General features: G+C 48.3%; 2 protein-coding genes across 5 annotated transcripts; one reads left to right on the forward strand and one right to left on the reverse strand.

Moving 5' to 3' along the window:
• Positions 1-29938: 29938 nt before the first annotated feature.
• Positions 29939-43397, reverse strand: RPS24 (ribosomal protein S24). The gene is made up of 6 exons (XM_068125367.2): positions 43298-43397; positions 40366-40431; positions 40023-40232; positions 36194-36307; positions 34910-34930; positions 29939-30095 (listed from the first exon to the last, which is right to left on the reverse strand). Exons 1-5 carry the CDS (start codon positions 43298-43300, stop codon positions 34925-34927), a joined length of 399 nt encoding a protein of 132 aa, XP_067981468.1. The 5' UTR covers positions 43301-43397; the 3' UTR covers positions 29939-30095; positions 34910-34924.
• Positions 43398-51510: 8113 nt separating this feature from the next.
• Positions 51511-59589, forward strand: LOC137433002 (uncharacterized). 4 transcript variants are annotated; one of them, XM_068125370.2, is made up of 4 exons: positions 51511-51816; positions 57639-57933; positions 58086-58303; positions 59121-59589. In XM_068125370.2, exons 1-4 carry the CDS (start codon positions 51637-51639, stop codon positions 59367-59369), a joined length of 942 nt encoding a protein of 313 aa, XP_067981471.2. In that variant the 5' UTR covers positions 51511-51636; the 3' UTR covers positions 59370-59589. The 4 variants fall into 4 exon arrangements, 2 of the variants coding, with proteins under 2 accessions (XP_067981471.2, XP_067981469.2); XR_010985616.2 differs by having other exon boundaries at positions 51534-51670; positions 59028-59589; XM_068125368.2 differs by having other exon boundaries at positions 51534-51816; positions 59028-59589.
• Positions 59590-60948: the final 1359 nt, after the last annotated feature.

Raw genomic sequence — 60948 nt, forward strand, 5'->3', positions numbered from 1 at the left:
ACCACCTGGAGTAACCGGCCAAACCGCTTGGCACAACCAAACCACCCGGCTCAACCAAACGACCTGGAGGAACCGGCCAAACCGCTCAGCATAACCAAACCACCTGAATAAACCAAACCACCTGGAGTAACCAAACCACCTGGAGTAACCAGCCAAACCGAGTGATCTTGGAGACGGCGGCAGGGATTTTCGAAGCTCCACACGGTCTCCACGTTTTTCGAAGTTAAGTCTGTTCACAATTGTATTTTGTCGAAACTGTATTTATCCTTCGGTGTGTGAAGTTATTGTGTGCAACTTTGGTTGTTTCTCGGTGTTTATCTTTCATAAATTGATGGTCTGTTTGCCGTGTCGCGAGCAAGGCCTTTGCCGCGTCGCGAACGATTTGAAATCGAAGTTAAGTGATTGTTCCCATTTGTATTTTCGTTAAAACTGTATTCATTTATGGTGTTGTACGTATATTGTGTCCCGACGAAGATTTTTCGGTGCAAATCTTTCATACCTGTATTGAAAATCGTGTTAATTCGTGTCGTGTCTTGAGGCCTTGTACAGTGTGCACTGTACAACCTTGAGGCTTTGTTTTTCTCTCAGCGGTCCGTCGTTTTGTGATCCAATAACTTTCGTTCTCTGTATTCCCAGGCTTTTCACCCATAGCCTACTTCCTTGTGTAAATCTCAACTCAAAAAAAAAAAAAAAAAAAAAAAAAAACATTTCCTTCTCTGTTCTCATTCGTTTATTCATTCTTATTCGTTCGTTCGTTCGTTCTTCGACCACGTGTTTCTCCCCCATTTCCCCAGATAGTTTTCACTCATTAACCTTCAATGTTTACATTTTCCCCTCAAGTTATGTATTCCGTCATATTTTATAACACCTTTTTCTTCTTCTTCTTTAAAAGGCTGCTTTCGACTTGCTCACCAAATCAATTCATCCCAAAAAAAATATCCATCTCCTATAGTGCCTTTTTTCTACATTCCCTAAACTCTCCTGCACTCCATCCTCCATCCAGCGTCCTTAAACGTATTTTTAACTCGAAGGTCACAAGAAACTCATTTTGCAATAAATGTTCGTTTCCCATAAATCGTACACTTTCAAAAATCCAATCTCACCCCTCCCCTCCAAATCTTCCCCATAACCCCTCCCCTCCAAATCTTCCCCATCACCCCTCCCCTCCAAATCTTCCCCATCACCCATCCCTTTCAAATCTCCCCCCTTGCCCCCTCCCTCCTAAACTACCCCCTCACCGCCAAGACGCCCCCTCGCCCCTCCCCTCCTAGACTCCTGCCTCACCCCTCCCCTCCAAATCTCCCCCATATCCCATCCCTTTCAAATCCCTCCCCTTGTCCCTTCCCTCCCAAACTCCCCCCTCACCCCTCCCCTTCAAATCTCCCCACCCTCATTGCTTCTCAATTTCCCCCCTCTCACTCCCCCTCCTCAAAGCGTCCTCCCCGCTTCTTCCCCCTTCAAACTCTCACCTCCATCTCCCCCAACCTTCTGCCTCGCTCTTCCCCCTCCTCAAATAACACCTCATTGTGGCTCACCCAATCACCATCAAACCTTTTGTCCGCCCCATCCTTCCCTTTCTCCGAGCTATTCTGAAATCTCTGACACACCTTCAACAGCTCTCCCTACCTCTTCCACCTCTTCCACATCTTACCTTACCCCTCCTCCCCCCTGTTCTGTATCTGATGCTCCCCCTTCCTCTTCATTAACGGTATGGACCTCAAACATCCGGGGCCTTCGTTCAAACTTAACTGATCTCTCCATACAGGTTGCTTCTGTCAAACCAGACGTGATCTGCTTAACAGAAACTTTCCTCCTTTATGATGTCTCTGATTCCATAGTATCTCTCCCGGGCTACTCCCTCCTCCGGTATGATAGACCTGAGCCTCGTCCTGGAGGCGGGGTTGCTATCTTTATCAAAAACTCTCTTCCTCACTCGCCCTGCACTGCACTCTCTCCACCTCACCCCCAGGAATACCTCTGGCTACGGCTTCCCCTTCGCTCCCACCTCTTGTTCATATGTGTGTTGTACCGTCCACCAAACAGTGATGACTCCATCTACATCTCGCTGTCTGATGATATGGACCAACTTATATCTACTCATCCCAACTCTCTCTTCCTCATATGTGGTGATTTCAACTGTCATCATGCCAGTTGGCTGGGTGTGGGTACCTCTCTCACCAGCCATGGCTCCTCAGCAAAGGACTTCTGCGACTCACTGGGACTGACACAATCTGTCAATTTCCCGACCCGGATCTCAGTCAACGGAACATCTTCTCTTCTGGACTTGGTTATGACTAACTTCCCTGAAAATGTCTGCTGCTCTTCTTCTCCTCCGATCGGATCATCTGATCATGTCCTTGTTAAAGTGGACATCTCTCTGACCATCCTCAGGGAGCCTGCTCAGCGTCGACGAGTCTGGCATTTCACTCAGGCCAACTGGCACGGTCTTCAAGCAGCCATCAATCATCTGGACTGGTCTCCCATCTCTACCACCTCTGACATCAACTCATCCTGGGAATTCTTCCAAAGTAAATTGCTCTCTCTCATGCACAGATTTATCCCATCTCGTCTTCAGTTGTCATACCCTTCCTCCCGTCCATGGTACACGGAATCTTGTGGTGAGGCTGTTGCCCAGAAACAACTTGCCTTCGTCTCCTGGAAAGCAAATCCAACGGAAGGAAATCTCATTTCCTTTCACAAAGCCCGAAACAAGTGTGTGTCCACCCTCAGGAGAGCCAGGAAACAATATCTCTCCGTTCTCAAGACCGAACTCTCTTATCTGTCTCCCTCTTCCAAATCCTGGTGGCGTCTGGTCAAATCCGTTTCTGGTGTTTGTTCCCCCTCCATCCCCTCCCTTACCTCAAACGGCTACACAGCTGACTCCGCACGTGAAAAAGCTGAATGCCTCAACTCTGTGTTTGCCTCTAAATCTTGTGTCCCAAACCCATCCCTCTCTGTACCCACCATACCCAGTCGTACCCTGCTGCTCCTGGACTCCGTGTCCTTTCCTCCTGACAAGGTGGAAAAGTTTCTGTCAACCCTCGACTCTGATTCTGCAACTGGACCCGACGGCATCAGCCCACGGGTCCTAAAATCCTGCTCTGCTGCTCTATCTCACCCTCTCTCTGTTCTCTTCACCCTCTCTTTTGCTCAAGGTCAACTGCCATCTGCTTGGAAATCAGCCAACATCACCGCTTTGCACAAAAAAGGTGCAAAAACAGATCCTAGCAACTACAGACCAATCAGCCTTCTCCCAATTATCAGCAAAGTCATGGAATCCATCATTGCTTCGGATATGAAATCTTTCCTCTTCTCCAATGGCTTGATCTCTGATCATCAATTTGGTTTCAGACCAGGTCACTCTACTCTGGACATGCTGCTTCTGCTGTCTCAACAATGGATGGAGGTCCTCAATGCCAAACAGGAAATTAGAGCTGTCTCCCTCGACATATCACGTGCCTTCGACACGGTCTGGCACCCCGCTCTGCTCACCAAACTCTCCTCCTTTGGTATCCATGGAAATCTCCACGCATGGCTGGCGGACTTCCTCTCTAGTCGTCGTCAACGTGTGGCCCTGAATGGGTTTCTCTCATCTCCTCTTCCTGTTCAGGCTGGAGTTCCCCAAGGCAGTGTTCTGGGCCCCGTGCTTTTTCTGGTCTTCATCAATGATCTCTCTGACTCTCTCGAAAATCCTCTCTATCTCTTTGCTGATGACTCCACTCTCTGCCGCTCCATTCCTCTTCCCTCAGATCGGCAGTCTGCTGCCTCCTCACTCTCTGAAGACCTGGACAAAATCACAGACTGGTCAAACAAGTGGAACATGTCTTTCAATCCAGACAAATCTCACACTCTTACTATGTCTCTCCGAAAAGATCGACTGGACAACCCTCCCATCTACTTTCTCAACAATCCTCTCCAAGAAGTTCTGTCGCTCAAGATTTTGGGTCTCACTATCTGCCATGATCTTTCTTGGGAAAACCACATTTCCAAGCTGGCCTCCAAAGCCAGTCGCCGACTGGGCATCCTCCGTCGTGCGAAGTCCTTCCTCGGCACACCTGAGCTCCTCACCACATACAAGGCTTTCATCCGCAGCTCAATGGAATACTGTTCTCCCCTATGGGCCGGTGCTCCTGCCTCACACCTAGCTCGGCTTCACGCTGTTGAAACCAAAGCTTTCAGAATTATTGGAATCTCCCGCGATGAAGCTATCTCTGAGGGCCTTTCACTAACTCACCGCAGGCAGGTAGGTGGTCTTTCTGTCTTCTACCGACTCCTCTCCGGCCTTGCACCCCCAGCTCTCTCTGTGCTCTGTCCCCCAAATATTCCTACAGGTCGCACAAGATCTGCCAGCAACCCTCTGATGGTTAAACTGCCGAAATCTCGGCTCTCTGCTCACCTTCACTCTTTCATTCCTCTTTTCTCCCGACTCTGGAACAAACTCCCACACTCCCTTCACCCAGATCCACAGATCTCCCTTCACTGGGGCTAATTCACCCCAGATCCACCTTGTTTGAAATTCCAACTTCTTTCCTGGAAGTCCTGGCAGTGTCCATATGTTTTATACCTCTCCCACCGCCCCCTTCCCACGCCCCCCCCCCCCAAAGCCCTCGCCCTCTCTCAGATCTCTCGATGTCTCCATGTCTCTCGGTCCCTGCTCTCAAATATTGTGTTTGTGTCCTTCCCCCTCTCTCCCCATCTTGTCTACCGCTCCCTATGTTATATGTTTTATGTGTCGGTTTGTCTTTCTGTGTGATTAATGTTCGCTCTTTCACGAGCCTCGATCTTGTATACAAAAAAAAAAAAAAAAAAAAAACCGCTCGGCATAACCAAACCACCCAGAATCAACCAAACCACCTGGAGTAACCGGCCAAACCGCTCGGCATAACCAAACCACCCAGAATCAACCAAACCACCTGGAGTAACCGGCCAAACTGTTCGGCATAACCAAACCACCCGAATCAACAAAACCACCTGGAGTAACCGGCCAAACTGCTCGGCATAACCAATCCACCCAAATCAACAAAACCACCTGGAGTAACCGGCCAAACCGCTTGGCATAACCAAACCAACCGAATCAACCAAACCACCTGGAGTAACCGGCCAAACCGCTCGGCATAACAAAACCACCCGAATCAACCAAACCACCTGGAGTAACCGGCCAAACCGCTCGGCATAACCAAACCACCCGAATCAACCAAACAACCTGAAGTAACTGGCCAAACCGCTCGGCATAACCAAACCACCCGGCTCAACCAAACCACCTGGAGTAACCGGCCAAACCGCTCGGCATTACCAAACCACCCGAATCAACCAAACCACCTGGAGTAACTGGCCAAACCGCTCGGCATAACAAAACCACCCCGAATCAACCAAACCACCTGGAGTAACCGGCCAAACCGCTCGGCACAACCAAACCACCCGGCTCAACCAAACCACCTGCAGTAACCGGCCAAACCGCTCGGCATAACCAAACCACCTGAATAAACCAAACCACCTGGAGCAACCAAACCACCTGGAGTAACCGGCCAAACCGCTCGGCATAACCAAACCACCCGAATCAACCAAACCACCTGGAGTAACCGGCCAAACCGCTCGGCATAACCAAACCACCCGGAATCAACCAAACCACCTGGAGTAACCGGCCAAACTGCTCGGCATAACCAAACCACCCGAATCAACAAAACCACCTGGAGTAACCGGCCAAACTGCTCAGCATAACCAATCCACCCAAATCAACAAAACCACCTGGAGTAACCGGCCAAACCGCTTGGCATAACCAAACCAACCGAATCAACCAAACCACCTGGAGTAACCGGCCAAACCAATCGGCATAACCAAACCACCCGAATCAACCAAACCACCTGGAGTAACCGGCCAAACCACTCGGCATAACCAAACCACCCGAATCAACCAAACCACCTGGAGTAACCGGCCAAACCGCTCGGCATAACCAAACCACCCGGCTCAACCAAGCCACCTGGAGTAACCGGCCAAACCGCTCGGCATAACCAAACCACCCGAATCAACCAAACCACCTGGAGTAACCGGCCAAACCACTCGGCATAACCAAACCACCTGGAGTAACCAAACCACCTGAAGTAACCAAACCACCTGGAGTAACCGGCCAAACCGCTCGGCATAACGAAACCACCCAAATCAACCAAACCACCTGGAGTAACCGGTCAAACCGCTCGGCATAACCAAACCACCGGCTCAACCAAACCATCTGGAGAAACCGGCCAAACCACTCGTTATAACCAAACCACACGAATCAACCAAACCACCTGGAGTAACCGGCCAAACCGCTCGGCATAACCAAACCACCGGCTCAACCAAACCACCTGGAGTAACCGGCCAAACCGCTCGGCATAACCAAACCACCCGAATCAATCAAACCACCTGGAGTAACCGGCCAAACCAATCGGCATAACCAAACCACCCAAATCAACCAAACCACCTGGATGGAGTAACCGGCCAAACCGCTCGGCATAACCAAACCACCCAAATCAACCAAAACACCTGGAGTACCCGGCCAAACCAATCAGCATAACCAAACCACCCGAATCAACCAAACCACCTGGAGTAACCCGGCCAAACCAATCGGCATAACCAAATCACCCGAATGAACCAAACCACCCGGAGTAACCGGCCAAACCGCTCAGCACAACCAAACCACCTGGAGTAACCGGCCAAACCGCTCAGCATAACCAAACCACCCGAATCAACCAAACCACCCGAATCAACCAAACCACCTGGAGTAACCGGCCAAACAGCTCGGCGTAGCCAAACCACCCGAATCAACCAAACCACCTGGAGTAACCGGCCAAACCGCTCAGCATATCCAAACCACCCGAATCAACTAAACCACCTGGAGTAACCGGCCAAACCGCTCGGCGTAACCAAACCACCCGAATCAACCAAACCACCTGGAGTAACTGGCCAAACCGCTCAGCATAACCAAACCACCCGAATCAACCAAACCACCTGGAGTAACCGGCCAAACCGCTCGGCGTATCCAAACCACCCGAATCAACCAAACCACCCGGAGTAACCGACCAAACCGCCCGAATCAACCAAACCACCTGGAGTAACCGGCCAAACCACTCGGCATAACAAAACCACCCGAATCAACCAAACCACCTGGAGTAACCGGCCAAACCGCTCGGCACAACCAAACCACCCGGCTCAACCAAACCACCTGGAGTAACCGGCCAAACCGCTCGGCATAACCAAACCACCCGGAATCAACCAAACCACCTGGAGTAACCGGCCAAACTGCTCGGCATAACCAAACCACCCGAATCAACAAAACCACCTGGAGTAACCGGCCAAACTGCTCGGCATAACCAACCCACCCAAATCAACAAAACCACGTGGAGTAACCGGCCAAACCGCTTGGCATAACCAAACCAACCGAATCAACCAAACCACCTGGAGTAACCGGCCAAACCACTCAGCATAACCAAACCACCCGAATCAACCAAACCACCTGGAGTAACCGGCCAAACCGCTCGGCATAACCAAACCACCCGGCTCAACCAAGCCACCTGGAGTAACCGGCCAAACTGCTCGGCATAACCAAACCACCCGAATCAACCAAACCACCTGGAATAACCGGCCAAACCACTTGGCATAACCAAACCACCTGGAGTAACCAAACCACCTGGAGTAACCAAACCACATGGAGTAACAAAACCACCTGGAGTAACCGGCCAAACCGCTCGGCATAACCAAACCACCCAAATCAACCAAACCACCTGGAGTAACAGGCCAAACCGCTCGGCATAACCAAACCACAGGCTCAACCAAACCATCTGGAGTAACCGGCCAAACCACTCGTCATAACCAAACCACCCGAATCAACCAAACCACCTGGAGTAACCGGCCAAACCGCTTGGCATAACCAAACCACCGGCTCAACCAAACCACCTGGAGTAACCGGCCAAACCGCTTGGCATAACCAAACCACCCGAATCATTCAAACCACCTGGAGTAACCGGCCAAACCAATCGGCATAAGCAAACCACCCAAATCAACCAAACCACCTGGATGGAGTAACCGGCCAAACCGCTCGGCATAACCAAACCACCCAAATCAACCAAACCACCTGGAGTAACCGGCCAAACCAATCGGCGTAACCAAACCAATCGGCTCAACCAAACCACCTGGAGTAACCGGCCAAACCGCTCGGCATAAACAAACCACCCGAATCAACCAAACCACCTGGATGGAGTAACCGGCCAAACTAATCTGCGTAACCAAACCACCCGAATCAACCAAACCACCTGGAGTAACCGGCCAAACCAAACCACCTGGAATAACCAGCCAAACCACCGGGAGTAACCAGCCAAACCGCTTGGCATAACCAAACCACCCGACGTAACCAAACCACCCGGAGTAACCAGACCACCCGGAGTAACCAAACCACCTGGAGTAACCGGCCAAACCAATCGGTGTAACCAAACCACCTGTAGTAACCGGCCAAACCAATCGGCGTAACCAAACCACCCGAATCACCCAAACCACCTGGAGTAATCGGCCAAACCAATTGGCGTAGCCAAACCACCTGGAGTAACCGGCCAAACCACCTGGAGTAACCAAACCACCTGGAGCAACCGGCCAAACCAATCGGCGTAACCAAACCACCCGGAATAACAAAACCACCTGCAGTAACCGGCCAAACCAAACCACCTGGAATAACCAGCCAAACCACCCAGAGTAACCAAATCACCTGGAGTAACCAAACCACCTAGAGTAGCCAAACCACCCGGAGTAACCAAACCACCTGGAGTAACCAAACTACTCGGAGTAGCCAAACCACCTGGATTAACAAAACCACCTGCGGTAACCGACCAAACCAATCGGCATAACCAAACCACCAGGAATAACCAGCCAAACCACCCGGAGTAGCCAAACCACCTGGAGTAACCAAACCACCTGCAGTAACCGGCCAAACCAATCGGCGTAACCAAACCACCTGGAGTAACCGGCCAAACCAATCGGCATAACCAAACCACCTGGAGTAACCGGCCAAAGCAATCGGCGTAACCAAACCACCCGGAGTAACCAAACCACCTGGAGCAACTGGCCAAACCGCTCAGCGTAACCCAACCAGCTGGAATAACCAAACCACCTGGAGTAACCGGCCAAACCAATCGGTGTAACCAAACCACACAGAATAACCAAACCACCTGGAGTAACCGGCCAAACCAATCGGCGCAACCAAACCACCCGGAATAACCAGCCAAACCACCCGGAGTAGCCAAACCACCCGGAGTAACCAAACCACCTGGAGTAACAAAACCACCTGCAGTAACCGACCAAACCAATCGGCATAACCAAACCACCTGCAGTAACTGGCCAAACCAATCGGCGTAACCAAACCACCCGGAATAACCAGCCAAACCACCCGGAGTAGCCAAACCACCCGGAGTAGCCAAACCACCTGCAGTAACCGGCGAAACCAATCAGCGTAACCAAACCACCTCGAGTAACCGGCCAAACCAATCGGCGTAACCAAACCACCCAGAATAACCAAACCACCTGGAGTAACCGGCCAAACCGATCGGCGCAACCACACCACCCGGAATAACCAGCCAAACCACCCAGAGTAACCAAACCACCTCGAGTAACAAAACCACCTGCAGTAACCGACCAAACCAATCGGCATAACCAAACCATCTGGAGTAACCGGCCAAACCAATCGGCGTAACCAAACCACCTGGAATAACCAAACCACCCGGCGTAACCAAACCACCCGGTGTAACCAAACCACCTGGAGTAACAAAACCACCTGCAGTAACCGACCAAACCAATCGGCATAACCAAACCACCCGGAGTAACTGGCCAAACCAACCGGCGTAACCAAACCACCCGGTGTAACCAAACCACCTGGCGTAACCAAACCACCCGGTGTAACCAAACCACCCGGTGTAACCAAACCACCCGGTGTAACCAAACCACCCGAATCAAACAAACCACCCGGAGTAACTGTCCAAACCAACCGGCGTAACCAAACCACCCGGTGTAACCAAACCACCCGGTGTAACCAAACCACCCGAATCAACCAAACCACGCAGAGTAACAAAATCACCCGAATCAAACAAACCTCCCGGAGTAACTGGCCAAACCAACCGGCGTAACCAAACCAACCGGTGTAACCAAACCAACTGGCATAACCAAACCACCTGGCATAACCAAACCAACCGGCCTAACCAAACCACCCGGTGTAACCAAACCAACCGGTGTAACCAAACCACCCGGTGTAACCAAACCAACCAGTGCAACCAAACCACCCGGTGTAGCCAAACCAACCGGTGTAACCAAAACCAACCGGTGTAACCAAACCAACCGACATAACCAAACCACCCGGCATAACCAAACCACCCGGCATAACTAAACCAACCAGCATAACCGTCTTCAACTAAACCATCCAACCGTCTTCTACCGACTCCTCTCTGGCCTTGCCCCCCCAGCCCTCTCTGGGCTCTGTCCCCCAAATATTCCTACAGGTCGCACAAGATCTGCCTGCAACCCTCTTATGGTTAAACTGCCAAAATCAAGACATTCTGCTCACCTTCACTCCTTCATTCCTCTTTTCTCCCGCCTCTGGAACAAACTCCCTCACTCTCTTCAATCCCACTCCACCCTCCAGGTCTTTAAAACAGCTGTTCACCACCATCTCTTATCCTCCCCCATCCAAAACCTTGATCTTTTCTACCCCCGCTAATTTCGGTCCCCTTGTGTTTTATACCTCTCTCCCCCCCCCCCCTCCCCTTCCCACGCCTCCTGCCCCCAAGCCCTCTCCCTCCCACACTTCTCCCTGCTCTCAAATGTTCTGGTTGTGTGCTTCCCCTTCTCTCCCCATCTTGTCTTCCGCTCCCTCTTTTTGTATATTTTGTTTGTCTGGTTGATTTGTTTGTGAAATAAATGTTAGCTCTTTCACGAGCCTCGATTCAGTATGCAAAAAAAAAAAAAAAAAAAAAAAAAAAAAACCAAACCAACCGGCGTCACAAAATCACCCGAATCAAACAAACCACCCGGTGTAACCAAACCACCCAGAGTAACCAAACCACCCAGAGTAACAAAATCACCCGAAGTAACAAAATCACCCAAATCAAACAAACGACCAGGTGTAACAAAATCACCCGAATCAAACAAACCACCCGGAGTAACAACATCACCCGAATCAAACAAACCACCCGGTGTAACCAAACCACCCGGAGTAACCAAACCACCCAGAGTAACAAAATCACCCGAAGTAACAAAATCACCCAAATCAAACAAACGACCCGGTGTAACAAAATCACCCGAATCAAACAAACCACCCGGTGTAACAAAATCACCCGAATCAAACAAACCACCCGGAGTAACAACATCACCCGAATCAAACAAACCACCCGGTGTAACAAAATCACCCAAATCAAACAAACCACCCGGTGTAACAACATCACCCGAATCAAACAAACCACCCGGTGTAACCAAACCACCCGGAGTAACAAAATCACCCGAAGTAACAAAATCACCCAAATCAAACAAACCACCCGGTGTAACCAAACCACCCGGAGTAACAAAATCACCCGAAGTAACAAAATCACCCGAATCAAACAAACCACCCGGTGTAACAAAATCACCCGAATCAAACAAATCACCCGGTGTAACAAAATCACCCAAATCAAACAAACCACCCGGAGTAACAAAATCAACCGAATCAAACAAACCACCCTGAGTAACCAAACCACCCGGAGTAACCAAACCACCCAGCTCAACCAGACCACCCAACTCACCACAACACCCGGCATAACAAAGCCACCCGACGTAAACAAAACACCCATGTAAACAAGTCACCCTGTATAACCAAACCACCCAGCTCAAGCAAGTTACCACCCAGCTCAAGCAAATTACCACCCAGCTCAAGCAAGTTACCACCCAGCTCAACCAAGTTACCACCCGGGTCAACCAAATTACAACCTGGCTCAACCAAATTACCACCCGGCTCAACCAAATTACTACCCGGCTCAACCAAATTACCACCCGGCTCAACCAAATTACTACCCGGCTCAACCAAACCACCACGCTCAACAAATCACCAAACGTAACTAAACCATCCACAAACAAACCACAAAGGGTAAACTACCCACCCGGCTTAACCAAACCACCCATGTAAACTACCCACCTGGCTTAAACGAACCATCCGCTTAAACAAATCATCCGGCTTTACTCTGTCTGCCTGCCTAGCATTCAAAAAAAATTGAAAATCATTCCAAATCAACTTACTGTTTTAAAGGATGTTATAAAGGACACAAACACGACAGGCTCGAATAATTGTAATGTGTTAGATATGATAGTGTAACAGACACTGGGTAAAATGGTGGTAAAACCTCATATTAATTTATTTACATGCCTTTAAACCTCTTTAAATCTCGATTTAAATTGAACACAAATCACATTCATAACACTTCCAAGGACCATGCTGAATATCAATTTATGAAAAAGACCTGGACAAATTTGGTTGTTAATATAATTATTTAGCACCATAAATGATACAATGATACCCTTTGTTTTATATGATGCAGAAACTCAAAGTTTTCTTTGTTTTCAGGTCTGGTGGTTTGTTGTAAAATAAAATGGCGACTCCACAGGAGAAAGCTCAGTGCTTCGAATGGTTCATCGAGATGAGATTTGACACAAAAGTTCAGCGTAATTTCTGTACAAGGTATGGAAGGAACTTCCGACATCGCAGCCTAGTATCAGAGAATGGTACAAGAGGTTGAAGGAGAATGGAAGTTATCAGAGACAGAAAAGTACCGGTCGAGCGAGCACAAGTGCAGCAGACTTGAATGGATCATTTCAACAAAGTCCCAGAAAATCAATCCGACACTCATCAAGAGAACTGGGACGACGAACCACCACTGTACACAGGATTCTGCATTAAAGATTTTTTTTTTCTTGTATACAAGATCGAGGCTCGTGTAAGAGGTATCAATCACAAAAAAACACATCAATCACAAAAAAAAAAACGGACACACAAAACATACAATAAAGGGAGTGAAGATGGGGAGACAACAAGATGGGGAGAGAGAGGGAAGCACACAAGTACAACAGCAGAGAACAGGGACATTGGGAGATCTGTGGGAGGGAGAGGGCTTGGGGGGAGGAGGCATGGGAAGGGGAGGAGGGGTGGGAGATGTGTAAAACATATGGACACTGCTAGGACTTCCAGAAAAGAAGTCGATATTTCAAAAAAATGGATCTGGGATGAATTAACGGGGATAGAAAAGATCAAGGTTTTGGATGGGGTAAGATAAGAGATGGTGGTGAACAGCTGTTTTAAAGACCTGGAGGGAGGAGTGGGATTGAAGAGAGTGATGGAGTTTGTTCCAGAGGCGGGAGAAAAGAGAAATGAAGGAGTGAAGGTGAGCAGAGAGTCTTGATTTTAGCAATTTCACCAGGAGAGGCTTGCTGGCAGATCTTTTGCGACCTGCAGGAATATTTGGGGGACAGAGCACAGATAGAGCTGGGGGAGCTACGCCGGATAGGAGTCGGTATAAGACAGAAAGACCACCAACCTGCCTGCGGTGAGTGAGTGAAAGGCCCTCACAATCAGCTTCATCGCGGGAGATTCCAATGATGCTGAAAGTTTTGGTTTCAACAGCGTGAAGCCGAGCTAGGTGTGAGGCAGGAGCACCAGCCCAGAGGGGAGAGCAGTATTCCATTGAGCTGAGAATGAAAGCCTTGTATGTGGTGAGGAGCTCAGGTGTGCCAAGGAAGGACTTCGCACGACGGAGGATGCCCAGTCGGCGACTGGCTTTGGAGGCCAGCTTGGAAATGTGGTTTTCCCAGGAAAGATCATGGAAGATAGTGAGACCCAAAAGATTGAGTGACAGAACTTCTTGGAGAGGATTGTTGAGAAAGTAGATGGGAGGGTTGTCCAGTAGGCCTATTTGGAGAGACATAGTAAGAGTGTGATATTGAAAGACATGTTCCACTTGTTTGACCAGTCTGTGATTTTGTCCAGATCTTCAGAGAGTGAGGAGCCAGCAGACTGCCAATCTAAGGGATGAGGAATGGAGCGACAGAGAGTAGAGTCATCAGCAAAGAGATAGAGAGGATTTTCAAGAGAGTCGGAGAGATCATTGATGAAGACCAGAAAAAGCACAGGGCCCAGAACACTGCCTTGGGGAACTCCAGCCTGAACAGGAAGGGGAGATGTGAGAAATCAATTCAGGGCCACATGTTGACTACGACCAGAGAGGAAGTCCGCAAGCCATGCGTGGAGATTTCCATGGATACCATAGGAGGAGAGTTTGGTGAGCAGAGCTGGGTGCCAGACCGTATCGAAGGCATGTGATATGTCAAGGGAGACATCTCTGATTTCCTGTTTGGCATTGAGGACCTCCATCCATTGTTTGGACAGCAGAAGCAGCACGTCCATGGTAGTGTGACCTGGTCTGAAACCAAATTGATGATCAGAGATCAAGCCATCTGAGAAGAGGAAGGATTTGATATCCGAAGCAATGATGGATTCCATGACTTTGCTGATAATTGGGAGAAGCCTGATTGGTCTGTAGTTACTAGGATCTGTTTTTGCACCTTTTTGTGTAAAGCGGTAATGTTGGCTGATTTCCAAGTTGATAAAAGATTAGATTGAAGCCTTATGTCTATAAGGTGCAGATTCTGCAGGAACTCAAACCAAATGACGGACCAAGATGCAAGGCACTTGCCTTGGAAATACTAAGTCGAAAAGAGAATGTCGAAGATTACCTGAAAAAGGTCATGTTCACAAACAGGGCTTACTTTCATATGTCGGGGAAGGTCAACCAGCGCAATGTGCGGATCTGTGGCTCTGAAAACCACTACATAGTCATTGAACACATAGGCGATAGCCCAAAGGTCAATGTGTGGTGTGGCCTTCTCCATGACCGCTTGGTGGGTCGTTTTTCTTTGCAGAGGATACAGTGACCTCTACAATTTACATGAACTTGTTGGAAAGATTCGCCTTCCCACAGATTGAAGACCTGCAACCCGATATCATTTTCCAACAGGACTGCACTCCCCCTCATTGGGTCTTAGTCACTCAAGCCGTCCTGAATGGAAAATTTCCAGGTTGCTTGATTGGCCAAGACGGACCAACTGCCTGGCCTCCACGATCACCTGACATAACCCCCCTTGATATTTTTTCTGTGGGGGTTTGTCAAAGATATTGTCTGCAACACCAAGGTGGCAAACCTGCCGGATCTTCATTCTCGGATCACAGCTGTATGCGCACTGGTGGACGCAAACATGCTGAGCCAAACATGGCAAGAACTCGTGTACCGCATCAATGTCCTGTTGGTGACAAACGAAGCACCCTCCGGGCTCCCCTGCCTGTTGAAATTGTGTTCTTGCCTCTCAATATAACTTCTCTCTGTCAACCCATGGACCAGAGGGCAACCATCAACTACAAGGCGTATTACCTCCATCGCACCTTCAGACAGCTGTTCCACATAACTGATGGCCAGCAGTCCATCAAGCAATTCTGGAGGAATTTCAACATCAGGAATACATTTGAAACAAGAAAAAGAGCAATCAGAGATTGCAAACCCTCGCCAGGATGTATTATCAGTGTTTTTTTTAAGGCTTTTGTGTTAAAACAAATATGGCGGCCGAACCACGTGACCGATGACGTCATTATTTTTTTCTAAACTCATTTATTCCTAGATTATGCTCAAGAAATATCATCTTGATCGGATGAAGTTTTGTACTTGTCGAATTATGACGTCATAATGGAGGCACCTATAACATCATCATAAACATATTTTATTCCCCATGGAGAGTTCTTTACAATGAGCCATGTCTCAATTTTTTTCTATTCAGCACTTTCTGAGATATAGAGATGCAAAGGTTTTCGATTTTTCCAAGATGGCGGCCGAACCACGTGACCTATGACGTCATAATTATCATTAAAAAATTATACAGGTGGATTTGCACCTACGGTGAAAATTTCCTGTCAATCGGACCAACGGTTGCATAGAAAATCATATTTATTCTGTGCGGACAAACAGACAAACAAACAAACAGACAAACAGACAAACAAACAGACAAACAAACAGACAAACAAACAGACAAACAAACGGACTCAAATGCAATACCCTCTCCTCTGGCGAGGGAAAAAATCGATGGAGCTTGGGAGGACGTCACCAACATTTACATAAACAGAGCATGGCGGAAGGTGCGGCCAGATGCCTGTCACGAGTTCACGGGGTTTGAGGTGCAGGAGTCCATCACCAGGGGGATTGTCTTGTTTGCCAACCAAGCTGGGCCGACTTAAGTGGAGGTCGATCATGTGGAGGGGCAACTGGCCTCAAACAGGAGCTGCCAAACGAAGAAAGCTGCAGAAGCTGGACGAGCACCACAAGAGGCAAGAAGACACTGCTACTGAGGGGCCTCAACTGGAGAAATTCCTGAGCACCAAAAACGAAACTGATGTCTTCCTGAAGTTGGCTGAAGCACTTGCGATCATCTCCAACAACGACCAGACATTGATCGCAGCACCGGAGTAAAACGTTCTCTGATGAATCCTGTTTTGTGCTATGACGAGCTGCTCAGGGCGAAGAAAAATCAGGAGAGGCAGTCAACCCTCGATGCCTTCCTTATGAGGAAAGTTGCAGCTCTGCAGGAGGATGAGCTGCGGCATGGCTGTGCTTCCCTGGAGTAGCAGCTCACGCTCATCTCCCACTGCTGCCTTGTTAGAGGAGTAGGAGTGCAGCAGGAGTGAAGCTGGCAGTGGTAAACAGACGACAAGCTTATTAGGCTTCCAGTGAAGTTCCCATTGGAAGCCGATTATTATTATTCTTAGCAAAATGCTGTGGAGAAGATTCCGAGAAAACCGTTATAGTTACTAGCTCTACGAAACTTTAAATCATTATAGACACTTATGTGAACTAATGCTTGACAAATTTTGTTTTTTGAACTCTGACCCTTTTTGGCCGCCATATTGCTTTTCACGAAAAACAAAAAAAAATCTTCTTCTCCAAAAGTGCTGAACGGATCTAAGTGAAATTTTAAACATATGATCGACTACCCGTGAGGATATAAGTTTACGGAAAAATGTCATCAGTTGCATGGTTTGGCGGTCATATTGGATTTTAAAATAAAACTTTAAAAACCGTTTTCTCCGAAACTACTTATCCGATCAATACGAAACTTGAAATATATGATAGTACACCCATGTGGAAAAAGTGTTGAAATGTATGAGGTAATCAGTCACATGGTTTGGCAACCATATTGAATTGAAAAAAGAAACCTTTAAAAATCATATTTTTCAAAACCGCTCAACTGATTGATATGAAACTTTACAGATAGGATCGACTAACCATGAGGAAAATTTATTGAAAATTATGACGTCATTCATCACGTGGTTTGGCAACCATATTGCCTATAAACCCATCATCATTGCTCGCAGTTCTCGTTTGATATGCAATTTTGTTATTTATATAATCAGTCTTTTTTTACTTATAAAACTCAATTATAACAATTGTAGTGCCATTACCGATGCCCAACAAAGCCGTTCTATACCGCTCATGTTTGAGATATAACGCTTTCGGGAACGTATCTCCATAGGCATCATGTCAAGGAGACCTCTTGTAGCACAATCCTCGCATAACACTCACTCCTCTGGAACGCACCCTGAGAGTTATAAGAGGTACGTCTAAATATCATTTTTGGCCTTGTATCTCTAAATGATGAATAATCACTTTGAAAAATCTCAGATCCGGATCTTCACCAAAATCTAATCAAGAAAACAAACATGACATAAAAAGAACATCCGAAGCTTTTCATGCTGTACTCCTCAAGGTAAATCACAGCAAGAGAAAGAAGGAAGTGAAAGCGCATGCATATATAAGCATGTCTATGTAAGAGCGCCATCGATTGGTTCATCAGTCATGATGTAATTGGTGATCTGATCACCCATTGATTGACTCAGTCACCACTATGTCTGGCTCTGATTGGCTGGAGCGGAGTTGAGAGTGATGACTCACCAGCACCAATACCTTGGAGAGAGGGGGATGGGGTTCCCCCAAAGCCAGGACTTTTGCAGACATACCATGGACAGAGGCCGGGACAACACCTTTAATCTTTCCATGTTGAAAGAGAATGAGAGAATGTACAAATTCCTTGTGACGACACAATGTAGGGTCCATGGAATGGATGAAATTTGCTTCTAGCATACGTAGATGTAACATAGTCCGACCTCGGCTCAATATCTTGAACATATCTGCATTGTACTGGTCTCCATAGACGGGGTTGGCAACCAAGTGCCGTGCAATGGCAGAAGAAGAAGAATGGCCGACAGTCATTGAACATTCCGACATGCTCACAATGGTTGTGTCCTCCCTCCCAAGCTCTTTCCTTGAATCGCCGAGGGGACTTTCTGTTTGATACGATCAGCCAACCTTTTGGTTGTACGGCCCACGTACCGAACTTCGCATCGGCACTTAAACTCAAAGATAACATTGCTCATTTGTGATGTGGGCAGCACATCCTTGTTGAATGACGTGAGCAAAACGGCGAGAGGTGAAGATTACTCGAAGTTGCACAGCCACAGGTACGTGTTTGATACCGTATGTTTGATTTGTTCTTCAAACCTTCATGATGATTGTTCTTTCCATGACATCCTGATATATATACCGGACATTTTTCAGGACCGATCTTGGCATCCTTTGTCATGCGAAGTCCTTCCTTGGCACTTCTGAGCTCCTCACCACATACAAGGCTTTCATCCACAGCTTGATGGAGTACTGCTCTCCCCTATGGGTTGGGTGCACCTGCCTCGCACCGAGCTCGGCTTCACCCTGTAGAAACCAAGGCTCTTAGGATCATTGGTATCTCCCACGATGATTCTGAGGTCTGATTCTGAGAGCCTTTCACTCTCTCACCGCAGGCAGGTTGGTGACCTTTCTATCTTTTACAGACTCTTCTCCGGCCTTGCTCCCCCTACTGTGTCTGTGCCTGCCCCCCCAAATAGGTCTGCACGGAATCATCTTCTTGTTAAACTGCCAAAATCAAGACTCTCTGCTCACCTTAACTCTTTCATTCCTCTTTTCCCCCCACCTCTGGAACAAACTCCCTCACTCTCTTCAATCCCACTCCTCCCCCAGGTCTTCAAAACAGCTGTCCACAATCTCTTATCTTTCCCCATCCCAAACCTTGATCTTTTCTATCCCCGTTAATCCATCCCAAATTCACCTCCTTCAAATTCCGTTTTTGTCCCCCGTCGCACCGCGGAGCGAAAGGGGGACTATGGTTTTCCCCTTCGTCCGTCCGTGCGGGCGTGCGTGCATACGTGCGTGCATGCGTAAGCGAAGGACCGCATTCGAATTTGGTGTGTGGGTGCAACCCACGTCAAAATCCAAGATGGCCGCCGCCATGTATGTCTGACGCCATGTATGTCTGAACCTTGTGAGCGGAATATCTTGAAAAATAAGCGAAGTACCAACTTCTAATCTGGTATGTGGGTGTATCTAGGCATAAGGAAGAACGCTATTGAAAAGTGGGTCGCCACGTCAAAATCCAAGATGGCCACCACATATATATGTCTGAACCTTGTGAGCGAAATATCTTCAAAAATAAACGAACTACTAACTTATAATCTGATGTGTGGGTGTATCTACGCATACGGAAGAACGCTATTGGAAATTGGGTCGCCACGTCAAAATCCAAGATGGCCGCCGCCATTTATGTCTGAACCTTGTGAGCGAAATATCTTGAAAAATAAACGAACTACTAACTTATAATCTGATGTGTGGGTGTATCTACACATAAGGAAAACGCTATTGAAAATTGGGTCGCCACGTCAAAATCCAAGATGGCCGCCTTGCGTCTTGCACTTTGTCAACTCACATCACTTCACCGACGGGGGACCTAGGCGTAACGCTTGTATTTCTTGAAAGTCCTTGTCGTGCCCATCTTGTTTATCCCGTGTACCCCACCCCAGCCCTCTCTCTCTTCCACAGATCTCCTGACGTCCCTGTTCCCTACTGTCGTTGTGCTTCCTTCTCTCTCCCGCTCTTGTATTCCGCTCCCTTTATTATATGTTCTATGTGTTAGCTCTTTCAAGAGCCTCGACTTGGTATACAAAAAAAAGTTTATTGCAAGTGTGAAAAAGTAATTGTCTGGAACCCTGAGCTTCCCATGCAGTAACTTACACACACTGATCATGTCACCTTTCCGACATCTGCAGCACAATGAGTGCAGGTTCAGTAGTATTTCCAGGTTGTTACTCATAAGGTAGGTGACACAACTTAATAATTAAGCAAGTTATTCGTTTAGAGTCAAGGCTCGTGGAAGAGCAAGAACACAGAATGGATCAGGACACAATAGAACAAAGGGAACAGGAAAAAGGGGGAAACAACTGTGGAGTTGAAGGACAAAATAGTGAGCGGAGACTTGGACGAATAATGAGTGTAGGGAGGAATGAGGGGTAGGGGATAAGGCATATGGTAGATAAGGTGGATACAGAAGCAAACTCTCAGAAAGGGAAAACTGGGAATTTGGAAGGTGGATTTGGGGGTTTAATGGGGAAACGAGTTGTCAATCTCTGTACCTTCTCGATCTTATCCCCATCAGTCTTGTATCGCAGATGCCATAGGACGTTCTCAAACTCAAGGTGGGGTATGACCAAAGTTGTATGGAGGATTGGTGGCATCTCCAACGCCATGTGTGAAAATGTCGATTTGATTTGCTTTTAGGATGGTTGATGAGACTCGATGATGGAAGTTGAGTTGATTAGAAGGCAATTCATACAATTTCTTCACCAATAGATGACATTTCAAAATAATCCTGCAATTTCACAGAGCAACCGAGCTTCCAATAACTATCTTCGAGAAGCAGGTAGAATTCCATCTCTGTTCGCTAAGAACTGAATATATCATGACATTTCACAAAGGAAGTGTCAAAGGAAGTCAGCAAGGAGTGGAGACATTGCTGTTAATCACCAACATTACCCTGCAGCCAAAGAGCTGATGGCAAGTGTTTTGGAACCTGAACAGTTTAATCCATGTGGGATTTCTTGAACATGGGCAAACCATCAAAAGCCGTGAATTCTACAAAAGGGAACGAAACAAAATCACAGCGACGATGACCACGTGCAGTCTCAGTGTAACTTTGCTGTAACGACTGTTACGGGGTCCCCCCCTTACCTCTGGTCTCGGTGGACCTCCGAACCCCGAGAGGGTCCCCGGCAGAAAGATGTGTTATCCTTGGTTGAAATCCAGCAAATAATGTCCCTCAATGGAACCAGCAAATGAAACAGTCAAAGCAATAATGCAACCACACCAGGTTATAACCAAACAATAATATATTATAAATCACACACAAAGAGCCATACAACAATGGGGGCAATCACCCCTACTTTCAAATCTTACGATAATATCCTTGCCAAGCCCCTTAACCCCACACTCACGGCACCTCCCCCAATGTCTCTGCACCCATCCAAGGCGAAGTCCCAATGTCTCTGTGCGCTCCCGCGATCGGGGAGTCAAGGCCCGATGGTCAATTGAGGCGTAGACGAGCGAGACGACCCCGAGGTCACGTGCTCAACCCCCAGCAACACAGCGGTGGAGAGGAACCTCATAAAGACGCGCTCCGACGTACACGTTGCGGTTCAATCCGCGAGCCTCCGTATAATTCTCACGTGCCCCTTTCTGGCACAGCCGTCCCCGGCAATCCACCGGGGAATAATGCCCAGCCGACACGACAAAAGCCTGTTCACTGCAGGGTGCTCGCGTGGCGAAGATGGCGGACGGCTTTCGCTCCAACCCGGATTCTCAAGGCCTGGATCCTCCGGAACCTCAATGAGAATACCCGACGACACAGGCTCCACGCACTCCGGCGATATTTCTTATCGCCCGAACTTCCCTTCAAGGACGCAAAGTTCACTCGCACTGTACGTCGAACGTTCGGGCCGGAGCTTCAACCACCACGTCTCTTTTCGATGTCCTCCCACCTCTTTCTCCTTCGCTCCACGTCTTCCGGTCTCGATCCGGATTTCCGGCCACATTTTACCAGGAGCGCTTTTAAATCTTTTAACCACAACAACCCTTTCCCTTAAGTCACAATAAGCATAATATCTAGAATACTTCGAACCAACAACAATAATCATAACAATCATTAGGGCCGAATACGTAACACTACTTACTACTATGACTAGTTGAGATGGATGGGAAGGATTCTAAACCATCACCACCATACAGGCCACACTAACCACCTTGTTATTTGTATCTCTTGGAAGTAATAATCGGGTACAATTAATTTTAGGAATGAGGTCAAAGCAAGTGTCAACTAGAACACTGTGACTGTGTCACCAATACGCCTCCGCAAAGTCCAACAATGGGCAGATGCCATCACTCTGCATATGTATGGATATGGGATCACGTTTGTGAAGTTTCGTGTTCATCGGATAAGGTTCGTTTTTCTATCCAAGATGGCTGCCAAACCACGTGACCTATGACATCATAATTTTCAAACGAAATGCAACAGTGCTGTTGGATGATATTTGTAAAATTTCACCTCGATAGGTTGAGCGGTTTCAGAGATATAATTATTTAATATTTTCCTTCAATCCAATATGGCTGCCAAACCATGTGACCGATGATGTCATAAATTTAATATTTCAATACAAATGGGTCATAGATCATGTGCATGCAATTTCAGATTTTTAGGATAAGGAATTCGATGAAAACATTTTTGGCTGGTATACCACTTCACCTATGATATCATCATTATCATGCTTTTGTTCCTCATTGGGAGTACTTGACAATGTGGCAAGTTTCAAACTTTGCCATTTTTGCCGAGAATTATTATTATTATTTGCTTTTAATCCAAGATGGCTGCCAGACCACGTGGCATATGACGTCACAATTATCATAAAAACATTCAGGATGGATGTTAGTCCTACCCTGGAAGTTTCGTCTCAATTGGACATTTCGTTGCTGAGAAAAACGAGGTTTAGCCCATACGGACGGACGGACAGACAGAAAACCCAAAAACATAATGCCTCCGGCGACTTTGTCGGCCGAGACATAAAAACTCATCATATCCATATCAAACCAGCACAAGATAAGGCTTTTATCAGATGTGAACAAGATAAGCTACTGGTCAACTCTTTATCACAAGGTCTCACAATCATAGAAGGATCAGGCCTGGCAGCAGCATGGCCTAGAGCCCTAGACCTAGAGGTGTGCACACTCGGCACTGAGCTGTCCAGCCTGGGTTTGAATCTCGACCCAGCTATAAAATGTCATCCTGGTGTTTCACAAGCAACGTGATTCAATGTGTACGCCATTCCTTGGATGGACATCAAACTGCCAGAATTAGTTTGTGGATGTTAAAGATCCCACGGTGTCCTTTACGAAGAGTAGGCGAGCTATCGCCCACTGGAAGGGCCAGGATGGAGAGAGCTGAAGGGTGGCACCATCTATTATTGTTGAATTGAAAAAAACAGTTTTATACGAAGGAGAAACATGCAGTGAAGACTATCAGTTGGGGGCGACTCTACTTACCCCCCTCTCTATGTATGTATCTTATATTCCTCCAAGAGGATTTGACCGAGGAAGCCAAAACGTTCAGGGATAATAAAGACACTTTGAAGTTGTGCCAGAATAAATTTCCTTTGATGATTAAAAAAGAAAATAAAAAAGTCACCCATCTTGCCATTTCCTTCCTTTGGGGAAGGGTGCAATTGGAATTTTCCGAGCTATATAACCACACTAGCTGAGGTACCCGGCTTCGCCCGGGTTGAATAAGAATAAGACAAATATATGATGAATAGAACATGTATATTTTAGAGCAATATCACAGTACATTTCCTACATGACGTTTTTTCAATTTTCAATTTCTCAAAACCTCTGGGTATACAACATTCATGGTTTTCTTACGTGGTGCCAAGACATAAAGATTGCTTGGTTTTCCAACCCTCGAGCAGCCCACGTACAGCTGGCCATGGGCAAACACTTGTTCTGTGAAGTTCAGGCCTACAACCTTCATTGATTGCCCCTGCGCCAGAAATGTCTTGAAATATTCCTGAAATAAGTTGTTGACCTTTTGGCCTATGTTAACCTCAAAAATAATTGGTGGTTTAATTCAGTGATCTGATATGCAAATCCTCTTCAAATTTCAAGTCAATTAGATGAAAATTGACGATTTTAGAAATTTGGCCCATATTGATATTTTCACCTTTAGACCTCAAAAATAATTATTGGTGGTTGAATTAGGTGACTCGATATGCAAATCCTATCCAAATTTCAAGTCAATTGGATGAAAATGTAGGATTTTTAAAACTTCACCTTAAGTTGTTGACCTTTGGCCTATGTTTACTTTTTGGCCTATGCTGACCTCAAAAAGAATTGGTGGTTCAATTTCAGTGACCTGATATGCAAATCCTCTTCACATTTCAAGTCAATCAGATGAAAGTTGAGGATTTTAGAAATTTGAAATTGTTGTTGACTTTTGGCCTATGTTGCTCTTTTGGCCTATGGTGATCTCAAAAATACTTGTTGGTTGAATTCAGTTTGCTGATATGTAAATCCCATTCAAATTTCAAGTGAATCGGATGAAAATTGAGGATTTTAATAATAATAATAATTCATTTATTTTGTATAGCGCTTTTCCAGAAGCCCAAAGGCGCTTTGACAAAGTGGAAAACATAATGCATAACAATACATGAAAACAACAATTGCAAAAAGACAAGAATCAATAGGGAAATATTTAAAACAAAAGGAGGGAGAAGGAGAAGAGATAGTCAGGGGTTAAATGCTGTGGGTTGAATGTTGAATGCAGTGTTGAACAGGTGGGTCTTTAGTGATGTTTTGAATGTGGTGAGTGAGGAGGAGTCTCTGATGGTGTGAGGTAGTGAGTTCCAGAGGGTGGGAGCAGCGATGGAGATGGCCCTGTCCCCCCAGGATCTGAATTTGGTCCGGATGGAGGGGGTCAGGAGGTTGGTACCAGCAGAGCGGAGGTTGCGGGTGGGAGTGTGTCTGGAGAGGTCAGCCAGGTAGGATGGGGCCAGGTTATGGAGGGCTTTGTATGTCAAGAGGAGGATTTTGTACTGGATTCTCTGGGGGATGGGGAGCCAGTGAAGCTTGTAAAGGACGGGGGTGATGTGGTCACGGGTCCGGGAATGGGTGAGTAGACGGGCAGCGGAGTTCTGAATGTATTGGAGTTTATTGGTGATTTTTGAGGGTGAACCATAGAGGAGGCTATTGCAGTAGTCCAGACGGGAGGTGATGAAGGCGTGGATGAGGGTTTCTGCAGCCGTGGAGGAGAGGGATGAGCGGAGACGGGCAATGTTTTTCAGGTGAAAGAAGGCTGACTTTGTGATCTGTTTAGTGTATTTGTCGAAGGAAAGGGTTTGGTCAAAGATGACGCCAAGATTCCGGATGTGAGGGGAGGTGGATACTGGGATACCGTCGATGTTGAGGGCAAAGTTATGGGTTGATTTTGTGAGCGTTTTTGGGCCAATGATGATTATTTCAGATTTATCACAGTTAAGCTTGAGGAAGTTGATTTGAAGCCAGGATTTTATTTCAGTGATGCAGTTTGTCAGGATAGAGTGGGTGTCGGTGGAGACGGACTTGGTGGAGATGAAAAGCTGGATGTCATCGGCGAAGCAGTGGAATTGGAGACCATGACGGCGGATTAAGTGACCGAGGGGGGACAGGTAAAGGATGAAGAGGAGGGGGCCAAGAACTGAACCTTGGGGGACACCTTGGGGGAGGGGAGCAGTGGGGGATTTGCAGTTATTGATGGAGATGAACTGGCATCTGTCAGAGAGGTATGATTTAATCCAAGAGAGGGCAGTGCCGGTAACGTTAAAGGTGGATTCAAGTCGGGTGAGGAGGATGGTGTGATCGATGGTGTCAAAGGCAGCGCTGAGGTCGAGGAGGACGAGAATGTTGAGGATGCCAGCGTCAGAGGAGAGGAGAAGGTCGTTGGTGATTTTGAGGAGAGCAGTTTCAGTACTGTGGTTGGAGCGGAATCCGGATTGGAATGTTTCATACAGGTTATTGGCAGAGAGGTGATGTTTGAGTTGAGCGGCTACAGCGCGTTCCAAAACTTTTGACAGAAAGGGTAGGTTGGAGATGGGTCTGAAGTTGTTTAGGGTGTCAGGGTTTAGACCAGGTTTTTTTAGAATGGGGGTAACAGCAGCAATTTTGAGGGAAGGTGGGACGATGCCTGTAGACAGGGAGGAGTTTATTGTTGCAATGATAAGTGGAGAGAGAGCAGGGAGGGAGGCCTTGACAAAGCTGGAGGGGATGGGGTCAAGAGTGCAGGTGGCAGTTTTCATTCCTATGAGGAGTTCAGAGAGGTCAGTAGGGGAGATTGGGGAGAACCGAGACAGGGTATGGCAGGACAAGGGGGGGCAGGTGGTTGGAGGGGGAGCGGGTGCGGCGGTGGTCAAGCTGTTGTAGATGTTGTCAATTTTGCGTTGGAAGAAAGAGAGGAAGGAGATGCAGTTGTCTACTGTGAATGACTGGGTGATGGTGTTCAGGGGGCGGAGGAGATTGTTTATTGTCGAGAAGAGTGCTTTTGGGTTTCCGGAGCCAGAGTAGATAATTTGAGAGTAGTAGGCGGAGCGGGCATCTTTGTAGTGTTGTAGGTGGTCCTTGTAGGCTTGGGAGTGAACTGTGAGACCCGTTTTATTGCAGAGTCTTTCAAGTTGGCGAGCACGAGTTTTCATCAGGCGGAGTTCAGGGGTAAACCAGGGAGCAGAATGGGTGAAAGAAACTGTTTTGGTTTTTACAGGCGCAAGCTGGTCAAGGCAGGAGGAGAGAGTGTGGTTGTAGTAGTCAGTGAGGTCGGAAGGGGTGTGGAGGTCAATGAAGGGAGAAGTGGACATTTTTTCAGAGAGGGTGGATGAGAATGAGGTAGGTGAAAGAGCGTTTAGCTTACGGAAGTTGATAGTGCGATAATGCCTTGGTGTTGGGGCGGGGATGTTGATGGTCAGAGTGATGGCTCAGTGGTCAGAGAGGGTGAGGTCGGAGCCAGAGAGATGGTGCAAATTTAATCCAGTGGAGCAGACAAGGTCCAAAATGTGACCACGGATATGGGTAGGAAAGTCGACATGTTGAGTGAGGTTAAAGCAGGTGAGTAAATCAGTGTAGTCAGTGGTTATTGTGGAGTCAGTGGTTATTGTGGAGTCAGTGGTTATTGTGGAGTCAGTGGAGTCCATGTGGATATTGAAATCACCAAGGAGGAGGATTGAGGGGGAGAGGGAACATAGCTGGGTCAGAAAGTAGGAGAAGTCAGACAGGAATGATGGGTGTGGTTTGGGAGGGCGGTAGACGACAGCCATGACTGACTGCGTGCGACCAGAGAGTTTAAAAGCCAGGTGTTCAAATGATGGAGCAGATGAGATGGAGATGAGGTTGGTCTTGATGTCTTGACGGTGGATAACGGCAATTCCACCACCTCGGCCCTCCGAGCGTGGTTTATTGACGTAGGAATATCCATTGGGTGTGGTGAGGTTGAGTGTGTAGTAGTCCAGAGGTTGTTGCCAGGTTTCGGTGAGACAGAGAAAGTCCAGTGAGACAGAGAATTTTAGAAACTAAAAAACAAAGTGGTTGACCTTTTGGCCTACGCCAATCTCAAAAATAGTTGGTTTAATTCAGGAAGCCGATATGTAAATCCTATTCAAAGTTCAAGTCAATAGGATGAAAATTAAGGATTTTAGAATTGAGGCTGACGACTGTTGAGAAACTCAGTTGGGAGGTTTACTGCCTGATCTTCATGTCACTTTGTAAAGAGAATCATAATTTCTTTCATGACCGGGCAGCGAACGTCATTATGTGCGACTTTACGTCACTCCTACGGACGTGAAAACATTTGTTTTCCTTAAAAATATATTTTAAATAAATAAAATAGTACATAAATTAACAATAAAAGAAGCTAAAAAACAATTTAAAATACAATAAAAAGCACATTAAAAATATATAAATATGTACGTACAGTATACTGTACGTACGCGCAACTGCTGGTTCTCATTCAAAACAGAGGCGACGTACAGTATTCCTTTACTGTGTCTGTGTTAGCCATGGGTCCGAAGAAGGATAATGCTAGTGTTTCCAAGCGTAATGTGGTTACGATGGACGATAAGTTAAATCTGATTAAAAGGTATGAAAAAGGTGGAAGTGTCAGTGACCGCATAGACCTTATCGCGAATCGGAACCGCAATGCGTCATGGGATCGGAAAGGGGCAATAGCGCCGCCACAAACTACACCATGGAATTGCAGCTGGCCCGGTTTTTTAAGCCATTGATGTTAAAATAAAAAGTAGCCTATAACCACCAGGATTTTATGCTGATTCCCGAATCTGTGTCTAAAACGTTTCTCCGGTGTAGTTCTTGGGTTATAAGCGGACATCCAGACAGACACACACACACCTCCTTTATTTATATAGATTGTATTATATGTGTAAGTATTTTATATGATGGACGTTAATGTGGCGTCCTGTCTGCAAGTATCAGTGGGTGGACGTTAAAGATCCCATGGTGTCCTCAGCAAAGTGTAGGCGAGCTATTTCCGGCACACTAAACAAATTCCTGGCCTAACCAGCAGAGGGCATTGCATCGCAACACAGACGCACCCTTAGCCAATGGAGCTAACCCGTAGCCTTGTGCTGCATACGAATGAAGACTTAGTTTTGTGTTATTAAATATTGTGCATGACCCCCACGCCCACCCCCCCCACCTCTTTTGGTCGACCTGCTGCTTGTCTGCGAAGCGTAGACTCTTGTATATAAAGAGACAGGAAAGGCACAACCACATTGCACAGACTGTGTATGAATAGATGGAGTACTGAGAAATAGTTGGTTTCATCAACCTCGAAAATACATCCCCCTCAAATGACTAAAATCAATTTTCAACTGCTCGTTACCTCCGCCACCAAAGGGAGGATGAGGGTATGGTTTCACCCTTGTCTGTCTGATTGTGAACAGGACATATGAAAAAGTGTATGGATTCAGACAAAACTTGGTGGACAGGTTGGGTGTGTGACGACGAAGAATTGATCCGATTTTGGTGAAGATCTGAATCCAAGAATTTGTTTTAGTGATTCTTCACCATTGAGATATGGTCACCAACTTTATATAGCACGATATATTGGCATTATAGGGCATAGCAATCTATAGCATGATTGGCTCCAAAAAAAACCCATTACACACACACACAAATATATATACATATATATCTACTATATAAGAGATGTCTGTCTGTCTGTGTGTTGCCATTTTTCTCAGAGATGGCTGAACGGATCTTCGTCAAACTTTGAGCTTCATCAGCGAGTGCCTGGGAGTGTTTTAGGCCAAAAAAAATTTTTGAAAAAAAAAGAAAAGGTTTTTTCTTTGGGATTTCGCTCAATAGTGCTGGCCTCCCTCTCCCCCCCCCCCCCCCCCTCTTCCATTCTCCCCCACCCCTTCCTCCCATTTCCCCCCTCCTCCCCCAACACCTTCCCCCGCCCAGCAACGCCAGGTCCTTCTGCTGGTATATCATAAAACGTTATGGAGGGATTATGACAAAACTTGATGGATGAGTTGGGTCGGGGACAAGAAGAAGAGGATTCGATTTTGGTTCAGGTCCACGTCCGGCCTATCAGTGGGACCCAAAACATGAACTGTTCAGCCTGGTGGAGGTATGCGCTCTATCGAGTGTCGTTCTAGTTTTCTATAATTTGCCTGAAATGTGTTAATTCTGTTCACATACATATAGTTTTTTTTCATGGAATACAAATATAGCCATCTTTCATACAGCATTACTCTGTTCAGTCCCAGACACGTTTTTAGAGGGGATACGAGGTTAAAGCACCCTACGGGCCCCCCTGCCTGTCTGCTCCCGTCAGAGAAGACATCTCTTAAAAAAATTTAAAAAAATAAAAATCTAAACAAATAAAGAAATAAAAACAGCAATCAAGAGAAAATATTTATCAATTTATTTAAATGATACAACCTCAAAACGCAAAGAACCAATGAGAAAGTTGCAGACAAAATGGGTTCCAAAACCAAATGTTTTATTGCAGGGTGTCAGTGTACAAGAGGCTGATGGATTAAGAAAGTCTTCGACATTCTGCAAAAGATAAGGCAACCAATCAGAACACAAACGGAAATTAGTACACGTCAACGGATATTGGCTGCAGCCTTCGTTCAGTGTTAACACTTTAATGTGAAATGGTTGGTTCAGCATTAACAATTTTGCCCTTTATTATAAAAAGTAATTTTCCTTTTCAAATGTTTTTTTAGGGATATATTGAGCAAAAAGGAAGAGGGATAGAAGCATGGAGGCTAAGAAGGAAAGATCAGGCTATCAATTACCACTACGACTATTCTCATAAACATGAAAATAACCTCAACCTGAGCCATGTTACCTCTTTGGCACCCTATCAATGATGACTCGTCCACTCCTGAGAGGAATAGATGTATACAATTGAGAGTTAAATTCCCTTCCCGGTATTGGCTGCAGTACAATCCCAATGGGAGGTAGCGGGCTGTAGCTCTGCTGAGCTCGTGGCTAATAGGCGAAGCATATGCAACTGTTTTACCAGAAGTCTTTTCGTGCCCCTCCCCTCCAACAGCGTTGGGGTGAGGAGTGGGGGGACGTTAAAGTGAGCTCCGACTGACCGACCATCCGTCCATGTACTTTTGTGTGCCATATTTCAAAAACCGTTAAACATTTACCCTTAATTTTGCAGATATCTAATCCTCATGACATTATCTCAGCCTGATTGGATCAAGGTGGTGGCTGGCTGAATTATGTTGCCATGGCAACCATCTCGGCGAGTTTAGTGCGTGGTACTAATTTGATCGTTGGGGACAGCAGTGCAAATGACGAGCACCCTGAGCGACCTTTGAGCCTGTTCAGATGCTTGCCAATTGCACGCAGTCCCCCAAGTTCAACGGCTGTGCTAATATACAGCATCAATACCCAATCATAGTGATTGGGACAAAATGTTGGAACCTTGCTCCGAGGATACAAAGTAACTAATAAGACTGCATTCAGTCACAAGTACACAAGTCCCTACCATTGTATGCCCTATACATCCCACTTCCTTTTTTTTTTTTTTTTAAATTCAGTCACAAGTACATTTTGTTTCATTTTTGGATCCAGGAGAAAAGCTCCACATTGGTTGAAGTAGCGGAAAGTATCAGCAAATGAAAAACAAAGCGCGACTGATTATTGAAATGTTAATTCATGCCTTCAGTAAAGATGAGTTAACCAAACAGACCAGTTAACCACTTTGTGCCACAATTTTCATACTGATCGTGATCGCTTCATATTAAAATACCCCCAAAAAAATAATAATAAATAAATAAAAATCCAACTACATTTTTTAATTTGAAAATCATAAAAACATCACCAGATTCGATTTAGTCTGAATGACACCCCAAAATAAACAGAGGGCCCAGAATGGGACCAATTTTAACAACACCAACATGGACACTTCAGTAATGAGCAAATGATTGATGATCTGAGATACACGACATGACCAAAAGTATGCAGACACCCCTTCTAATTAGTGGATTCAGCTGTTTCAGGCACACCCATAGCAGACAGGTATATATAATCAAACACACAGCCACGCAATCTCCATAGACAAACATTGGCAGAAGAATGGGCCACACCGAAGAGCTCAATGACTTTCAATGTGGCACAGCCATAGGATGCTGCCACCTTTCCAACAAGTCAGTTCGTCAAATTTCTTCCCTGCTAGAGCTGCACCGATCAACTGTAAATGCTGTTATTGTGAAGTAGAAACGTCTAGGTGCAACAACAGCTCAGCCGCGAAGTGGTGGGCCACACAAGCTCACAGAACGGGAACGCCGAGTGCTGAAGCGCATAGCCTATAAAAATCGTCTGTCTTCAGTTGCAACACTCACGACCGAGTCCCAAACTGCCTCTGGAAGCAACGGCAACCTCAACAACCTCCTGCGTTTGCCTCAAAATCTTGTGTCCAAAACCAATCTCTCTCTGTACCCACCTTGCCCAGTCATACCCAGCTGCTCTTGGACTCTGTGTCCTTCTCTCCTGACAAGGTGGAGAAGTTTCTGTCAAACCTCGACTCTGCAACTGGGCAACTGGACAACTGCAACTGCAACAGGATTCTGCAACTGGACCAGACGGCATCAGCCCACAGATCCTAAAATCCTGCTCTGCCACTCTATCTCACCCTCTCTCTGTTCTCTTCACCCTCTCTTTTGCTCAAAGACATCTGCCATCAGCTTGGAAATCAGCCAACATTACTGTTTTACACAAAAAATGTGCAAAAACAGATCGTTGCAACGACAGACCAATCAGCCTGCTCCCAATCATCAGCAAGGTCATGGAATCCATCATTGCTTCGGATATCAAATCCTTCCTCTTCTCCAATGGCTTGATCTCGGATCATCAATTTGGATTCAGACAAGGTCACTCTACTCTGGACATGCTGCTTCTGCTGTCACAACAATGGATGGAGGCCCTCAACACCAAACAGGAAATCAGAGCTGTCTCCCTTGACATATCACATGCCTTCGATACGGTCTGGCACACCGCTCTGCTCACCAAACTCTCCTCTTATGGTATCCATGGAAATTTCTACGCATGGCTTGCGGACTTCCTTTCCGGTCGTAGTCAACTTATGGCCCTGAATGGATTTCTCTCATCGCCCCTTCCTGTTCAGGCTGGAGTTCCCCAAGGCAGTGTCCTGGGCCCTGTGCTTTTTCTGGTCTTCATCAATGATCTCTCAGACTCTCTGGAAAATCCTCTCTATCTCTTTGCTGATGACTCTACTCTCTGCCGCTCCATTCCTCATCCCTCATATCGGCAGTCTGCAGCCTCCTCATTCTCTGCAGACCTGGACAAAATCAGACTGGTCAAACAAGTGGAACACGTCTTTCAATCTTGACAAATCTCACACTCTTACTATGTCTCTCGGAAAAGACTGACTGGACAACCCCCCCATCTACTTTCTCAACAATCCTCTCCAATAAGTTCTGTCACTCAAGCTTTTGGGTCTCACTATCTGCCATGATCTTTCCTGGAAAAACCACATTTCCAAGCAGGCCTCCAAAGCCAGTCACAGACTGGGCATTCTCCGTTGTGCAAAGTCCTTCCTTGGCACACCTGAGCTCCTCACCACTTACAAGGCTTTCATCCGCACCTCAATGGAATACTGCTCTCCCCTCTGGGCTGGTGCTCCTGCCGCACACCTAGCTCGGCTTCACACTGTTGAAACCAGAGCTTTCAGAATCATTGGAATCTCCTGCGATGAAGCTAACTCCGAGGGCCTTTCACTCACTCACCGCAGGCAGGTTGGTGGTCTTTCTGTCTTCTACCGACTCCTCTCCGACCTAGCTCCCCCAGCTCTGTCTGTGCTCTGTCCCCCAAATATTCCTGCAGGTCGCACAAGATCTGCCAGCAACCCTCTTATGGTTAAACTGCCAAAATCAACACTCTCTGCTCACCTTCACTCCTCCATTCCTCTTTTCTCCTACCTCTGGAACAAACTCCCGCACTCTCTTCAATCCCACTCCTCCCTCCAGGTCTTTAAAACAGCTGTTCACCAACATCTCTTATCTTCCTCCATCCAAAACCTTGATCTTTTCTACCCCCGTTAATTCACCCCAGATTCACTTTTTTGAAATACCGACTTCTTTCCTGGAAGTCCTAGCAGTGTCCACGTGTTTTGTTTTTTTTAACCTCTCCCGCCCCCCCCCCTTCCCATGCCCCCTCCTCTCACAGATCTCCCGATGTCCCTGCTCTCTTCTGCTGTGCTTGTGTGCTTCCCTCTCTCTCCCCATCTTGTCTCCCACTCCCTTTATTATATGCTTTATGTGTCTGTTTTTTTTTTTTGGTGATTAATGTTAGCTCTTACACGAGCCTCGATCTTGTATAAATTTTAAAAACCTGTTCGTCGGGAGCTTCATGAAATGGGTGTCCATGACCGAGCAGGCACACACAAGCCTATGATCACCATGCGCAATGCAAAGCGTCGGCTGGAGTGGTGTAAAGCTCGCCGCGATTGGACTCTGGATCAGTGGAAACGCGTTCTCTGGAGTGATGAATCACGCTTCACCATCTAACAGACCGACGGACGAATCTGGGTTTGGCGGATGCCAGGAGAATGCTGCCTGCCCGAATGCATCATGCCAACTGTAAAGTTTGGTGGAGGATGAATAATGGTCTGGCGCTGTTTTTCATGGTTCGGGCGAGGCCCCTTAGTTCCAGTGAAGGGAAATCTTTATGCTACAGCATACAATGACATTCTAGAAGATTGTGTGCTTCAACTTTGTGGCAACAGTTTGGGGAAGGCCCTTTCCTGTTTCAACATGACAATGCCCCTACGCACAAAGCGAGGTCCATGCAGAAATTGTTTGTCGAGATCGGTGTGGAAGAATTTGACTGGCCTGCACAGGGCCCTGAGCTCAACCCCATCGAACACCTTTGGGATGAATTGTTACGCCGACTGCGAGCCAAGCCTAATCGCCCAACACGAGTGCCCGACCTCACTAATGCTCTTGTGGCTGAAAGGAAGCAAATCCCCACAGAAATGTTTCAACATCTCGTGGAAAGCCTTCCCAGAAGAGTGGAGGCTGTTATCGCAGTAAAGCCGGGGGGGGGGGGGCGCTCCATAATAATGGGGGGAGGAGGGGGGATTGCCTATGATTTTGGAATGAGATGTTTGACATTTGGGTGTCCACATACTTTTTGTCATATAGTGCATGTGCAAATCAGAAAATTAGATAATCAAACGAGTGTCAAAACAAAGAAATCTGTAAAGGCAAACGTTTGATAATGGCGATGAAGATTTGTGATTAATGCATTGAGGTAATATTTGTTTTGTCGTGTCTTGCCGACCAGGAAGGAAGGGAGGGATAAGTAGTCTCAACCACAGTAACCTTTACCTGCAGTGGTGGTGATCACTTCTGTAAAGTTGTACAATTGTAGGGAAATGAGACAGGGGGAGCGAGGGAGGAAGAAAAGAAAAGAAAAAGTTAAAGGATTAGAAATCAAACAATTATATCACATCCTGAGAATTTACAACTCTAAACTCCAAATATAGTTACAGAAAATTAAATGGATATGAATGATCGTTTTAAGGCCATTTTTCCCCGCTGGAGTGGGGGTTAGCCTTGCGGGCCCCATGACAATCATGGTTCCCTGTTTGAGGCAATGTTTTTATGGCCGGATGCCCTTCCTGACACCAACCCTTCGTCGCCTCTTACGATGCGCAGGGACACGGTGTACCTATTCTAAATCGGGGTACACACCGTGATCATTCATCCCAGCAAGCTGGTACTCAATTTGCCGACCTCGGAAGGATGACAGGCTGAGTCAACCCCCCTGGTGTTAATTCAGCGATCGACCGGTATTCGAACCCAGGATCCTAGGATCCCAAGCCTGCGCCCTAACCGCTAAGCCAACACCGACACACGACACACACTTGTACAGTGTCAGTTGTTCCTAAACTTAAATATAAATAATTTAAAGGATTGCTATAAATGATGTTAATTTTCACAACATCCCATAATCAACTTTATTTAAATTGTAAACCTCAAACATAGTTTCTCCACCAAAAGAAGAACCTTAACCTGTAAGCAATTGACTCGTTTCTTGACTGCATGGATCATCAGTTGGGCACCGTTCTTCCTCGAGGTTTTGATCCTTTCAGCCCAGGACCTCTCCAAACGGCGGATCCACAAACTCGATCATGGATCCACAACCTCGATCATGGATCCACATCAATTGATGGTAAATCAGTGGATCCACAACCTCAGTTGTGTCCAAGCAGTCAGTCAACCCATCAATGCAACATCACTTATTCCTAACACACACGGCTGCTGGTGCATTCATGTGTCTACATCTACTCCTCTTCTCAATCCTCTATGAGTACGCCACTTCTAAAGACAATGATGAGTGAGAGCGAGTGAGTGTGAACACATTCCCTCGCTTATGTCCAACTGTAGATCCGCTGTCATTAAATGTCCTTACATCCTCAATCACTTCGCTCCTCCATGAGCCCAGATCTTGTAAACGTAAGTACATAGGCACGAAGTAAATCTTGTAAAAGATCTTGTAAAATCCAGATCTTGTAAAAGTACATAGGCAGGAAGTGCAGACAGACTACAGAGCGGCAACACACCGTTGTCACCAAACATTTCGACTTCTGAAGACCACGTCCGACGTACCTTTTTGCCAGTGCCGACCTTGGCCTTTTCCACGCCTCTTACTTTCTTCTGTCTGTTTTTCCTCTCCTTGCGCTGTTTCCTGGAAGTTGTTTTCTTCTTTTCGAGCACTCCTTGCTAAATAGGTAAAAGTAAAAATACCAAGACTTTATCATTCAGTAAAAATGATGAAGACCGAACGACTTGTGCAATATCAACCTGTTTCGGTAGTTCACTGGCGGTGCATATCACCATCAATGCTGACATCTTCCAACAATTTGGCCAAAGCATAGCCATACAAACACCATTTTATAACCATGCACTGTAAAGTTATACATTTACAGAGGGTCAAGCAGGTACCGCAGCCAAAGCGCTCCTTACATATCTGACAATGAAGCTTCATATCCAGATGACTCTCTGTCCTCGTGTTATATTGTACGAAGAGGTAAACTAAATTTACGTCGACATTTTAATTACGTCGACATTTTAACCGTTTGTATAAAACTTTGGGGTGAGGGTACGGGCTAACTTGACTTTTCATTTGCCATCTGCATAATGCATAAAGGAGGGTTTACCGACGAAATGCAGTTTGGATTTATGCCAGGAAGAGGAACGACAGACGCGCTTTTCATTGTGAGGCAGTTGCAGGAGAAGTACATGGAGAAGAGGAAGAAGTTGTTTCTTGGGTTTGTTGATCTGGAGAAAGCATTCGATCGGGTTCCACGCAAAGTATTGACATGGGCATTGAGGAAGTTAGGAGTGGAGGAATGGTTGATCAGAGTAGTGATGGCAATGTACAAAAGAGCACGCACAGCTGTAAAGACGAAGGACGGGAACAGTGGTGAGTTTGAGGTGAAGGTGGGAGTGCATCAGGGGTCGGTACTAAGTCCACTACTATTTGTAGCTGTGATGGAGGTGCTGGCTCAGAACGTAAAGGAGGGTTTACCGTGGGAGTTGTTGTATGCAGATGATCTGGTGTTGATTGCGGAAAGTATGGATGGACTGAAGGAAAAGATGAACACGTGGAAGGAATGTATGGAGACAAAAGGTCTGAAGGTGAATATCGGAAAGACGAAGGTGATGGCAAGTGGTAAAGCATGTGGTGAGGTGGAAAGAACTGGGAAGTGGCCCTGTGCTGTGTGTAGGAAGGGTGTCGGAGTGAACTCCATTCAGTGTACAATGTGCGCTGAGTGGGTTCATCAAAAATGTAGTGGTCTGAGAGGGTCATTAACCAGTGTGGCAGCTACATTCAAATGGGTGTGCACAGAGGGAGCTGCAGATGGAGGAAATGTTGAGTTGGATCTTGGAGATGGTGTGAAGCTGGAAGGTGTGAAAACATTTTGCTACCTCGGAGACATGCTGAATGGAGAAGGTGGATCAGACTCGGCAACGGTTGCTCGAGTGAGATGTGCATGGAAGAAGTTTCGGGAATTGAGTGGCGTGCTGATGATGAGGGGAGTGTCGTTGAAGCTGAAGGGAAAGGTGGATGCTGCATGTGTGAGAAGTGTTATGATTTATGGGAGCGAGACATGGGTAATGAACGTAGAGCAGCAACGAAGGTTGGAAAGGGTGGAAATGCGAATGGTTCGACGGATGTGCGGAGTATCGTTGAGAGAGAGGAAGACAAATGATGAATTGCGAAAGATGATGGGAATAGAGCCTGTGATTGATGCTGTGAAGAGGAACAGGTTGAGATGGTTTGGTCATGTGTTGAGGAAGGATGAAAGTGACTGGTTGAGAAGAGTGATGGAAATGAATGTAGAAGGAAGTAGAAGACGGGGAAGACCGAGAAAGACTTGGCTAAAGATGGTGGAAGAAGAAATGCGGGCAAGGGGGTTAACAAGGAGAGATGCAGAAAATAGGGCAAAATGGAGAAGATTGTCATGGGGACCGCAAGGCTAACCCCCGCTCTAGCAGGGAAAATGGCCTTTTAAAATGCATGTTGTTGTTGTTGTTGTATCTGCATAATGACAGCAGAAACATGGGACCAGCAATCAGTACCAAAATAAACCATCTACAGACAATATCATGTGACAGGTGTGCATAACCACGATGGAATAAAATAAATAGCCCCATGGGGGACTGCCGGCTATTTCCCCATGGTTTTCGAGAAGATTTTTTAAACTAAATTACCCGAATTTGAGGCGAAACCCCCCTTTTCAGCTTCTTATGAGGACGGATCCGGATGGGTAGCACAATCCTACGAGACCTTACTGTTCTGATGTATCGTGCCAAGTTTGGTCCATAATCGGCCATGTAGTTTGTGAGGAAAATGTTTTAGGAATTATAAGGGATAAGGGGAGGGAGCCCGTGGCAACCTTTCCAGGAGAGATGTGGCCATGGGGAGCACAACCTAAAGTTAGGGCATAGTTCCGATGCCTCGTGGCGAGTTTGGTCTGGATTTGTCTGGTGGTTTCTGAGAAGAAGACTTTTGAATGAAATACCAATATTTGGGGCAAAACCCTTCTTTAACCCCTTCTATAGGGGGCGCATCCATATGGGGTGCATAACCCTGCGAGACCTTACTGTCCTGATGCGTTGCATGAAATTTGGTCCATAATCGGTAGGGTAGTTTGTGAGACGTTTTAATCAAATGTTAACAGACGTATGTACGTATGTATGGATGTATGTATGTATGGACACCAGGACCCACTCACTCTAAGGTTATTGCAGAGAAATACCCCGAAATAACCTAAACAGTGCAACTTCGGGGAAAAAAAGTTTCCACAAAGACTTTACAGCTAAAATCAGTCTTAATTGTAACAAGCGGCCCTTAAGGCAAAAAAATAAAATCAGGTTCCATGAGCAACCAAGAGCTGTGAACAGACTCTCACCCTAAGGTGGTATCAGAATGATACTAATTATACCAGTCGACAAAATCAAACATTTTTCTGTCATCAAAGATGTAAACGCACTTCTCTAGACTAGTTTTGCACGCAGATTCCAAATTTGTTTTCGCTTTTCCTCTCGCACATCTAGCCTAGTTTTCTCGTCACTTTTTCATGACGAGACTGATCAAATTCGAAAGGTTATTGCCTTACAAGGCAATAACCTTTCAAAATATCACAACGACTTATACGTGCTTGAGGAAAACCAAAAAGAAGATTTAGAATCAGCGTCCCAAGAGCTATCTAGCCCACCTATAAATTATACCTGATGGAAATGACTTGTTGGCCTGTGTTATCATCACATTCTTCTCTTTTCAAGTTCCTTCCCCATTGTCATGAAATGATCAGTCTTTAATGGAAATCCCATCGCTTTGAGATGTTATACATCATGCCCTGAATGATTGCGAACTTGTTGCCGTTGCAGACTTTGGTTTCTTTTATTTCGCATTCTCAACCGACACTAAATTCTCCTCAGTCTGGTTCCTGGTTTTCAAATGCTTCAGCATATCAGATATACTGCTCTGATGAGTAGTCTCTGTTGAACAGAGAAAGCATCTAACTTTTGAGCTGTCCTCTTTATCCTTCCTGAAATAGTTCCAAACTGCACATCTGGAACTCTTGAACACATAGGTTGTTAAAACTTCTGGGACATACATGTTAATCAGTCTGTTTGTCGTCTGTCAGCGTGCCTTACCAGGGTTTGTATGCCAATCGAGAGGTACAAAAATCCCTCTAGAAACCTCTTCTTTCTTGGAAGTAGGAAGTACTTGGAATCGACGTCCATTCCGGTTCACAACTCAATTCCATTAATGGAATCGAGAATGGAGTACTTAAGAATCAATTCCGCCCACCACTAATAAACAGATTACATTAATACATTCAATTCCTTTTTTTCTGCCTATTGTGTCCCGTTAATACAATTCATCTTTAGTTACATGCCACAAAGTTACTGAGAGAGGTCATACCCTGATCAGCCTGTGCTTTGGTTCATTTTTCTTAGCAAAGTCAAGGGTGTCATATATCATCGCGAAGCCTGTTGTCTTGCCTCCACCAAACTGTGTACGAAAGCCGTACACAAATACAAGGTCTGCTGTGGTCTTGTACATCTTGGAGAGCTTGTCACGTATTTCGCCTTTGAGTACCGTTGCCTTGCCTGGGTGCAACACATCGACCACCTGTGGAAGAGAGTCGTGCTTTTTTTAACAAAGGGGTGGTGCGGAGGAATAATTGCTGAAGGTTGATCAAAACAAACACACGGACAGAAAAAAAACGCACAAACTAAAGGAAGAGTACAGGAAAGCTACCCACCATTTGCTTGCGCTGCAGAAGCCGATTAGTCATAAACTTTCTCGTGCGAATAGTCACCGCCTCACCCTGAACAAGCAGGCACACAATATCACAAATGTCATGGCAAGAGCATCAGCAAATTCAAAACAAACTCTGACAAAGTGAAAGAATCGAATCACAGTCCACGTTCGTACCCAGGTTGATGAAAGAGGATCCATAATGGAGCTTTAAAGGGACAAAATACTCAGCAGAACAGTTAGTTGGTGAAGGCCTAACCAAAGGTTAAAAAACAAAACATACATAATTAATTGTGAGAAATATAACCCCCCCCCCCCCCCCCCCTCTACCCTTCATTCATTCATTTAATTGTGTGCGAACAGCTGTTTTTTTGGTAAGAATCAAGCCTCCTTCAAACAATCATTCACAATGCCAGTTACAACTGTTACGGATACCGGCCTTAATTATGGTGGTTCTTGTTATCATGGTTGATTCTAGATAATGCTTATTGTGGTTAAAAGGGTTAAAAGCGCTCCTGGCAAAATGTGGCAGGAAATCGGATCGTGACCCGGAAGAGATGAGGAGAGAAAGAAGAAGCGGCGGAAAATCGTAAGCAGACGTTTCTGATTGCAGCTCCGGACCGAGCAGTCAAACGCACAGTACAAGGGAACTTTGCCTCCTTGAAAAGAAGTCCGCGCGATAGGAGATCGCTGCGGAGCCTGCGTAGTCGGGTATCCTCACTGAGGTTGCCGAGTATCCTTACCTCCAAACCCGGGGGTGAGAGAAAGCCGTCCGCCATCTTCGCCACGCGCACAACCGGCAGTGACCAGGTTTTTGTGTCGCGTCGGCCAGGCGTTATTCTCCGGTGCCTTGCCGGGGACGGCGGTACAAGACAGTGGCTTTTGGAGGGTTATTGAGGAGACTCGCGGATTGAACCGCAACCGTGTACGTACCAGAAATCGGCTTTGGGAGGTTTCCCATTCTACCGCTATCGTGCGGGGGATTGGACCATGTGACCTGTGGGTTGGTTCGATCGGCTACGCCTCCCCTGATTGGAATCGGAAAGTGATTCCACGATTGCTGGAGCGAATCGACGTCGCCTGGGAGGAGTACAGAGACATTGGGGAAAGGGCCGTGAGTTTGGGGGTTAAGGGACTCGATAAGGTGGTGCCACCTGTAGATAGGAATTACATGGTGGAAGGGCTGTACTAATTGGGGTCGTGATTCCTGTGTGGGATTTATAACATATTGTGGTTTGTTCGTAACCCTTGGTGTGGACTCGTTATTGATTGGCTTGTTTTCAACCAAGGACAACACATCTTTCTGCCGGGGACTTCCTCAGGGTTCGGAGGTTTACCGAGACCAGAGGATAGGAGAGGACCCCGTAACACAACCGGCAGGTATGAAGGATGTACGTGGGCAACGAATCACTTTTGAGTAACCATTGTGATTGTAACTTTTGTCTCTCCTGGACTGTGTGGGATCTGAAGCTCTCAAGATTCTTGGGATATTCCACGATGAAGCGGAAACACAAGACATGTTGCTTTCACATGACAGACAAGTTGGTGGCCTCTGTTTGGCACAGGCTCTCCTCCACTGCACACCTGGACTCTTTTCTCCCGTTTGGGGAATTTCCTTCCAAAGATGGTCAAATCCCACTCTTCCATCCAGGGCTTCAAAAACCGGTGGTGTGCCACAGACCAACAATCGTCCCTACTCCCAAGAACATGATCTCTTACTTGCAGGTAGGTTACTCCGTTTCCTCCACCTCTCTTGTGGCCCCATTGTCAATTGATTACCATTTTAGCCTCCATCTCCTCACCCTTCCACAAGCTTAGACCATTTTGGGAGATGTTCGCATGCAGCATCTTGGCTCTTCCACACAACATCCTTAAATATTTAATTACAATGGCCCCTCTTAGTCAATGCTGAGCCCAATTTAAACAAACCTCTCCCCCACTCCACCACCACTCCTTTCATGTGAGATTCTTTCTTGATCACACATGCTGTAATTATAGCTAATAACGCACATTTGATGGTTACTTGCAGCAATCACACAGCCAAATAAGATCTTCTTTCATAAGATCATGATCCAAATCCATAAGATCCAAAAATTCTGGAGATCATGACACCTTTCAGTTGTCACTGACATTCTCATTTTGTTACAAATGGCAAGCGCGTGTCCAGGAGCATGGAACAGCCTCCCACTAGAAGTTGTAGAGGTCCGCACAGTCGATGCCTTCAAGGTGGGATTGGACAGTCATTAGGATGGAAGAGATTGGCTCCAACTATCGACATGCAATCGTGCGAATAGTATCAACACACATTCAAACCTGCAGAGAAGATCGAGACATTAACAGGAAAACTTCCTCTACCCATGATTATGATTTCTCATAGTCTTCTCCATGGCCTTATTTCTGCACTTTCATACCATAAAACCAATCAACTACGTCATCAAGAAGTCATTACAAGGTGTAGATGGCCAACTGGTGGTGAGCTCACCTCAATCAGAACAAGAACAAGAACAAGAAGCAGAAGAAGAAGTAAAAAAGAAGTTGTCATACCTCAACCATTTTCGATTTCAAATAAAATTCCAAAAATGAAATTTAATACTAAACCGAACCACCCCCGCTACCCGCAAATGCAATGACTGAATGAGGTTTAAATTCAGTAAAATCCATACATTCTCTTCTAGTCGTTTTATAGCACAAGTTACAGAGCATTACACTTGAATAGCTCGATATATTTGACGGTCAGTCTTAAAATCCTTCATCTCCATGGACACAAGGCAAGGCCTAGACTAGGCCGCCATGGAGCGCTTAATGGGCAAATCAACATAATCACGGCTCATATTCGGACCACATCAATACAAAAACTTCCATAATAACATTCAAAACGCATGGGTGCTTAGAATCCAGCAATGGAAGTAGGATGGAGCCAGATAGTTCAAACTCACCATGTCGCCCAAAACCACGTATGGCGGCCGGAGCGGAAAAGGAAGAAGCTATTGGATTGGAGGTCCAGTGCATGGCGGACCAGATTCCAGAAAGACAAAAAACCCAAACATTATTCCTCTATAGTTTTAGTAGCATTCTTAAATCTCTATCGATATGTTTTGTCAAAGCCCAAAATTCGAAATTAGTTTTTGCCGTATGCGACAACCTACACGCATTATACCGACATGGCCATAAGATAGTGTGCAGGTTTCGAGATCATTAAATTACTGCACAAGCGTTAGTTCAAAAATGCAGAAACCAACAAAACCATTTCTCTTGAAAAAAAAAAAAGGCAGGAGAAAATGTTACGAAATACGATTTTAAAAATCTAAATTGTCAATCTGCAATGATAATTATGATATTGTAGCGGCTGCCGCTGAGTTTTCACAATCGCCTTGCACCTATCAAGGACGCGGAGCGATCACCATGCCGGGCTCGTCCAGGACGCCCAGGCCCGCGCTCAACTTGCCAGGCCTCAGTCGGGACGCCCGGGCATGCCCGGGCATGCCCGGGCAGGCTCGCCCTCAACTTGCCAGGCCGCAGCCAGGACGCTGGGCCACGCCCCCTGGCGCCGGGCCTGGGCAAACCCCCTGGCGGAATAGATATATATTGCTGACTGATAAACGGTTTTTCAGAGTGCCTGAGTGTTTGATTTCATTAAAGCAACTCAGATGAATTCTAGCTTTTTGTCGCGTCCATTCTTCCGATCGACGTGGGAGCCCCGGCTCCTTCATTGGTGACCTATCGACATTGACACGGCAGTCGCCCTTAAACTGCCTACCTTCTGGGAGGCTCACGCGGCGGTTTGGTTCGCACAGGCGGAGTCCCTGTTCGCCCTGCGAGGCATCACGGCCGACGACACCCGCTTCCACCATGTGGTAGCTGCGCTCGGGTCGGTTACCGCGGCCCGCGCCCTGAGCCTCCTCGAAAGCCCGCCAGCCGCTGACAAATACGGCGCGATTAAGAAGCTGCTCCTCGATGCTTTCGCCCTCCCATCGGCGGAACGCGCACGGCGCCTGCTCGATCTGCCTGAGCTCGGCGACACGCGCCCTTCCGAGCGCATGGACTACATGCTTTCACTGCTCGGCGAGCACTCTCCGGCATTCCTGTTCCGGGAGCTGTTCTTCCGTCAGCTGCCTAACCCGGTACGCCTCGCCCTGGCAAGCACGACGATCACAGATCCCCGGGCCCTTGCCAGAGAAGCCGACAAGATCTCCGCCGCAGGACAGCGCATCGTAGCGGCGACATGGGACCCACCGCCGTCCGACGCAACACCCAGGGCGCCCGAGCACCCGGCACGGTCGACGGCCGAACTGCCGACGCCATTGGCGGCCGCTCTACTGAGCCGACCACCTCCGGCACGACGACCGAGGCCTCCACCTGACCAAGCGTGGTGTTACTATCATGCCAGGTTCGGACAGAAGGCCCGGACATGCCGACCCCCGTGCACCTTCGGCAGGCCGGGAAACGGCCGGGCCGGCGTTCATTACCAGCCATGAGCGCCGGCCACACGGGCAACTTACTGTTCATCACGGATAAAGCGTCCGGACGGCGCTTCCTGTGCGACACCGGCGCCCAACTGAGCGTCATACCCGCCTCTGACCAGGACAGGCAATCCGCGGTTTGCGGCCCCTCCTTAGTTGCGGCCAACGGATCGACTATCCGCACCTTCGGCCCGTGCAACGTCACCCTCTGCTTCGGCGGCCAACACTTTGCTTGGACGTTTGTAACCGCCAACGTGCCCGTGGCTCTGCTAGGCGCCGACTTCCTCTGCGCACACGGACTGCTGGTGGACGTCCAACGGCGTCGTTTAATCAACGCTGAAACCTTCAGCTCCCTGGTATGCACATTGAGCAGCTCTGCGCCGACCGAGCTGGCATGCGCCGTCCCGGCGGCGAACGAGTTTGCTCGCCTGCTCACGGAGTTCCCGGCCCTCACGCGGCCGACGTTTTCGGCCGTCGCAGTACGGCATGGGATCGAGCACCACATACCAACCACGGGCCCGCCGGTGTACGCCAGGGCCCGCCGCCTCGACCCAGCCAAGCTCGCCGTAGCGAAGGCCGAATTCGACGTGTTGGAGCACCTCGGCATCGTGCGGCGCTCCGATAGCGCGTGGGCCTCGCCACTGCACATCGTGCCAAAGCCGGGGGGTGGATGGCGCCCGTGTGGCGACTACCGCCGTCTCAATGATGCTACCACCCCCGACAGGTACCCGATCCCGCATATCCAAGACTTCTCCGCCCGTCTGGCGGGACGGGTCATTTTTTCGAAAATTGACCTCATACGGGGATATCACCAGGTACCTGTCAGGGCGGCCGACGTCCCTAAAACGGCAGTCATCACGCCGTTCGGCTTATTCGAATTCTTGCGGATGCCATTTGGTCTCAAGAACGCGGCTCAGGCGTTCCAGCGCATGATGGACGGCGTGCTGCGTGACCTGCCGTTCCTTTTCGTTTACCTGGACGACATCCTCGTCGCCAGCACGTCCCGGGCCGAGCACCTCCTCCACCTCCGGACACTGTTCGAGCGCCTCAGCGAGCACGGCCTCATCGTCAACCCGGCCAAATGCCACTTCGGCACGACGGCCGTTGATTTTTTGGGCCATCACATCACCAAGAACGGGGCCGTGCCGCTGCCAACCAAGGTCGAGGCCATCACCACGTTCCCGCGTCCCCGCACCATAAAGGCCCTGCAGGAATTCCTGGGAATGGTGAATTTTTATCACCGCTTCGTGCCCCGCGCTGCTCAGCTCATGCGGCCCCTCTACGAAGCCCTCCGGGGCATGCCGGCCAAGCACGACATCGCCTGGTCCGCAGCAATGGATGCGGCCTTCCAAGGCTCAAAGCGGGCCCTCGCCGACGCAACATTGCTCGCTCACCCGGTGCTCAACGCTCCCATCGCCCTCACCACGGATGCCTCCGACTACGCGGTGGGCGCCGTACATGAGCAATGGGTGAACGGGGTTTGGCAGCCACTCGCTTTTTTCAGCCGGCAGCTCCGGCCGAACGAGCTCAAATACAGCACGTTTGACCGGGAGCTCCTCGGTCTACACCTGGCCGTCCGCCATTTCCGCCACCTCCTGGAGGGCCGACCTTTCACGGCGTTCGTCGACCACAAGCCGTTGGTTTACGCCATGGCCAAGGTCACGGAGCCATGGTCGGCCCGCCAACAGCGCCACCTCTCCGCCGTGTCGGAGTTTACCACGGACATCCGGCACGTCGCCGGCAAAAACAACGCCGTGGCCGACTGTCTTTCCCGGGCCAGCGCGAACGCGGTCCACCTGGGCGTGGATTTTGCACTTATGGCGGCGGACCAAACCACCGACACCACGGTGCAAGCCCTCCGGGCGGCGGACACGGGCCTCCGCCTGGCCGACATCCCCTGCGCGGACACTGTCCGGCTCTGCGACGTCTCCCAAGGCCAGCCTCGCCCCATCGTGCCCGTCGCCTGGCAACGCCGCATCTTCGCCTCCCTCCACGGCCTTTCCCACCCGGGCCGGAAAGCTTCCCAGAAGCTGGTGTCGGCGCGTTTCGTCTGGCACGGCCTTCGTCGGGACGTCCGCGATTGGACCAGCGCCTGCACGGCCTGCCAACGGGCCAAGGTCCACCGACACACCCAGGCCCCGCTGGCACCTTTCACCGTGCCCGAACGACGTTTCGACCACGTCAACGTGGATCTGGTGGGCCCCCTCCCCCCGTCACGGGGGTTCACACACCTGCTCACCATGGTGGACAGGACCACCAGGTGGCCGGAGGCCGTTCCCCTCGTCTCCACCACCACCGCCGACGTGGCACAGGCTTTCATCGCCACCTGGGTCGCCCGCTTCGGCGCACCGGCGGACATCTCGTCAGACCGCGGTCCACAGTTCACCTCCGAGCTGTGGGGCGCGGTCGCCCGCAACCTGGGGATCAAGCTCCACCGTACTACGGCCTACCACCCCCAAGCAAACGGGTTGTGCGAGCGATTCCACCGCTCCATGAAGGCCGCGCTCATGGCCGGCCTTCAAGACGTCGGGTGGGCCGACCGGCTGCCGTGGGTCCTTTTGGGCCTTCGCACGGCCCCCAAGGAGGACCTCCAGGCATCCACCGCCGAGCTTGTCTATGGCCAGGTGCTACGCATCCCGGGCGAATTTGTGCCCGACGCTACCAGTCCCTGGTCCGCAGCTCACCAGCGCTCGGACCTCCAGGAGGCCGCCCGACGGTTTGCCCCCGTGCCAACATCCCACCACGGTGACCCCCAGTCCTACGTCCCCCCAGCACTCCGCACAGCGGAGTATGTTTTTGTGCGTCACGACGCACATCGGTGGCCACTCCAGCCGCCGTACGACGGGCCCTTCCGGGTGCTGCGACGGGACGACAAGTCGTTCGTCATCGACATCGGCGGCAGGTCGGACCGGATTGCTGTGGACCGCCTCAAGCCGGCGCACGTGGACGTCGACCACCCACCACGGGTGGCCCTTCCGCCGCGGCGAGGCCGTCCCCCATCCACGGTGCCCCCCACTCGACCGCCCACCACCTCACCGGACCCCCTCCCATGACCCGCCAGGGGTCGCTTCGGCCGGGTCATCAGGACCCCCCTCAAATTGACCCTGCCGGTGCAAGTCGATTCTGGGGGGACGTGTGTAGCGGCTGCCGCTGAGTTTTCACAATCGCCTTGCACCTATCAAGGACGCGGAGCGATCACCATGCCGGGCTCGTCCAGGACGCCCAGGCCCGCGCTCAACTTGCCAGGCCTCAGTCGGGACGCCCGGGCATGCCCGGGCATGCCCGGGCAGGCTCGCCCTCAACTTGCCAGGCCGCAGCCAGGACGCTGGGCCACGCCCCCTGGCGCCGGGCCTGGGCAAACCCCCTGGCGGAATAGATATATATTGCTGACTGATAAACGGTTTTTCAGAGTGCCTGAGTGTTTGATTTCATTAAAGCAACTCAGATGAATTCTAGCTTTTTGTCGCGTCCATTCTTCCGATCGACGTGGGAGCCCCGGCTCCTTCAATATACAATTAAGGGTCAACAATCAACATAGCAATGATGTTCGCGAGGTCGAGGACTCCAGCCTGGAGCCTCCAGGCCATTTATTCATGAATACATGAAACACCCTGCAACCCATGCCTACAGAAAACAAACTTTTTGGAACTCCGGCCACATTTTCCATCCAATAATCATGTAACTTTATTAAATTTAAAAATAATTCAACATGGGTAGCTACACTCCCGTACCCAACCCCTACCAATAAATCATCCAATCCACGAGGAAACTCGCCCTCATGGTCATAGACAGCAGCACACCAACCCAACCCAACCCACCCCACCCCACACCCAAACGTATTGTAAGACCCCAAAGACCTCAAGCTTTAACAACAGGCATCACCACAACTCGCCATTTAAAATAAACCCACCTGCCCCCCCCCCCCGCCTCGCTTCCGCTTTCTTGCCCCTTCTCAGTTTTTCCCCTATCCTCCCCCCTCTCTTTCCTGCGGTTCTCATATCCTCCTGCCACTGGCTTTACTGCCACCATCTCAATTTCTCCCATACCCCTGCTCCCACCCCGTCAGTTCTCCTGCCCCCTCCCGCCTGTCCCCACTCCGTCGATTCTCTTGCTCCCTCCCACCTGCCCGTGCCACAACCCCGTCGATTCTCCTGCCTCCTCGCGCCTGTCCCCAACCGGTCGGCTCTCCTGCCCCCTCCCGCCTGTCCCCACCCCGTCGATTCTCTTGCTCCCTCCCACCTGCCCGTGCCACAACCCCGTCGATTCTCCTGCCCCCTCCCGCCAGTCCCCACCCAGTCAGTTCTCCTGCCCCCACCCGCCTGCCCCCACCCCGTCGATTCTCCTGCCCCCTCCCGCCTGTCCCCAACCGGTCGGCTCTCCTGCCCCCTCCCGCCTGTCCCCACCCCGTCGATTCTCTTGCTCCCTCCCACCTGCCCGTGCCACAACCCCGTCGATTCTCCTGCCTCCTCGCGCCTGTCCCCAACCGGTCGGCTCTCCTGCCCCCTCCCGCCTGTCCCCACCCCGTCGATTCTCTTGCTCCCTCCCACCTGCCCGTGCCACAACCCCGTCGATTCTCCTGGCCCCTCCCGCCTGTCCCCACCCAGTCAGTTCTCCTGCCCCCACCCGCCTGCCCCCACCCCGTCGATTATCTTGCTCCCTCCCACCTGCCCGTGCCACAACCCCGTCGATTCTCCTGCCTCCTCGCGCCTGTCCCCAACCGGTCGGCTCTCCTGCCCCCTCCCGCCTGTCCCCAACCGGTCGGCTCTCCTGCCCCCTACCACCTGTCCCCACCCTGTTGGTTCTCCTGCCCCCTCCTGCCTGTCCCCACCCCGTCGATTCTCCTGCCCCCTCCCACCTGCCCCCACCCCGTCGATTCTCCTGCCTCCTCCCTCCTGCTCCCACCCCGTCGGTTCTCCTGCCCCCTCCCGCCTGTCCCCACCCTGTTGGTTCTCCTACGCCCACCCCATCGATTCTCCTGTCCCCACCCCATCGATTATCCTGCCCCCTGCCACCTGTCCCCACGCAGTCGGTTCTCCTGCCCCCTCCTGTCTGTCCTCCTGCCCCTTCCCGCCTGACCTCCTGCCCCCTCCCGCCTGCCCCCACCCCGTCGATTATCCTGCCCCCTCCTGTCTATCCCCACCCCGTCGATTATGCTGCCCCCTCCCGCCTGCCCCCACCCCATCGATTCTCCTGCCTCCTCTCACCTGTCCCCATACCATCGAATCTCCTGCCCCACCCCGTAGATTCTCCTGCCCCCTCCCGCCTGTCCCCACCCCGTCGGTTCTCCTGCCACCTCCCGCCTATCCCCACCCCGTCGGTTCTCCTGCCCCCTCCCGCCTGTCCCCACCCCGTCGGTTCTCCTGCCCCCTCCCGCCTATCCCCACCCCGTCGGTTCTCCTGCCCCCTCCCGCCTATCCCCACCCCGTCGGTTCTCCTGTCCCCTCCCGCCTATCCCCACCCCGTCGGTTCTCCTGCCCCCCCCCCCGCCTATCCCCACCCCGTCGGTTCTCCTGCCCCCTCCCGCCTGTCCCCACCCCGTCGGTTCTCCTGCCACCTCCCGCCTATCCCCACCCCTTCGGTTCTCCTGCCCCCTCCCGCCTATCCCCACCCCGTCGGTTTTCCTGCCCCCTCCCGCCTATCCACACCCCGTCGGTTCTCCTGCCCCCTCCCGCCTATCCCCACCCCGTCGGTTCTCCTGCCCCCTCCCGCCTGTCCCCACCCCGTCGGTTCTCCTGCCACCTCCCGCCTATCCCCACCACGTCGGTTCTCCTGCCCCCTCCCGCCTATCCCCACCCCGTCGGTTTTCCTGCCCCCTCCCGCCTATCCCCACCCCGTCGGTTTTCCTGCCCCCTCCCGCCTATCCCCACCCCGTCGGTTCTCCTGCCCCCTCCCGCCTATCCCCACCCCGTCGGTTCTCCTGCCCCCTCCCACCTGTCCCCACCCCGTCGGTTCTCCTGCCCCCTCCCGCCTGTCCCCACCCCGTCGGTTCTCCTGCCCCCTCCCGCCTATCCCCACCCCGTCGGTTCTCCTGCCCCCTCCCGCCTATCCCCACCCCGTCGGTTTTCCTGCCCCCTCCCGCCTATCCCCACCCCGTCGGTTTTCCTGCCCCCTCCCGCCTATCCCCACCCCGTCGGTTCTCCTGCCCCCTCCCGCCTATCCCCACCCCGTCGGTTTTCCTGCCCCCTCCCGCCTATCCCCACCCCGTCGGTTTTCCTGCCCCCTCCCGCCTATCCCCACCCCGTCGGTACTCCTGCCCCCTCCCGCCTATCCCCACCCCGTCGGTTCTCCTGCCCCCTCCCACCTGTCCCCACCCCATCGGTTCTCCTGCCCCCTCCCGCCTGTCCCCACCCCGTCGGTTCTCCTGCCCCCTCCCGCCTATCCCCACCCCGTCGGTTCTCCTGCCCCCTCCCGCCTATCCCCACCCCGTCGGTTCTCCTGCCCCTTCCCGCCTATCCCCACCCCCTCCCGCCTATCCCCACCCCGTCGGTTCTCCTGCCCCCTCCCGCCTATCCCCACCCCGTCGGTTATTCTGCCGCTTCCCCCACACCGGACACCCGAGCAACGCTGGATAACCCTGACTGTAAATAATAAAAGCAGCTTGAGTTATAGATAGATATATATGTGTCTCATTCTCTCATTCTCAAGAACCATAGCATCGTAATGTTGGCCCCGCCCCTTGACCGGAGCCTCCCGCTCATCCACCAATCACATCAATCGTGCGCGTGTTGTGCCTGCTCATGTCACTGAAACAAGGGAGCGGTTTCAATCGGATGCACAGGTGGAACAGTTACGGGGATCAATGAGAGACAATCCGCATGAGCGGAATTATGAACGTTAAGCAGACGGCAGGTAAGAGTGTGCTACTATCCAGGTTGATATACACTCTGTGCTCGGCCGTCTGCTACCTTGTCCTCTGCTTCGGACACGAAGACACCTCTCACTTGTTCTTCAACTTGTTCGATACCGTTGTTCCCACCGCGGTCTTTGCACTCCAGGTAAGAATTTGTTGGCGAGACGTGTAATAAACTGGGACAGTCACGTGGACCGAGTACGGTTGCGGATAGGTAATGTTCATATACCGATTGATCACGTGGACAGAGTGCGGTTGCGGACAGGTAATGTTTATATTCCGATTGGTCACGTGGTGCCAGTGACCGCTAAGAACCCAAAGGGGAAAATAAAGAGTGGAATGTCAATATGAAACTGCTTTTTCACGAGTCGTACCGTACTCGTATCTTGAGCGATACCTGCACTCCTCTCGTGTACAATAACTTGCACGTGCAGTGCACTGCACTATAACTTGCATGTGCAGTGCACTGCACTATAACTTGCACGTGCAGTGCACTATAACTTGCACGTGCAGTGCACTGCACTATAACTTGCACGTGCAGTGCACTGCACTATAACTTGCACGTGCAGTGCACTGCACTATAACTTGCACGTGCAGTGCACTGCACTATAACTTGCACTTGCACTGCACTATAACTTGCACTTGCACTGCACTATAACTTGCACTTGCATTGCACTATAACTTGCACGTGCACTGCACAATAACTGGCATGTGCAGTGCACTGCGCTATAACTTGCACGGGTAGTTGCTTTGCTAAAGATAACTATGCATTCCTGCTGTTGTTTTCATTTCCCTTTGTGTGTTCTCAGGTTTCTTCTTTCCAAACACTAAAGAACTCTCCCTGACACTGAATGATAAATTAATAATAGCTGCATTTAATGAGAAGATTGTTATATATTTAATCATTTCATGAATTTGATATCTCATAAATAGTCACCAATTTTAAATCTGATATATCATCAATTCAATTTGAAGTTTGATATCAGGAAGTCAGAAGACTTCCCATGTGGGGATGACACACAATTCCTCAAAAAAGAGAGTCTACCAAGATACAAACTTGTAAACCTATGATAGTATTTACCAGTCAGTCATGTTTGGAAGATTTAACATCAAATAACACTCATTAACCCTTTGTGTGCTACATCTGTTTTTCAAAATACTCATTTAAAACTACTTTTTTTTTTTTTTTTTTTTGTTTAAAAAAAGAATAATTTTTATCTAGTCACAAATCTGCAACAGCAGCACAAAAAGGGTTAAACGTTTGGACATCGCTGAACTACAAAATCGACATAACAAAAATAGCCCGTGTTACGGAGTCTACAATCTCCTGGTCTCGGTAACCTCCGAACCCCGAGAGGAGCCCCGGCAGAAAGAATATGTTACCCTGTGTTGAAAATCAATAGTGAAACCACACCAATGATTACAAATGAACAAAATTGTATTAGATATCACACACAGGAATAACAGTATAACAGATGGCCATTAAGAGTGCACTCTATATATATCTTATATAAAGTCAGGTAACCCACTGCGCTGCCAGCGAGTGAAAGGACACTCCTCAATGTCTCTATAACTTTTCCCAAGGCGAATGTGATTCACTCCAGCGGTCGATAGAATGAAATCCGGTCGAAGCCCGAATCTCGCTCTCCAGTCGATATCCGAAGCGCGTACAGTTGGCCTTGGAGATCGCCCCACCAAACTGTACAAGGGCGCCCTCCAGAGGCGCACCTTCACCGTTCACTCAGCAACCCCCAACGTAATTGGAGACTATGCGGTCGCACACACACATCCCCGACAGACGGTAGGATGTTGGTGTGAAGATGACGCGAGGCAAAACCTTCGTTGGTATCCGAAGCGCGGGGTTCAAAATGGCCGACGGTTCCTGCTTGAGCCGATGCGACGAGGTGGGGATTCGTCGGAATCACAGTGCCCAAATCTGACTACGCAGATTTCTCCCCCTCCAGCGATACTTCCTATCGCCGGATGTATTTCAAGGAACTCAAAATTCCCTCGCGACTGTCGGTAGACCTTGCTCATTACGGAGCGCTGACGTCATGCGTCTTCTCTGACTTTGCTCGCGCCGCTTCTCCCTCACCTCCTTGTCTTCCGGTTCGGTTTCCTGTTTCACTTACAGTTATCCTTTTTAACTTTTGATAACCGTTCGTGAATAATAAACCTTTGTGAAAATAATAATAATACATAATATCAGAAACATGTCCAGTGGGCGAAAACCACCCCAGCGGAAGTGACGAATCCGCAACACCCGTTTGCAATTCCTCTTTTCAGATAGTAACTCAAAATTGGGTTAAACTCAGTACTTTGTTCAATCACGAATCTAGTGCATTTTGGAGTGTATGTGTGTGTGGTGCATATCACAACAATTTTTTCACAATTTGAAAAGATTCCACGAAACTAGGTGTACCTGCGTATTTACGAATTGGGTAATGAAGTGCCAAGAGGGGTGGGCGGGACAACGAAAGATTCCACGAAAACTAGGTGTACCTGCGTATTTACGAATTGGGTAATGAAGTGCCAAGAGGGGTGGGCGGGACAACGACTGTCAATCAGCCTGATTGGGGCAGAGCCGCTAGACACATTTGACCGTATGTTATATCGTCTACAACATACGTACATTACTGTATCATTACAATGCGAGACCATTTATAAAGTTTGGACGACAAGATTTATAAACCAGAACGGCGCACTAGAGAGCACATGCCTCCACCAGGCTGAACAGTTTACATTTTGTATCCCACTGATAGGTCAGATCTGGATCATCTGAACCTGAAGCAAAATCTAATCCGCTTGTTCTTGTCACTTACCCAACTCATCCACCAAGTTTGGTCATAACTCGTCCACAACTTCTTGAGATATTGTGTTACATATCGTTTTTGGCCCTATCACTCGATGGTGAAGAATCACTGTGAGAAATTAAAAACAATTGTTGTATCAGGATCCAGAATTGGATCTTCACCAAAATCGAATCGACTTGTTCTTGTCACCAAACCAGCTCATCCACCTAGTTTTGTCATAACTCGTCCACAACTTTTTGAAACATCATGCTATACTGTACTGTCGTTTTTGGCCCAAATTCTCAATGAAGAATCACTTAAAAATTATTGGATCCGGATCTTCACCAAAATCGAATCAGTTAGTGTTTGTCACACACCCAACCTCTCGACCAAATTCCATCCAAACTTTGAGACTTTGAGATATCCTGCTAATGGACGGGACAGAGGGACAAGCATGAAAGCATAACCTGCCCACCATCAGTGGTGGAGGTAAAAAAGGCAAAACAAATTCTCAAAATAAACTGTAATTTTGCACAGGATCACATTATGGAAAATAGACCAGGATAGTCGTACACAAAGCTTCTCTTCCAAATGCATCGTAAGTTATTTAACATCCACAAGCGATTGCACATAGCATAGCTGTGCTCGTGCTTCCTCCAAGAAGTGTATTCAGAAACGCCGTGCCAAGGTGTGCTAATTTCATGATCCAAATTCTTGTTTAAACTCTCATTTTAATGGAGTCTTCATTGGCCTACAAACATTCCCATAAAATTCTGGGAATGCACGAGGGAGTTAAGTGAGTAGCATGGCAAAAGTGCATTGAATGGGCCACTGGATTCTCATGATTGTATTGAATTTTCACATCGTTTAAACCTTTAATTGCCACATCTCCTTTCAAAATTTTCACCTTTTGTTGTCTTCTAGCCTGAAATTAAATTGCATTACATGTTCCATGCAAATAAAATTATTTACACACTTTATTTACCACCACAACCTCCAAGTGTAAAACAAGTTCTACAGATTTCAGAAAATTAATTAAAAATACAAAACTAGAATATCTTGGTGGATAAGTGTCCACCACTCCCTGCGCATCGTAAGAGCGTGACCAAGGGTTGGCGTCGGGAAGGGCATCCGGCCATAAAAAAAACATTGCCTCAAAAAGGGAACCATGATTGTCATGGGGCCCGCAAGGCTAACCCCCGCTCTAACGGGGAAAAATGGCCTTAAAACGATCATTCATTTTTCATTCATTCATATTTATATAAGTGTCCACCACCATGACTTGATACCTGGTGGAAGCACCTTTGGCAGCAATTACAGCTGTGGGTCTGTTGGTATGGGTCTCCACCAACTTTGCATACCTTGATTGGGCAATATTTTCCCATTCTTCTGTACAAAACTGTTCAAGCTCAGTCAAGTTGCGTGGGGAGCGTTGATGGACAGAAATCTTCAAGTCAGGCCACAGATTTTAGATTGGATTTAGGTCAGGGCTCTGACTGGGCCACTCAAGGACGTTTATGTTTTTGTTCCTTAGCCACTCCGGTGTATCTTTGGCTTTGTGCTTCGGGTCGTTATCATTCTGAAAGGTGAACTTCCGTCCCAATTTCCGCTTTCTTGCAGAGGTCAGCACTTATTCAACCAAGATAATCTAGTTTTGTATTTTAAATTAATTTTCTGAAATTTGTAGAATTTGTTTTTCACTTGGAAGTTGTGGGTTACGATGTGTAAATAAAGGTGGAAAAAGTCTGATTTAATGCAATTTAATTCCAGGTTATAAGGTAACAAAAGGTGAAAAATTTGCAAGGGTTATAGACTTTCTCTATAGCCACTGTAATGTCAAATCTACCATAAAAGATGAAAGGTTTTCATAAAACATTTTCTGTATTAATTACTTCTGCATGTATTTTTTTTAATCCCACATTATTATATTGCAATTTTATGAGGACATTTTGTTTACCAAAGTTCAGAAATGCATGCATCTGTCATCATACTAAAATACACAATTTGATGTCTGTTTGTCTGACCACAATACATTCGGTCGCTCATTACTTTTCCAATGTCAAACAAACTTGATAGAAGGAGTAAGGGTCACATGATGGAGGTAGTAGCAAATCAATTTGCCCCTCTCCAAAATGGGTTTTTCTTCCTTGGCCAAATGCCGTGTTAACGTGTATAAATAGCTTCGGCGTTTTGTCAGGAAACCCCCACTGGAAGTAAAAAATGTATTATAAACCACAAACACGTATGATTGCCTTTTTAAACTGTTGCTACTGCTGTTTAACGATTAACTTAAAGGGTGGAAACCTGGTATTCTTGAGGCATAAACTTGTCGCGTCCCCACAGCATAACAGCCCAGAGGTTAGATCTACTGTAATCTATATACCACAGAGAGGACAATAACAAGACTTCCTGCCGCTGCCTTGGGGAGTGCACTAGTTTCTCCAAATGGACACATTTAATTTGTAAACCATTGTCCATACATGATATGCAAGGTCTGAGGCTACTACTACCTATTTAGCGATCCTAACTACTCACTCCTACCTTCTAATGGGGTCGGCTGGAGAAAAGTTTTGACCCACCTTTTACAAACTGGCTCGATATGTCTTTTTGTTTGAATAATGGCGACTGCCATTTGAAATTTAGCTAGAGTGGTGGTAAAAACGCACCTACTGTTCGCAAAGGACACCATGCTATTTTTAATGTCTACCAACTAATGTTAGCAAATGGGATCCCCAGCTTTATATCCTTCGGAAGGAGCGTGTTTTATGATGCAACCGACGCCTGCCCACAAAGCACCTATCGACAGTTTATAGTTGGGTCAAAGTCGAACCCGGACTATACGGCTCAAAATAGAAGTGTACATCTTGTGTAAAAAACCCGTCGGACAATGAGTGTCTTTGTCTGCAAGCTAATTCAAACCGGGTTTATTTGAGGCACTGGAAATGTCATATCAGATGTCAAGGTTTGCATTTTCTGGAATTTGTGTAAACTAGACTTCTTCTTCTTTTTCTTCTTCTCATGCCCTTTTTTTGAATTGCTGCATTGGTGTCTCGGATTAACATGGGTCGAATCACGACGATGACTCTTGATTTAGCCTTTTTTCAAATGGAAGTTCAGAATTTTTTCCATCGAGGAATTAGGTTTGTTTCCCTATCCATCCACGTACCCCCAACAGATTTCTACAACTCTTATTTTCTTGGGGATTCTCCAAAAGCTGGGTCTCGTTGCCCCCACGACAACTTCTTGGCATTCGCTCTCACCTTTCATCCTACCCGGTGCTGCATTTGTTTGCCAGTACCAAACCTGGTTGTGGTCCGTCACTCCATACAGGCAGGCTTGCCACCCGCTAGTTCAATGCATTGCACCACTTGTTGCCTTCGTTTTGCCACTAATCCTGTCCACATCATCCCACACCTCTGCTGTCTGCATAGCAAGTGTCGTTCTTGTCTCAGCTGGTGAATTTACAGCAAGTAAGTATTGTATTTGCATCCAGTTAAGTCATTTATCTTGCACTCACCTCCGACGTATTAGCGGCCTCCCTGTATTTCACTCTCAGGATTCTGAATTGGTTCCATGAGCAATTGGTTAAAGGCTGAATAATGTTGGAATTTTGTTTTCACAGGACAACATTTTTGGCAGGGGATTATCTCTCCACAGGCTTTGGTTGATGGTGTTTCATTGATTGGACGTGTACTCTACTTATCCCTGCTGGAACCCATGTTTGGCATGTGTAAACAAGCTGACCAAGAGACGGTGCATATGACGGTGCCTTCACTTCTGTTCCTGTCTTCCCTGGGAAGCCTGCCTTTCGTTCTTGCCATTCTGTTGTTTCATGGAGAGGTCAGTGGCACTGTGGCATCGCACGTAAATAGTCAGTTGGTGACACTGGAGTGCTCGTTCTCAACCGTTAATTGGTGATTAAACTCGGGCATGGTGTGAAAATAATTTGTGTTCTTGGTTGAGCGCAGAGCGTTGGTTCTGCGAAGGAGTTTCTTGGCCACGTGGGTCATGCTGGGTAGTTTGCCATCTCCCTCCCAGTTATAGTTAGGGCAGGAAGTTGGCCATGGTGCCGGCGATAGCTTGCCCACTTGCTCTTCGCTCGCAAAGGACACCATGGGATCTTTAACATCCACCAACAAATTTTGGTGGATGGGATTCCCAGTTAACATCCATCCAGGGGATGGCAGACACTGATGAATCACCCTGCCTGTGCCCAGGCTAGACAGCTTGGATGTGAGTGTATCTGTCGGCCACTTATTTATTACATACTGACCCATGTGGAAGGAGGAGGGATAAGTTGAGAAAATGAGGAAAATGGAAGTTAGGGTGAAAGAGAGAAAAGTTATGAGTGCAGAAGAAAAGGAGAAAGGAGGTGTATTGTGCAAATATCCTGATATTTTTGTATGTGCCAGAAATAGATGCATTATTGGTATATGTATACTGTGTCAATTTTTGCAAGAGACGATAGCCAGAGTGTTTAGATTCACCATTGCGTGGTCTTTTTGCAATTCTTTGTGTTTGGGGATTGTGTTCTGTGGTTGAATGTCCTGTGATATTCCCTAAGGAATTCTACATGTTTGTGAGCAAAGGAAGCTGGGACAGTCTGGTCTTCCTCGGTCTACTGATGGCCATTATCATCCTCAATATGCTCTTGCAGCTCTCCCTCCTGGCCTGCCTGCATGCTCTCTCCCCATTCGGCGTGGCACTGCTCGATCTCGGCTACACCGGTCTGCTGCGACCTGCCTGGCTGCTCCCTTTGACAGGTTATGGCCATCGATACAGGGCTGCTGGATTTGTCTTGTGCATTGCTGGTGCATTGTTGTTTGTGAGTGCCATTGTGAAAGAGGGTTACCAAACCTTGAGGCACAGGACGAGGTCTGAACAACGTGTTGATCGTTTGCCTTAAAGATTATTCACAACTTTCCTTTTTCACCATTTCCCCCAATGCCGTTTTGTACTGCACCCATGAGTGATTAAGCACAACTAGATTCATTATTCCACATCAGCGGTTCATTTCATTTCTAGCAGTTATGGAACAAAAACTGAGTATTTGGAGCTTGTCCTACAACAATAACGTGTAATCCAATATTGTACATGTAAAATAAATTCAACAAGCAAGATGGAAATCGACTCGGTTGGATGGCTTTGATAAATGGATGTCCTTTCTCCTACCAGTACTGTTTTGCTTGAGTAACATACACTATAAAGTATTGGGACAATAAGGAAGTCGGCCCGTTTATCTTTTTTCTGTGTTTTTTTTTTCAGATGAGTAAGTATGCGTCTGTCACTAAAACTTTCTATCAAAAGTTGGCAGATATCAGCACAATTTTGTACCATTCCTCCTTCAGAGCAAGTTCAGTTTTCGCTTCGTCTGTTGAACCTGACCCTTGAACAGCATCCCGAGGTGTACCGGATCCAATGATTTGGTTTAAGCTGGGGTTTTGACCAGGTCACTAGTGGATGTAACATGACAATGCAGCATATAATAAAACAATAACCATTCCTTTCATTCCATGAGGCACATCGGAGCTGCTGAGGAGTACAATCCTGGACGGGTCACCACTCCGACACAGGATACTCATTTTGCCGACTTCAGAAGGATGACAGGCTGAGTCAACCCACCTGGTGTTTTTTCAACGGCACGACAGGGGCTCAAACTCAAGACCATAAGATCTTCGGTCCGCCACCTTGACAATGCAGCATAGGTTCACGATATTGTTGTGGAACACTGCGTTTACACTTTATCCGAACAAAAGAGTCGTTTGCTGTTGGAGTAAGGGGAGTGGGGCAGGGCGGGGTGGAGATACTCCACAACGATAATGCAATATGGAGAGGAGAAAGAAGAGGTTGAGGAGAGGAACGAGTGATGTAGGTGGTATGAGGTTGCGAGTGTATAAATGTTTCACTTTTAACCCCTCAGCCCAAATTGGGCTAAGGGGTAGCGTCGTCCGGGTGTCCGTCAACTTTTGGTTTCCGTCAATTTCAAGAAGAACGGCTTGTCCGATTAAATCCATTTTTGCAGTGTGTTGGGGTTGAGTAGAGGAAGGTTCTTTTCGAAAATGGGCACGCTGCGATTTTCAATATGGACGCCACGGGAGCCATCTTGAAATTGGTTTCCTTCAATTTCGAGCAGAATGGCTTGTCCGATTAAATTCATTTTTGCAGTGTGTGTTGGGGTTGGGTAGAGGAAGGTTCTTTTCGAAAATGGGCACGCTGCGATTTTCAATATGGTAGCCATCTTGAAATTGGTTTCCGTCAATTTTGAGCAGAACGGCTTGTCCGATTAAATCCATTTTTGCAGTGTGTTGGGGTTGAGTAGAGGAAGGTTCATGGGCGCGCTGCGATTTTCAATATGGCCGCCACGGCAGCCATCTTGAAATTGGTTTTCGTCAATTTCAAGCAGAACAGCTTGTCCAATTTAATCCATTTTTGCAGTGTGTGTTGGGGTTGGGTAGAGGAAGGTTCCTTTCGAAAATGGGCACGCT

The sequence above is a fragment of the Myxine glutinosa genome, chromosome 8, assembly GCF_964187855.1.
Source record: "Myxine glutinosa chromosome 8, kmMyxGlut1.1, whole genome shotgun sequence".
NCBI classification, from domain to species: domain Eukaryota; kingdom Metazoa; phylum Chordata; class Myxini; order Myxiniformes; family Myxinidae; genus Myxine; species Myxine glutinosa.

Coding starts and splice junctions, on each gene's coding strand:
- RPS24 (XM_068125367.2), bottom strand. Junction 40,233..40,365: donor TTCTGCAGCGCAAGCAAATG/GTGGGTAGCTTT, acceptor TCTCTTCCACAG/GTGGTCGATGTGTTGCACCC. Junction 36,308..40,022: donor CAAAGCACAGGCTGATCAGG/GTATGACCTCTC, acceptor TTACCTATTTAG/CAAGGAGTGCTCGAAAAGAA.
- LOC137433002 (XM_068125368.2), top strand. CDS start 51,637: ATGAGCGGAATTATGAACGTTAAGCAGACGGCAGGTAAGAGTGTGCTA. Junction 57,934..58,085: donor AGCTGGTGAATTTACAGCAA/GTAAGTATTGTA, acceptor TTGTTTTCACAG/GACAACATTTTTGGCAGGGG. Junction 58,304..59,027: donor TTCTGTTGTTTCATGGAGAG/GTCAGTGGCACT, acceptor ATATTCCCTAAG/GAATTCTACATGTTTGTGAG.